Consider the following 71,293-nt stretch of genomic DNA (forward strand, 5'->3'; position numbering starts at 1 on the left):
CCCCTGCCTCAGTGGAAGGCAGCTCAGCTTCCTTCGTCACCATCCTTTGTTAGGACAGCCTTTGTGACAAACCAACGTGTAAAACCGAAGATCAAATCCGCATCCTCTGCAAGACCGAGCGGAGAGACGCGGTGTGATCTGCCCCAGCGACTGAGGCTGCAAAGCCCAGGGCCGGCCCGTGGACTCAGAGTGACTGAGCTGGAAGGGCGCTTAGAGGCCAGGTGCCCTAATACTCCCATTTCACAGAGGGGAAGGCTGAGGCCCAGCAAGACAAAGGGATGATTTGCCCGTGGCCCTGCAGTCAATTGAGTGGCAGTCTGGGGTCTCACACATCAGTTGGTCCTTGGCCAACGCTCTTTTCCTATCATTACCATCTCCTCTCCGCTTGGCTTCTTCCCGACTTTCAGTCACCCCATCTTTGGAAAACCCCTCAATATTACTTTTCTACGGGCTGTTGTAACCAATTACCAAAAACTGAGTGGCTTACAACAACACAAATCTATCCTAGAAGTCCGTGGCCACAAGTCTCACTGGGTCAAAGTCAAGGTGGCAGCAGGCTGCTTTCCCTTCCGGAGGGGAGAATAATTTCCTTGTCTTTTCCGGCTTCTAGAGGCTGCTCACATTCCTTGGCTCATGGCGCCTGTTGGCCATTATCAAAGCCAGCCGTGGCCAGTTGAGTCCTCCCATCACCCTGCCATTGACTGTTCCGCCTCCTTCTACTTTTAAGGACACTTGGGATTACCTTGGGCTCACCAGACAATCCAGGATAATCTCTCTATTTTAAGGCCAGCTGACTGACAACCTTAATTCTATCTTTAACCTTATTTCTCCTTTGCCATGTAAGGTAGCGCATTCACAGTTTCTAGGGATTTGGAAAGAAACATCTTCGGTGGGGGGTGGGTATTATGTTGCCCTCCACGTTCTTAGAACCCACGTTCTAAGGCCCAGGTTTCTTATCCTGAAAGACCCACCCAGCTCTCTTGTTGGATTTCATGTCGAGCTCCTTAGAGGAGGGTCTATCCTCTCCACTTCCTTCTCGTCATCAGCTGTGCTCTTTCTTTTCGTTGAGATATAATTGACATACCACAATTTTCACTCTTTTAAAGTGTAAAGTTTAGCAGCTTTTTTTTTTTCAACGTTTATTTATTTTTGGGACAGAGAGAGACAGAGCATGAACGGGGGAGGGGCAGAGAGAGAGGGAGACACAGAATCGGAGACAGGCTCCAGGCTCTGAGCCATCAGCCCAGAGCCCGACGCGGGGCTCGAACTCACGGACGGCGAGATCGTGACCTGGCTGAAGTTGGACGCTTAACCGACTGCGCCACCCAGGCGCCCCAGGTTTAGCAGCTTTTAGTGTAGTCACTAGCTATGCAACCACCACCCCTGTGTAATCCCAGAATGTCATCACCCTACAATGGGAGGCCATACCAAGTAGCAGTCACTCCCCATTTCCCCCTTCCTCAGCTTCCGTCAGCCACGAAGCTACTTTCTGTCTCTATGGACTTACTGATTCGATCCTGGACATTTCACATAAATGTAGTCACAGGACATGTGACCTTTCATGCCTGGCGTCTTTCACTCAGCGTGATATTTTCGAGGTTCACTCACGCTTAAATGCCTTGCAACCTAGCTTCCGGGGACCTGTCCCATGCTTCATTTGCTGAGCTCCTCCAGGCTGCCACCGTGCGGTCCCCAAATTTCATAGCCTTTCCCGACCCTCCGTGCGTCACTAGTGGTATCTTCCTCCTCAGAACATTTCGTTCTTGGTTTCCATCATGATGCCTCTCCTCGGTTCTTCTTCTGCCCCTGTGCACTTGCTTCTTTTCCTCTGGCCCCCGTCTCTCCTTGTCTTCTGAAAAGATCTGCACTCCAATGTCCAGTCCTAAGCTCTCTGCTATTTCCTGTATCCCAGGGGTTCTAGCAGCTCATGGGCCGGCTTTTGGATGCGCCCTCCCTAAGACCGTACACGACGCCTCATACGCATCATAGCTTTTGTCAGCTTGGCAAACAGGTCCATGAATGGTAAAGTGTTAAAAGTCATAGCTATGTAAACTTTCTGTCTTCGAGAGCCAAGTCAGCCAAGGCTCTTTGTGTTGCAAGAGGCAGACACCCAGCTTCAGGTGAGTTGAACGAACAGGAAATTGAACAACGTACATGCCTGGAGTAGCCCAGAGAACCGAAGGCAGCGTAGCAGCTTTGCAGGTTCTGGGGACTGGAATCCGGAACACATCGCTGTCGGGATTTTCCCTCTCTCTGTTTCTCAATTCTGGTGACAAAGCTCTTCTCCTCCAGTTCCAAATTAAAAGTCCCGAGGCAGGACTTTGAGCACCCCATGTTGGGTTGTACGCTCACCGTTGGCACAATCATGGGGCGAAGGGGGATGTGTGCTAGGATCAAGGAGGCCTAGGCCTGTTGTCTGCTCTTGTATTTTATGGGACAGGATGCAGTGATGGCGGTCCTGCCAGATGCTCATGGTGGGAGAGGAGGAAGAGCAATTCTTCAAGGTGGGGTGTGTGTGTGTGTGTGCGTGCGCGTGCGCTGGATAGTGAAAAATGGCAGATGACTCCTACAGTTCTCAGCTGCCAGATGCCTACTGATATCTACCTGGTTGGCCCAATGGCACCCTCAAACTAAGCTTCTCTGGCGTCCCAGTCTTTGTCAATGGCACCACCCCCAGCAAGTCTCCCAAGCTCCCCCAGTTCCTTGCCCTCCTGAATGGTTGTTACTGCCCTATCTGGGTCCTTACCAAGTCCCACCAATCTTAGCACTCCATTGTCTTTCCAGACATCGTTCCCATCCCTAGTGCCCTTGCTCTAGGTCAGACCCTCAGTGCCCCTGGCCCAAGCCACCTTCCCAGTGTCTTCGTGGCTCTTCCTGCCTCAAGGTAGGTTCAGTCACCATCTGTGGAGCCCCTACTCTACGCCAGAAATGTGCCGAGCATCAGGGTTGGTTTTTAGTTTTGAATCCTCATAACAAGCCCATGAGTGGAACAGTCTTATCACTAGGAAAAGGAGGTTCAGTAAATAAAGGGCTGGCCAGTAGGGGGCAGGGGTGGGGGAAGGAGGATTTGAATTTGGGTCTCTAATTCCAAGTATAGTGTCTATTCTGGTTCCCCTCTGCTGTCTTTTCAAATATTTTCCAAATGAATTTATGAAAGATTGAATCATGCTGATTTCTTTTGGCTCAACAGCTGTTCTGAAACCTTCCCAGTTTGCAAATAAGAGCTATTTTTCCCTAGGTTTATCTGTGTATTTTGAGACAGGTGGGGAAGGGCAAAGAGAGAGAGAGAGAGAGAGAGAGAGAGAGAGAGAATCCTAAGCAGGCTGTGTACTGTCAGCTCAGATCCTGAAGCAGGGATCGAACTCATGAACCTGAACCATGAGGTCATGACTGGAGCCCAGCCCAAATCAAGAGTCAGATGCTTAACTGTCTAAGCCCCACAAATAAGAGTCTTTAAGCAGCCCCGGGCCTTGCCCATCACTCACAAAGGGAAGTGCTGCTGGGTGCCCTGTGATATCTGGACTTCCCTGAGAGCTTGTGAGGATCCTCCCTCCCACTGGGGGCCTGGGGCTTGAGGGAGGGAAGAAAGCCTGTTTCCGGAAAGAGTCAAGCAAAATAAGCCAGTGGCAAGCACTTAACACCGGGCACTTGACAGCGGGCAAACACCTGATAAATTGGGGGTGGCGGTAGGGGTGGGGGGAGCGGGGACAGCGCAGCCTCCTCTGGGCGGCTCCGGGGGCCCCGTCTTCATCTAGTTGTTTACCTGTTTTGTTTCCAGTCTCTCCCCACTCCCCCAAAACAAGCCCCCGGCAGGAGCCTTGCCTGTGTTCCTCTGAGCCGGCTGTAGACGCGTGAGTAGGTGCTCAGTAAATATTTGTTGGATGGGTGGATGGAAGGAGGGATCAGATGGAGGGATGAAGAAAAGAGTTTCCAGTTCAAGTCCTAGAATGAGATGTTTTGAATGGCTTTCATATCTGGTTATTCCACTCAAGTGTGCCCAAATGGCAAATCAGCAACGCCAGGGCCTCTAAACAGTTACTTTATGGGCTCCACGCTAAACGCCCTCCCTCCCACTCCTCCCACAGTTAGCTTCCTGCTGTAGAATGCTGGGTCGACCTTGAATGAGGCGGTGTTTACAATCGCAACTTCACAGCCATTGATCTTGAATTGATTAAGCCAGCATTTTGAAAAGGGAAACTACAAGAACAGGGACAAAGGACCCTATGTATTGAGAATTTCACACCGTCCATTCACCCCCTTTGCTCCACACATCTAGTGTGTGTGTGCTTTCAAAAAAAATAAACAAACAGTTAATGAATTGCTGTGGAGAGAGGAGAGGAACTAGGTCTAACTTTCTCTCAGCAGGAGGGTCGACTGGCTGCCCAGAGCCCTGAAAGGGCATTTCCAGCCCTCATTAGTTTTAACTGGAGGGTCTGTCCGTCCCCCTAGAGTGGGCCGCTCATCGGGGCTCGGTCGGTTGGGGCTTTCTGAGTGGTTGTAAACTCTTCAGATCTTTTTTATTTTTTGTGGCAGTTCCAGCACTTGGCAGAGCCCCGGAAAGAGCAGAAAACTTGGGCTCTCCTCTTGGCTTTGCTTGGCTGAGCTTGACTGGGCAAATGACCTCACTTTTGGGGCCTCAGATCACTCATCTATAAAATGAGGGGGTTGGACCAGAACAGAGGTTTCCAAACCTTTTATTTTTATTTTTTATTTTTTATTTTTTTGCCCTGGAATCGGTTCTTTAAAGAAGCAAACTGGGCCACCTCTCTCCCTAATAATACGTTAAAACAAAGTTGGGGGGGAAAAGATGCGGTAGGGAGAAGCAGCATGGTCCCATACTCCCCACGCCCAATCTCCCGTCTGAGAGGGGGCCTCCGGGGAACCCCTGGCTTCTGAGGCACACAGTTTGAAAACTACTTCAGGCTCCTATCCAGTTCTAATCGGAATCGCCCCTCATCTGAAGGAGCTCAAAGCTTGTGACACCTAGGAGTTGACATGGCTGCTAGGAATGGGAGCCTGACAAATAAGGGCTTGCGGAGATTAGGGGGCTGTTTATTTACTCATTTATTTGGTAACGAAGTCCACAGGCGGGCACCGTGGGGCTAGTGTGGCGGCTGCACAGCATCGTCTGGGAGAAGAGACCCAGGCTCCTTTTATCTTCCTGTTCTGTCATTCTGAAATCATGGCCGCCATTCTCCAATTTGGCTCCTAGGCAAAATATGGCTGCTGAAGCGCCAGCCGTCACATTCACACTCTAAACAAGAAAACAGGGGGGCGGGGGAGGGAAGGGCAGATAGGCACACGCCAGTTCTGTCTGTTCCCCTTAAAACCTTTCCTGGGATTCTAGCTGATGTCTCCTTGGCCAGTACTGGGTCACATGACTACCTCCAGCTTCAAGGGAAGCCAGAAAAACTTACCATCCCTACTTTTTAAATCGACGTATATTGGCACTCAGCATGAAACCAGGGTTCTAACAAACAATGACGACGAAGACAACGGATACTGGGTAGGCCACAGGAAATACCGCCATGACAGCTCACATCTATTGAGCACTTATCAAGTACCGGGCGCCGTGCTGAGAACTTTGCAGGCATCATCTCATTTGCTTCTCATAACTGTCCGGGGAGGTCAACACTCGTCATCCCCATTTTATAGCCGAGGATGTTGAAGCTCACAAAGGAAGTGACTTGGCCAAAGATCCCACAGCAAAGAGATGATGAAGGCAGGATATTAACCTAGGCACACAGATGCTAAACCCTTCATCACCAGATTATACCTCTATGCTGAAGACCAAAAAATAATTTACACCCGAGGCCTTTCAATCCTGTTTCAGCATCTTAAAAAAAAAGGTGGGAGGATTGTGGGGGGTGTGGGGGGGCACAGAGCCCTCTACACAGAGTGCCAGGGCCCCCCACCTTTTCTGCTCCTGGCAGTGTCCCTATGGTCTTCCTCCTGGGAAGGAAGGCAGGGGTAACACACTGAATTGGCTATGATACAGTTACCGGAAGGTAAGTCTTTTAGATACGGTTTGGAGGGAGTTCAGGGGAAACGTTTTCAGGGACTTGACTTGCAAGAATGATTTATGAAGCAGGGTTAAAAGAGCTAAATATATATGGGCTGGCACAGTGTGAGAAGTGAGAAGGGGAAGGAGAAAGGAAAGCAGGAGAAAAGGAAAGCACGGAGTGAGCCCGAACATTCCAGAAATCTAGGGGAGGGCTGCGGCAACGTGGGCCGAAGGGGTCACGACTCCCCTCCGGTTGACAACAGAAACAGAGCGAGCCTTTGGTTCCATCCCCCAGATGTTGCTTCAGCTCTGCGATGGGAGGTGGTGGGGTGTCCTGGGAGCCGAGGGGCACCGTCGGAAGTGGAGCCATGCGCTGGGGGAGAACGGTGGAGGCGGAACTCAGAGACGTGGCCTCCCAAGAGGAGTGGGCAAGGTCTGCAAGCCCAGCTTTCGATTTGGGGGCCGCCTCGGCAACGTTTTCCTCTTTTGATCGTAGCAACAACGTTATCCTCGTTCTGCCGACGGGAAAGCCAAGGCAGAGCTGGTTCAAGTGACCGGCTCAGGGGACATCGCACACCTCCCGTCCAGGGCAGATCAGGAACGGCGAGGGCGGCCAACGTGGCGTCGTGACTCTGTCTACCGGCTGGCACGTGCGAGATGTGCAATAAACGCCATCTCTCCGTGTCTAACACAGCTTAGAACCAAACGCGTGGACACATCCCCCTTGTCAGTCTGGACGGCTCTTCCGGGCAGTTCCACTTCCGTTCGTTCATCAGGAGAGACCCTGGAGAGAAGGAGGAATACTGCCCTGTTGAGACTGACGAGTAACGCAGACCAATTTCTCACGAGCCGACGCTGAATGCGACAGCTACAAAGCTGGGAGTTTAGTTTATCATTCATTTTTGTCATGGGGGGGGGGTCTCCTGGGGTATCGGTGATATTCTGCATCCAGATCCATCTGTGAGATTCATTGAGCTTTATTGTTTGCATACCTTTGACCCAAGTACTAAATATATAGAAAGGCTCTTTTTCTTAAAGGCACCATCAACAATTTAAGGTCCTAAGTTGGCACTCTACGTAAGATTATGATATGACGGGGACCGCTAGGCATCCCCTAATTTCACTCTCTTTCTTCTTAGAAGGAGACTTTTGATTTTTTTTAAGTTTATTTATTTATTTTGAAAGAGAGAGAAAGAGAGCAGTGGAGGGGGAGAGGGAGAGAGAATCAATCCCAAGCAGGCTCCACATGTGTCTCCGACATAAGGACCTGAACTCACAAACCGTGATGTCATGACCTGAGCCGAAACCGAGAGTCAGACGCTTAACCGGCTGAGCCACTCAGGCACTCTAGGAGATTTTTGGTTTTTAACTGGTCCCAGAGCCAGCTAGAATAAAAACTCCACCTTCCAGCTTCTCATGCGACTGGGTATGGCCTTGTCCGTAAGTCTGGCCAGTGGGATGTAAAGGAATTATAGCATGCAACTTTCAAGAAGTTGCTTCAGGCAAACGACAGGCCCTTTTTTTTCCTTCTCTTCTCCTTCCTACATCTGCTGGTTCAGATGTAGATCAGACGGTTGGAGCTTGGCAGCTATCTTAGTCTGGGAGGAAGAAACCATGCCTTGGGTGGTGGAACTCAAAATGGCTGCTCCCTGGACGTCCTGAAGCTCCCGCAGCAGCTGTGAGCTATTTTCCTCCAGATCTCTTTTTACAAAGGTGAATACACGTCTCCCTCGCTGAAGCAACTGTTTTGTGTTTTCTGTTATCTGCAGCCAGACTTAATCTCAATTGGTGCATATGATGGGCACCACATTCAGGTTACTTTGGGGGGGGGAGCAGAGATTGTGACAGACTTCAACATTATTGGTTAAACCAAGGTGTTTTATAATGGGGGGGGGTATATCTGAGTATCACATGTGAAATCTTTTTAAAAGGCATCGGCAGATACAGTGTCAACGCAAGACCATGAGATGTGCATAAAAGGAAATCAGCGACTGCCAACTTTTGGCTTCGTCCAGGTCTGGATTAGCTTTGGTGTTAGGTTCTGAGTGTAGGCTCTGAATAAGCTGCATGGACAGAATAAACAAGACTTGAAGGGGAAAAGGTGGGTTCAGCTTACAGGTTCAAACCCAGTGTCTGGAAGCAAGAAGGGAAGGAGAAGAAGGAGAAGACTGGGCACCACTCCCTCCCCCAAGCTTCTAAGACCTCGTCTGAGTTAGGTCAACAGGAAGCTCTCCTTGCGGACAAGGCATGGGAGGGTCTCTTGACCCCATCCCACCCTCCTGTTCTCCACCAATCCCCACCTTCATTTTAAGGGAGGAAAGGAATATTTCACTGAACACATCTTTTCTTTTCTTTTCTTTTCTTTTCTTTTCTTTTCTTTTCTTTTCTTTTCTTTTCTTTTCTTTTCTTTTCTTTTCTTTTCTCTTCTCTTCTCTTCTCTTCTCTTCTCTTCTCTTCTCTTTTCTTTTCTTTTCTTTTCTTTTCTTTTCTTTTCTCTTTTCTTTCAAGTAAGCTCTATGCCCAACCTGGGGCTCAAACTCATGACCTCAAGATCAAGAGTTGCCTGCTGTATCTACTGAGCCAGCCAGGCACTCCACGGACCACCTTTTCACTGCCACAAATCCAACTCTATGTGGTTTAGGTAAAACATGAGCATACCCGCCACTTGAGATCGCATCCTACCCCTCGGAGCTAGCCACGCGGAACAGTATAGTGAGCATGTGGTTGTTGGCGAGGCCAGAGTGAAGGCTGGAACCCCAGGGAGATCAGGCAGACATCTTTGGTACCCGGGGGACCTCGGCCTAGATACCAGTCGCAAACACTGTGGGCTATGGGGGCTGGGGCAAGGGCTCTGCTGTTGAGGGGGGTAGGACTGGGAACTCCTTGAACATGTAACTCTGGTGCATGCCTGGGATCAGGATGTTCCAGAAGAGGCAACCCTACTTCTTGCCTCGACTGGTCCTCAGCCGGTCAGCCACACCTCCCCCGGACAGGGCCCAGAGCCCAGGAGGCCACTTTCTCCCACGGGTGTGACTCTTGAAAAATGGCACCAGCTCTGAGCATTCCTGAGTGCCATGGTGACAGACATCACAGAAACACGTGGCTCGACAGGCATCTCTGTGGGATATCTTGAACCTGCTGAATCACGTGTCAGACAACAGGCACCCTGGACTTCTGAGGATCCAAGTTTGCGGCAGCCAGAACAGCTTGCGGTGACGTGGACGTCTGTGCTGTGCCCGGGTAACCGTACAAGGGATAGCCCTCGTCTCTGTTGTTAGAGGATATAGGAAGTTGTGCTCGTCCCATTCCCTGGGAAAGTCATGGAGACCACGTGGCTTGAGATAGGCATTGAGAGAGCCAGGCAAAGGCTTTCTCTTGACTTCTACAATGAGAAGCATGGAAAGGCATTTAGTTTTCCCACCGAGTTATCGTTACTGAAAAGCTGGGAATGTTCTGGTAGTTCAGACTCCCCGTGTCTGACTCAATACTGGGTAGTAACACTTACAGGCACCAATATTGTTGTTAAATGGGTTTTGGCATATATTATCTCATTAAATCCGTATGCCAAATCCAAAAATTTGGTAAATGGGTAAGAGGTAAAATTATCCCCAAATCAAAGCTGAGCGAGCTGAGGCTTAGGAGGCTTACGTGATTATCGGATGTCACGTAGGTAATTAATGATGGAGTACATATCCCAACTCAGACAGGTTGACTTCAGTGCCTCCTGTTCTTGGCATATGTCTGCTGTGCCATCGTCAACATATAGCAGCCCCACCTTGTCCTGGGGGGGATAATTCCAAGACCCCCCAGTAGATGCCTGAAACCACAGATAATACCGAACGTTGTACGTACCAGGTTTTCCCCTATATGCACATACTTACGATAAAGTTCAACTAGGCACAGGATGAGAACAACATAACTAATAATAAGAAAGAATTATAACAATGTACCGTAGTAAGAGTTACGTATGAATGCAGTCCGTCTTTCTCAAAGTATCTTATCGTACCCACCCTTCTTCTTCTCGTGATGACGTGAGACGATAAAACGCCTACCTGACGACACGAAGTAAAGGACGTAGGTAGACGTTGCGTCAGTGTTCTGACAACGTCAGGAGGAGGATCATCTGCCTCCGGACCGTGGCTAACTGTGGGTAAGCAAAGCCAGGGAAAGCAAAACCGCAGATAAGGGGGTGGCTACAGCATTGACCTTCATAAGCCTGTGCCTCATGGTCACAAGGTGGTTGCCATCAACCGTACACAACAATGTCTAAGGGCAAGAGGTCAGAAGAAGACATATCTTTTCCTCACATCCCTCGTGAAGAATATGAAGCGGTCTGCCTTCTAGGTCTCCTTTTGTGCCTCAACCATGTCAAATGCGCATTCTGAAGTCAACCACTGGCAGGGAGAATGGGATTACTACTGTGACTGGTTTGGCTCTTGACAAAGGCTACACATTAGAATCACCCGGGAAGTTAAAAAACAAAACAACAACAAAACAAAACAGAACCCTACGTCCGGGTTCCAGTTCTAGAGACTCCGTTTTAACTGATCTCACGTCCATCCGTGGCTATCTTTAAAATCTCCCCAGGCACTCTGATGCTGAAAACCCTTCATGTAGACCAATCAGGATTCCTCCTGGGGGGAGGGGGGAAGGCTGAGGCTAGAGGTGGGAGGGAGCAGCCCGCCACGAAACACATGGTCGCCTGATCCCTGAACAGAGCTGGGCCTTTTTTTTTTTTTTTTTAGCTTTTATTCAGAGAGAGTGCAAGCAGGGGAGGGGCAGGGAGAGAGAGAATCCCAAGCAGGCTCTGCACTGTCAGCACAGAGCCCGACGCGGAGTTTGATCTCACAAACTGAGATCATGACCCGAGCCGAAATCGGGAGTCAGATGCTTAACCCACTGAGCCACCCAGGTGCCCCTAGCTGGGCTTCTATTTAGCGAGAAAGAAGGTGGGGCAGTGGGCCAGGGCCAGGGATGGCAGCCGACATCTGCCCTCCCTGCCTTCTTGGAGGCCAGGATTCTGGGGCAGTTACAGCACACGTAGGAGATTTCTTCCTTTCTGGGCATCAGATGCTTTCACTGATGCAATCGGTAGCTGAGGTCACACAAGAAAAAGACGAAATGAGAGGCTGGGGGAAAGGCTCCTCTGGTTCACTACTTTGGTGAAAAACGTGGATGTCGGACTTCGGGTTTCGCAAAGTCTAGTCCTCGAGCCCCAGGACAACTTAAAATGCAGGTTCCTGGGCTATAACTGCTAGGCTATCTGAAGGGAGGACCGGGGGTTGGCGTGGCAACAGGTACCTCAAGAGATTCCCTGTACACTCTCAAGCTTGAGAACCATTGAATTAGACGCAGCTGAAACAAAGTGCGAGCAAAGTTTTCCATTTCTCCGGGAAGGAGAAGCTTGACTATTCGTTTTCTTTTTATTTTCTTTTGGGTCCCAGTGATTTGGGAAAATGAAAAATGCTCGTGTTCCAGTTGGCTCGCGGGGCCAAAAAGAATCAACCCTGAAAATTAACGTGGTGATGATTGCCAGGCTGCTGGGAGGTGTCCTCCGTGGCGGGCCTGATTTTCCAGCTCGGGAAGCCACCGTGTGCTGGGAGGAGAGGCAGCGTGGAACGTCCCCTGAGGAGGCCACAGCCCATGGCCCAGAACGATCCTTCCAAATTGGCCCCCTTTAACCTCTCTAGCCAGTTGCCCCTCTGCCAGCTCCTTTGCCTACCCCCCACCGAAGCCCTGACGGGGGGGTCTCCCCTCTGCCCTACCGCACTGAATCCCCTATGGTTCACCGAAGGCCTCCAGCCCATGGTTTTCACTGCCCGCCCCCCACATCCCAGCTGGCAAACTCGAATCTTGTGTTGTTTTTTTTTTTTTAATTTTTTTTTTCAACGTTTATTTATTTTTGGGACAGGGAGAGACAGAGCATGAACAGGGGAGGGGCAGAGAGAGAGGGAGACACAGAATCGGAAACAGGCTCCAGGCTCTGAGCCATCAGCCCAGAGCCCGACGCGGGGCTCGAACTCCCGGACCGCGAGATCGTGACCTGGCTGAAGTCGGACGCTTAACCGACTGCGCCACCCAGGCGCCCCTCGAATCTTGTGTTCTAATTCATACAATGAGGAGCCGTTTACAGAAGCCAGTCCTGAACCCCCTCCCCCCGCCAATGCAGAACACGCCTCCTCTCTCATTTGTGTCCCAGTGACTCCCCAGGAAGACTTCCTTGGAAGCACTTGTGGCCCTTTATTGCATGGGCAGGAGCATGTGTCTCTTCTGGCGCTGGACGGCCCCTTGAGCAAGGCTTTATCTCTAGAATCCCGAGCCTTCGGACCAGCAGGAGCCCATCAGGTGCTTGTTGATGGAATGGATGATGTTCGGCTCAGACATCTGTTTGGAGCCGTATCTACGACATCTCGTGTTGCCGAAGAATCTCCCCACTTTCCTGGGAGCCAAAGCCTAGGGGAAATGACTCTTGCCCCCTCACCCCTATCCTTTGACTCCAACAAGTACAAAAAGCTAAACTCTGCAGGGCAGAGCCCTCTAAAAAGCAGGAGAAGCTTCCAGAGCAGGAGCTCAGTCTGCTGGGAAGGCTGAGGGCAGGCTCTTCCTTGAGGGTCTAAGCCAGTGTGGAGGAGAGAGGGCAGGAAGGAGGGCAAGAGGAAAGGGGAGGAGCAGGTGGTGAGGGCTTTCTCGGAGTCCCATGCTTTGCCATCCACTATCTTCTGTTTCTTCCCCATGAAAGCACTTCCAAGTGGGTGTCTCTATTCTCCCAGGAACCAGTAAAGTGCGGTCAAGGGAGAACTTGCTCAAGGTTTTATAGCAGGAAAAGGAGGGCGGTCCGTTTTTTTTTTTTTTTTTAATTTTTTTTTTCAACGTTTATTTATTTTTGGGACAGAGAGAGACAGAGCATGAACGGGGGAGGGGCAGAGAGAGAGGGAGACACAGAATCGGAAACAGGCTCCAGGCTCCGAGCCATCAGCCCAGTGCCCGACGCAGGGCTCGAACTCACGGACCGCGAGATCGTGACCTGAGCCGAAGTCGGACGCTTAACCGACTGCGCCACCCAGGCGCCCCAACAGTCCGTTTTTAAATAAACATCAGGTTGGGCTAGGGCATGCTGGGACCTCCACTCATGGGAACCAACATGAGAGAGAGGCCTCCCACCTGTCTGGGAGATGGGTCCAACCAGACCTTCCAGAACCAGGCCTCTTACATACACGCCCCCTTTATATACTGATATAATAAAGCACAAAGCCCTTTAGTTGTGCCGCAAAAGGCTATGAAAGGAAACACTCTGTAAAACGCGGGAATGCCAGATAAGTCTAGAAAAGGTGTGCCCCTGGAGAGGAGAGATTTTGAAATCAGATGACCTGCCACTTCTTAGCTCAGGGACCTGGGGCAAATGACTTCACCCCCCTGAACCTCAATTTCCTCATCTGCAAAATGAAAATAACAACGCGTGTCTCGCGTAACTATTCCAAGATGAAGCGTATGAAGTACTTAGCTCAAGCCTGGGTCACAGTAAGCACCCAGTGAACGAGCTATGTTATTAATGTTGTTAGTGCTGCTATCAGGATACGTTTTTGTGTCTCTGAGTATCTGGCAAGACTGCTGGGCCCCAAGAGGGCAGGAACTGTAGTTCGTCCTCATCTCTCTGGGCCCCAGACGTTGTCTGGCGTGAAGCTGGCACCTGGTAAAGGTCTGATGGGTTGAAGTCAAGACTTGTTACTCTTCAGCATTAGGTGGCACTTTGCCCTTCTTCAAACCCCCTGAATGTATTATTCCATTTGAGCCTTGCCAGATGCCTACGGGGCAGGCAGTGCAGGTGATGACTAGCGTCTCCATTTTACAGCCGAACAAAACTGAGGCTGACAGAGATGATGCTTCCTGCCCAAGCCACGTGGCTGAGCTGAGCTGAGCTGAGCTGAGGTCAGGCTCTTCAGGCTGTGGGTTTCGTGGCCGCTGTTTGCGAAAACCAGTCCACAGGATGAAGAAGAAGGTGTTGCGGTGAGCTGAGTTGGAAATCCCCGGAGAGACACCCCCTTCAGGAAGTCCCACGGTTTCTTGCCCATGGATTCGGAAAGGGCTTCGGAGAATGACTGAACTGGGGTCATCTGGTCACGCCGATCTCGGCCCCTTTTCCTGCCCAGGCTCAGCCCTGATCTATATCCGAGGTGGATCCCGGCTGGACAGTCCTGGCCCGACCGGAAAGGGCCTGATGAGCTCTGTGGATCTCAGCACATTTCAGGCAGGGACTGCCCGGGGCCCTTGGAGGAACTGGAGCGAGAGGCCTTACCCAGCTGCGAAAGACACCTAAGGTCTGCATCCTGGCCTGGCTGACAGCCTCATTGACAGGTTTATCACCAGCTTTTATGACTTCCAAGCTTAGTCACTGCTGAAGTCAGCCTGCTCAGAAGCAAACACTTAGCAAAGCTGTGACCCAGATGCGTCAGGAGGGAAAGGCACACCCCGTCCCTCGTAGAACTGGCCTCCGGAGCCAAGCGTAGGGACACGGGAGGCAAGGAGGCTGTGGTCATGGTGTATTTCAGCGACCCACGTGGTTGTCCTTTTTTTTCTTCAAGTCTCCATTACTGAGTTTTTAGGGCGTAGGAAGCAGATGCCTGCTCCCAGCAGGGACAGCCTAACTCAGGGCAAGGGCATCTGATCCCGACTCCGGGCCTTCCTGGAGAGCTGAGCCTGAAGGGGTGAAGCGGGAAGGGTTGGTACGTCCCCTGGCGGACAAATCAGACCCCCTCCTGGCTTCCAGTTTACATGCTGAAGACGGAAGCCTGAACTCCGACCCGAAGCAACTCCACCCCGGATTCCTATTCCTGGTGTTCCTCTACCCCCCGCCCCCAACCCAACATGGCCTCTATTCAAATCAGAAGCCTCTCCGGAACCTCTCTAGCCTGGACCCAGGCCTGTGGTCCTTTGTCTACCTGGAAACAGTACGGGCCCAGGTGGAGGGGAACACACCTGGGCTCAGCCGTGCGTGGCAGAGCCCTGGGGAGAATGCGGAGCCCTGACCTTGGGGCCACCCTTCCCGCCGTAAGGACACAGGCCTCTGCTGGCGGCCCCCCCCCCTCCAGCTCATTCGGGGCCTCCTCCCCAGGCCGGAGAAGAGGTGAGGTGCCAAGTTAGCTGGAAAGTGGCTCAGACCCAGAGTCGGGCTCTGTGGCTCATAGCTTTGGCTGGGAAGAAAGAATTTGGAGCCTTGCGCTGAACTTGAGCTGGCTTACTTGTCAAGTTCCTCCTCAGCGTAGCTTTAGGGCACTTGGGTCATAGCATCTGCTCTCATTCTCTGGCTGCTCGTTTAACTCTTCCACCCTGGATCAAGTCAGCATTGCCAGTTGCCTTGAGCTTACCTGCCGGGCCCTCCACACCGATGTCCCAGTTGGAATGACAGCTCCCTTCCAGCTTCTGCAAGAGTCAGCCTTTTTAATTTTGTTTTTTCCTCTATGCGGTTTGTAGCCTCTTAAGTGTGATCAATTTCCTTCCCTTCTCTTTCTTTCTTTCCCACACATCCACTGAAGTTTTGTTCTAAAAGCCGCTCTTGATCTCTAGCTAAGGGTAACATTGCCAGACGTACTGGAATGCTGTTAAAGGAGGGGAAATTCAGATACACGGGATGCGGGGCAGCGTCACTGATAAGTTCACAAAGGGACTGGGATAAGCTGTGCACTGGGCGGCTCCAGGCTCTGTCGGCCAACCGGCAACTATATCGCATCCAAATTTAGGTCATCACGAGGGCTGTGTCACTGCACGATTCCACTGAAGCAGTCCCAATACCCACATTTTGGACTTTGGCCCCAGAAAGTCCTCGATTTGAGTCCCAACTCTGCCACTCGCTGATTTTATGGCACAGGCCAACACATAAGCCTCAATGCCAGCCTCTTCATTCATAAAACGGCAGGGAATGATCCTTATTTTCAGACAGTTGCGGTGAGGCTGAAATGCTGTATCGGCTAGCTACTGCTGTGTAACAACCAACCATCACATCTCAGCGACAGGCACAGTGAAATGTTTATTTCTCCTGTTCCCAAGGGCCGGTCAGGCCAGCTGTTGCAGCTGGGTGTACTGGGAAGCTCGGCTTGGAGGCACGTGTCTGGCTCCCTCAAGTCTTACCACGTGAATCTCCCTGTGGGCCCAGCCCAAGTGGCAGCAGCTGTCTGGGGGTGAGGGGGGGGGGAATCTCTTCTCCTAACAATGGGAGAGACGCAAGAAAAGACTGCTCAAGCACATTTCAGGCCACGGCTTACATCTTGTCCCCTAACATCCTGGGACTAAAGTGAGTCGCAGGCTGAGCCCAGGGACAGGGATGGGAAGCAGTCTGCCCACAATTGGTCCACGGCAAGAGCGTGGGAGCAGGGAGGCGTGAAGAACGGGGCTGGTCCACCACAGACGGCAATGCCCCTTCAAAGCAGCCATTGAGCTCTGGGCATGTGGTAGGTGGTTAGTCGATGGCAGCTCTGATCACGGCAGGACTCCTTACGGTTTGCTCAAAGCAAAATGTCGCGGTCTCTTCCTTGGCTAGTAAGGAATGGAAGGCAGGAATGGAATCTGGGCCTCGAAGCATCTTGCTACCATTCAACATTTTCTAGATGGTCCCATCGCCAGCCTCCCATGTTGGACCTGTCCCAACCCCTCACGCTGAAGGAGGGAGGTAGGGTAAGACGTAGGGGTGTAGCAGTGGCACCCTTGGGCCCCAGCGGCCCCAGATACGTCCAAGACGTGGAGACTGACATCAAAGGAACAAGTGATTGGCCCCATTTGCTTAGTGATGGGGAACTGGTGGGGAGGACAGGCTTTAGGTTAGAAGCTTGATTCTGCCACTGACTGGGTGACTGTAGGCTCCCCCAGAAGGAAGCCCTGAGTGGTCTGTCTAAATGAGGTCCCCCCCTGTCATTCTCTCTTGGGGCTCTTTTGACCCTTCCTTCATCGTGTTTTATGGGGATGTGCCGTTGTACATTTGTTTGTGGGCTCATTTCTTTAACGTCCACCGGACGGTGAACTCCACGAAGGCTGGTGGGGTCAGTTATTACCCAATGCTTGTTTCTCCCAGTGTGTGTTTCTCTGTGGGATACATGAGTCGATAAATCCAAACTCCCTGAACTTTGCTACCTTCGTGTGAAATACGAGCTAATAATATGTCCTTTAAAGAGTTTTGGGGAGGTGGCTGGGTGGCTCAGTCAGGTGAGCATCCGGCTCTTAATTTCAGCTCAGGTCACGATCTCATGAACCGTGAGCTTGAGCCGCACATCTGGCTCTGTGCTGACAGTGCAGAGCCTACTTGGGATTCTTTCTCCCTCTCTCTCTGCCCCTCCCCTGCCCTCCCTCTCTCTCTCAAAATAAATAAACATTTAAAAAGAATAGAGGTGGGGCTTTTTTTTTGAGAATTGTAAAGGAAACTACTAGGAGAATGCCTTCGACGGGGCCTGGCATGGCGTGGGGACACGGTAGGTGGTCTATATGCCCAGCACTCTACCCTTACTTCTTACCATTGGGTGGTTAAGTGTGCAGAGTCTAGAAGATTTTCAGAGCAGACCTGTACTTCTAGTTTCTCTTTCCAGCTAATTCCTCACCTCTACAGTGGACATTGGAGGCCTTTGTTCTAGATTCCTGGGCTCCCCTACTCAGCTGCTCCTGTCTAGCCAGTAGGGAAACCCCTCCTATGTGCTCCCTATCACTACCCCCTTCCTTAAAACCCTAGGTCCTTCTGACTCAGGGTGGTGATTTGGGGAGGACATACCGGTGAGGTCTCATTGTGATTAAAATATCGAAATCCTCTCATACAAGATGGAAAAAAAGGATGAGCCGTGAGACTATAAACCCACAAATGACGTTGGCCCTGGCCGTCCAGGGCGGAGGGAGGTGCTGGAGAGGAGGCCGGCAGCCTTTGGTGGCATCGAGTAAACAGAGGAAGGTGAGTGCCCTCCTGCCACCGCTGAAGAGCAGCCAACCTTGGTCAGTGCAACAGAGCGGGCGGTGGGACGGGCGGTCACTGTGGCCGAGGCCAGCTGTACCCGAGCCACGTGGCACCCGCATCAGCCAGGATGTGGGGGCAGGACGCTGTGCAACCCTGGCTGCAAAAGGACACAGGTGCCAGGGACCCGGGTTCCATCACTCTAACGGGGAGGCCCGTGGGAGAGTTTGAGGCAGACCCGTAGTCCACCATCGCTCATGGCCTTCGAGCTAGCGGCCACCAGAACAAAGGGGAGAATGACTCCCCAAACGAGTTGGAATTGTTAGAAGGGTTGAGTGAATGGTTTGTAATGCAGTATTTATCTCTAAAGAGAACTTTCAGCATAAATAGTTTTGTTTAGAGAATAGAAGGTAGTTGAATGTACGTATTGATTAATTAGTTGATTCACTATGGCCCGGGTTGTACCTGTTTTGTACACGCCCTTCCCCTGGGGATGGTCCCCTGGCAGGGGTGGAGGGGGGTCCACTTCACATCTACGGTCACTCAGTGTCATTTGGTTTTGCACGTGCTCTGGAGCAACGGGAGGACAGTTTGGCCTCTTCCTGGGTCAAAGGTGACTTCTTGTGTAGCACTTCTGTGTTTTTACGCTGTGTATCCTCTCTTTTTTACCTTGAGCCATGTGTTGGTGAATTTATGTGTCAGCTTGACTGGGATCGGATATTTGGTCAAACATTATTCTGGGTGCGTCTGTGAGAGTGGGTTTGGAGGAGATTAACATCTGAAACTATAAACCGAATAAAGCAGATTGCCCTCCCTAAGATGGGTGGGCCTCATCCAATCAGTTGAAAGCCTGAATAGAACAAAATGCTCGCCTTCTGGCAAGAAAGAGAAAATTCCCCCTGCCTTTCCCTGACCCACACTGAAACACCGGCTCTTTCCGGGTCTCGAGCCTGCTGGCTTTTGGACTGGAACTTCAACCATCAGCTCTCCTGGCTCTCAGACCTTCGGGATGATATATGCAGTAAAACCTCGGATCGCGAGTAACTTGCTCTGCGAGTGTTCCTCAAGACGAGCAAACATTTCTAGTAGATTTTAACTTCACAAATGAGCGATATCCCGCAACACGAGTAGTACATGATGCCGAATGTCACGTGATCACACCTGAGCCAATGGTTCTTGAAATTTGCGTTGGTATACCAGCGCTTTGGATTACAAATTTGTTTCCAGAACGCAATTATGCTCGCAAACCAAGGTATATGTCTCCTGTTGGTTCTGTTTTTCCAGAGAATCCTTACACAAGCCCCAATTCCTCAGACTCGCTTTTGCTCTTTGACGTTGGGCATACGCTGGCATCCAGCCAGGGCCCTGAGGAGAAAAGCCTCCACTTTAGGGATCCATGGCCACGGGTATCATAGCCCTAATTTCTGCTGCATCCTTCCCCTCCGGCGGCTTCCCCATCATCTCGCTGAGTCGTGCTCCTGGGTGGGCAGAGGGATCCGAGAAAAATGTTAAACTGGCCCGGAGGGGTCATTCCCTAAAAGCACTACCTGAGCCGTAGGGAGACCCCCACGGGGGCCAGGCTTAGTGGGTGGCAGTTCACGTCACTTTTCCCAAAGACCCGAGGCTGAATGTCAGGGCTGCTAATCTGCTTCCCGATGGCTCCTGGCTCAACCCACGTGGCATTAAATCCAGAATTAAAATTCAGGGCTTGCTCGGGACTTGCAGGGCAGACTCAGCTGTTTTCCTCCGGGAAAAAGCAAAGCCCCAGGCTGGCTCGAGTAAGCGTCGGCGTGGTCGTTTGGAGCAGAGGGGCCGCTGCGTTGACGGACTGTGTGCTGCGTGTTGAGAGGAGACAGAGTCCCTGTCACTACAGCGTTTACAGATGCAACAGGGGAACCTGGGAGTGTGGCTCAGGAGGCTCAATGACCCTTAGACAGGAAACTGCTTCCTGCCGGGCCTGTTCCTGCGTGGCAGCGCCCCCTGCAGGCCGGGGACCCACATTCCTGCCCTCAGAGCTGCTGCCTCTGCCCCCTGAGCCTCGCTTTGGTGACAGTTTTCTCCTCATTTTCGAGTAATATTCTTCCAGAGGCTGCCTGCGGCCACAGCAAGAGGAAGGCGGGAGCCAGAGGATCCAGGCTGGCAGGCTACACCGCCCGTCCTTGTCCCTCGGGAAGCCTGCTTTACCCTCCACTCAGCTGTCCCCTCAGGCGAGCACCCAGCCAGCCTTCTCGGTTTATCCCAAGGGCCCAGTGTGTAACTCAAACCTGGGGGACCCCAGGTGGAGACCCCACTTATGGGAGGAAGAGGCATGGAGTAATTCTGGAGGGACTGTCCGGATTCAAATCCCAGCTCTACCCCCTCAGTAGCTGTATGACCCCGTGCACACCTATGTGCCTCACTTACTTCATCTGTAGAATGGGAAGATAATGGTTCCTACCTTCGGGGTTATTCCAATGAATGTCACTGATGGATTAAATGAGTTAAGACCCAGGGGCACCTGGCTCAGTCGGTTAAGTGCCCGACATCGGCTCAGGTCATGACCTCGCGGTTCGTGAGTTCGAGCCCCACGTCCGGCTCCTGCTGTCAGTGCGGAGCCCGCGCGGGATCCTCTGTCTCCCTCTCTCTCTGCCCCTCCCCTGCTTGCTTTCTCTATCTCTCTCTCTCAAAAATGAATAAACATTAAAAAAAAAAAAAGAGTTAAGACCATAGACCACAGAGTCAGGCTTCTCACAGGTACTCAGTTATGTTGAGGATGATATTCCCATTAATTATCGTTAATTACAGGAGGGCCACCATGACTTTTTCATCTGTTCAAGGAGATGATACTTGCCAAGTGTTGCCTGCCCAGGGTTCTGAGCAGGTTCTCTGAATTCTCATTCCTTTTCTTCTTGGTGAATGTCCTTTACGCTCACCGTTGTCTGGAGACTCGGCATTAATCAATAAAGCCATAGAGATGTAATCAAGAGTGGTGACATTTCGCTCTAAAACGTTGCCTTGTCTTGAAAGGCCTGGCAGTGGGGGGCAGGTCCTCCTCGATCCCAGGGTTAGGAGTGGCGATGGTTGCCCAGAGGTTTGGCCTTTTCATGGCCCAGGCCCCGTAGGCCCTACGAAATTAGCCTGTCTTCGTGTCGTCACCCTCAAGGCTGCAGGACTCAGGAAAGCCCCAGCCTCTGAAACCACCACCAGCCTGGGATGGGGCACCCGGCTCTCAGCTCTCCTGCGCTTCACAGTGAGTGCCACCCTATCTCTCTTTTTCTTGGAGTGCCTCTTCTAGTTAATTTTATGTGTCAAATAGACCGGGCCACGGCGTGCCCAGATAGTTGGTCAAACGTCATTCTGGGTGTTTCTATAAGGATGTATTTGGAGGAGATTAACATAGTCAAATTGGTAGCCCGAGGAAAGCTGAGTAAAGCAAAAAATTATCCTCCTGAATGTGGGTGAGCCTTATCCAAGCAGTTGAAGGTCTGAATAGAGCCAAAAGGTCGACCTGCCCCAGAGTAAGAGAGCATTCCTCCTGCCTGGCTTCCATCAAACTGGGACATCAGTATTTCCCTGTCTTCGGACTCCAGCTGAAACATTGGCTCTTCCCGGGTCTCGGGTCTGCCAGCCTTTGGATTGGAACTTACACCATTGGTTCTCCCGGGTGTCAAGCCTTCCAGCTTGGACTAGAACTCCACCATCGGCACCCCTGGGTCTCCAGCTTGCCCACTCAACCTGCACATCTCAGGACTCGTCAGTCTCCATCATCGTGTGAGCCAACTCCTTATGATAAATCTCTCTGTGTACCTCCTCTTGGATCTGTTTCTGCGGAACCCTAATACAGTGCCCACTCTGCAGGGCAGGGCCCCATTTTCATGCTCCACAGCCCTTCCAGAATCTCCCCCATGTGGCCCAGGAGCCCCCTCTATAAAAAGCTCCTCCAGAATCCTAGCATTCCCAAAGGGGCATATCGCTGGATGCCCCCCACGCCTATGACCCCTCCTGACCCATAAATGCCTGGGTACTCAGGGAGCCTCACTCGACACCCACAGGGGGCACCCACTACCAATCCCTACCCCGTCCTGGCCTCGCTTACCAGGAGGGGGCCAGAAAATCCTGTGAATAAAATGCATCAGCGAGCCTTGACCTGGGTGTTGGTCAGAAGCTGGTGCGAGAAGAAGCAATGTCACAATTAAGTAAATGGATGACCTCAATTCGGAGATAGTGTTTGTCGAATTGAATCTTCGGCGAGGTAACTTTCCTCATATGAGTAAAAATGATATTTGGGATTAAGTTTTCACTGCACTGAATGCATTTACTGGATTTCTGCTTCTCGTCAGTAGAAAGAGGACGTAACCTTCACGAAGGTGGTCTGTGGGGACCGGGACAGCTGGCATAGCCTCTGAGTGCCGACTGACCACGGGGGATTAAGGCCGAACACAACTCATTTCACACGGACAATAAGCTGATTTGTTTTTGTTTTCAAATAAGCCTTATTACACCGGCTGCCGCTGGTGTTGGAGCTGCAGGAGCATCGCAGGGCAAGGCTTTGAAAGCCACTTTCAGATCACTACTCCTTGCTACTTCAAATATGGGAATAAGCTGGGGGGCCCGGCTCTGCCCGGAGCCCTGGGGAAGTTCCCGAAGGTGTACTCCCAGGAGGCAGTTGAGCGTGGACAGCCTTGCATCCAGCTGCTAAGTTGCGGGGGACACGAAGCACAGGTCACGTGGGCCGGGCTGAGTCTGGCCTCTCTGGAGCTCCTCAGGGGTCCTTCCCCCGACGGTGCCTGCCTTCCCACTGGGATAACTTCGCCTCCCCCTTTTCCCATGCTCCCCACCGGCCCCACTAAAGACCCTGCCTTAGTTCTAGAACAGATCATAAATTCTCCAAGTGTGTTCTGGGAAGGTCTGTGAGTCCGCTGGACCCTTTCAGGAGATCCACAAGGTCAAAACTATTTTCATACTAGAATGTGATGACAGATTTTGCCTTTTCCCCCTTCACTCCCTGCCCCCCACAGTGTGCCATATTTTCCAGAGGATCTACGACACGTGGTGACATCATCACGCTGGTGGCTGGTAGGATGTGTGCTTGTGTGTTCTAGTTTGTTAGATGTTTCTCAGTTTTAATTTTGAATGCGGAAAATACTGACAGATAAAAACCACATACATGTAAGTTCTTTGGAGTTCTTACTGTCTTAAGAGTGTGAAGACGGGGCGCCTGGGTGGCGCAGTCGGTTAAGCGTCCGACTTCAGCCAGGTCACAATCTCGCGGTCCGTGAGTTCGAGCCCCACGTCGGGCTCTGGGCTGATGGCTCGGAGCCTGGAGCCTGTTTCCGATTCTGTGTCTCCTTCTCTCTCTGCCCCTCCCCCATTCATGCTCTGTCTCTGTCTGTCCCAAAAATAAATAAAAAACGTTGAAAAAAAAAATTAAAAAAAAAAAAAGAGTGTGAAGAGATCTTGAAACCAAGAAGTTTGAGAACCTCTTTTCTGGATCTTTCTTTTTCTCCTTCAAAGTGAGGTATTTATTTAGTATTTATGTATTTTTTTTTTAACCATTAACGTGTAAGACTGTGCTACCATTTTTATTGGGTTCCTATTTTTTTTTTTTAATTTTTTTTAAACGTTTATTTATTTTTGAGACAGAGAGAGACAGAGCATGAATGCGGGGAGGGTCAGAGAGAGAGGGAGACACAGAATCGGAAGCAGGCTCCAGGCCCTGAGCTGTCAGCATAGAGCCCGACGCGGGGCTCGAACTCGTGAACCACGAGATCATGACCTGAGCCGAAGTCGGACGCTTAACCGACCGAGCCACCCAGGCGCCCCTCCTATTTCTTCTTTAAATGTGTAACTGACCAAATTTCTGTATGTTATCCCCCAACTTCACTTTTTCCCACGAACTTGGTAACTTTCATCATGTGAGCAAAAAAAAAAAAAAATTTGTTTTTAGTTGTGGTAACATGCAGAGCGCAAGATTTAACGCCTTAATTGGTTTTAAGGGTACAACACAGCGGCATTCAGGACATTCACTCCATTGGGCAGCCATCGCCACGGTCCTCCTCCAGAACTCCTTCTATCTTACGACACTGGATCTCTGACCTATGACACGCTGCCTCCCCATTCCCCCAGCTCCTAGCCCCTGGCGACCACCCTTCTTTCTGTCTCCGTGGATTCGACTCGCCTAGAGAGCTCAAACGAGTAGAATCGTACAGTATGTGTCTCTCTAGAGACACATACTTCTTGCTTCCTTCCCGCCGGCAAAACCACCTGGCCACAGGGTCCTGTGAGATGACACAATAAGCAGTCGACGAAGTGTCCCTGTCCTATAAAGACGTATCCTACGCTCACGTCATTCATATCAGCTCTGGTAGCAATGGTACCGGATGGCACAGACACACTACGGGCCTTGCTTTAGAACCTGCCTCCTTGCAAACCATAAGAGACTCTTAAACACTGAGGACAAACTGAGGGTTGATGGGGGGTGGGGGGGGAGGGGAAAGTGGGCGATGGGCATTGAGGAGGGCACCTGTGGGGATGAGCACCGCGTGTTGTATGGAAACCAATCTGACAATAAATTTAATATACATACACACATACCTGCCCCCTCTGCTTTTATGTATGTATGTATTTAAATTTGAGAGCGAGAGGGAGGGAGGGAAAGAGGAGGGGGCACAGGGTGAGCGAGAGAAAATCTTAAGCAGGCTCAACATGCAGCATGGAGCCCGATGCGGGGCTCAATCCTACAACCTTGGGAGGGGGGGTACTCAACTGACTGAGCTACCCAAGTGCCCCGTGGCTGCTCTGCTTTTAAAACCATGTGGCCTTCGTAGGGGACTTGGTAGTGCTCCAAGCCTCAGTCTCCTCCTCTCTGAAACTAGGGTGAAGACTCCCTCCTCCCAGGGTGGTTGGGAGAATTAGAAAAGCCCAAGGGGGAAAAGGCAGGGAGTTCGGTGGGAGGTCTATGGCTGTGCAAAGGCCCAGTGGTGAAGGAATGGATGGCACAAGGAGGGCCGGGCAGGTGGGAAAGGACAGCAGTTCACTTTGCCAAATGCAGAGTGGAAGGTGAGCAGAGAGAAAGAGGCCACGAAGAGCCGCACCACGAAGGGTCTCACGGCTGCTTGGAAACTTCGGGCTTCCTTCTGAGGGCAATGGGGAGCCACTGAAGGTTTTAGACAGGAAGGGGACAATCAGAGTTGCGCTTCAGACCAGTCACTCCCTCAGCGTGTGAAGAACGCGTTGGAGGGGCCCAGTGGGAGGGTCGGTGAGGACAGTGCCCCGGTCACCCAGAGAGAAGCCGAGATGTCACGATACGACAAAATGCTACAGAAATCCCCTTGAAATATCTTTGTCCTTTTCTTGAAGTTTCTCTTCCCTGCTTCACGTTTCCGCTTTTCTTTCTCATCTACAGTCTCTAGAAACGGCTTGCTTATCCCGAGCAATCCCACATCTGCTTGCGCTCGCGCCTCTCAGTGTGTGCCAAGCGTTATCCGGGTAGAAACTGCCCTCACCCCTCAGGCATGGCCCCTAGGCCCCCCCCCAGCCCTCTATCTGCAGGAACTGAACACAGTAGTCACTGGAAGGAAGCTGCCGTCCGCCCGTGAGAGCAGGTCGGCCCAGAGAATCTGAGCCCGTGTCTCCATTAAAATGTTTGCTTCTCCTCGTTTCCATCGTCCTGTGCCCCTCCCCCACTCTGGGCCTCGGGACCACCATCACCTCGAGAGAGGACCAGTGCAGCACAACGCGCGGAACAAGAGTTCAGGTTTCGGCCTTGAGTTTTGAACACCAGAGTTCAAGTACGGAACGAAAGATCTGGAAGGCGGTGATCGATCCAAGCCAGTTCGCTGCTAGCTGCTCAGAGAGGAGATCCAGTGTGCCCCAAGGAGGGCTGGGCAGAGGGGCTACTGGGAACAAGAGGCCTTACTTAGGTGGGCTCCTCTTACCTCCCCCCCCCCCACTTCCTGTGTCCTGAGCAGCGAGGCAGGGGTGGGGGTGGGGGAATAAGCTTGGATAGCTGAGGGCGGAACCGGCTGTGTGCACAGGACGCAGGAGAGGGTGCAGGCATGTGCCCAGGAAAGGGCTTTGGGAAGCTAGCAGGGACGGAGCAGGGCGGCGATATAACCTGATTTTACATTTTTTTTTAATGTTTATTTATTTATTTATTATTTTTAAAAAAAAATTTTTTTTTCAAGGTTTATTTATTTTTGGGACAGAGAGAGACAGAGCATGAACGGGGGAGGGGCAGAGAGAGAGGGAGACACAGAATCGGAAACAGGCTCCAGGCTCTGAGCCATCAGCCCAGAGCCCGACGCGGGGCTCGAACTCACGGACTGCGAGATCGTGACCTGGCTGAAGTCGGACGCTTAACCGACTGCGCCACCCAGGCGCCCCAATGTTTATTTATTTTTGAAACATAGAGACAGAACGCGAACGGGGGAGGGGCAGAGAGAGAGAGGGAGACCGAACCCCAAAGCAGGCTCCAGGCTCAGAGCTGTCAGCGCAGAGCTCGGTGTGGGGCTGGAACCCACAACCTGTGAGATCATGACCTGAGCCGAAGTTGAATATTGAACCAACCCCAGCCACCCAGGCGCCCCTGATTTACATTTTTTTAAAGAACACTCTTCTCAGGGTGGAGAGTGGATTAAAAGAGTGAACCTGTTTGGTATGGAAAAGGGTAAAAGCTTTTAGCTACTCTCAGCTTGCCGCTTTCTAAGGAGGGTGGATCCTACGGTCTGAAAGTCCCTTTTGTCTGGCTGCAGCAAAATGTAGGAACAGAGGCTGGGGGAGAACTGAAGTTTGGTGTATTAGAAAAGGGAAGGATTTATTATTATTTGGGGCCGTTATTTTTCCGAAAGCAAGAAGAAATATGGGGAGAAAGAGACGGTCAAGTGAAAATCAAAAGACCAGAGTCCCCATTTCAAAAATGTTTGGGAGAAGTTTTAGCAATAGGTATATTGAATTTTAAGATGTAATTTCTATGCATCCTAAGATGTACCTCCTTCCGGTTCTCCCAAGGTTCCGGTATTCTGTACACATATGAATAACTGTGTGTGGGTATGTGTATGTGTGTGTGTGTGTGTGTGTGTGTGTGTGTGTGCGCGCTATAGAAAAGGGCTCAGTCCCAATGTGACATCATGAAGCCTGGGACAGAACAGCATGTGTGGGAGTACAAAATGATCCCAAATAAAATCATTTCAGCGTTGCCCAGAGTCAGGAATCGGAGGTGACCCTAAAACTTCAAACTCCTCCCCCCTTCCTCCAAGAACTTCCAGAAAACTTGGCTGGGCCCCGACTTGGGAACATCGGCAGAATGGGAACAGGGAGCACTATTACTTAGAATATAAGGAGCACGTCCTCACCAGCTGGCATCTGAGCTGTAAATATCTCAGGGTTTGCAAAGTACCTTCGAGTTTACAAAGTAGTTTCACATGTTTTACCTGAAAGTGAAATGAAATTGGAAAAAAAAAAAAAAAAACAAAAAACGCTTTCCCTGAGAAATGATCACCCTTTGGGTTTGGCGTTGAGGATTATTCTAAAGGAGCATGAATTGCAAGATCTTTCTGAGACGCTCTCTGGCAGTGCCTCTAATTAAACACACACTTCCTCGGACTCAGCACCCATCCACTCCAGGACTCCATGTGCACCCCACGAGAGGTGCACGACGATTACCACAGGGTCGTTTCTAGTAACAGCAACGTCAAACCAAAACAACCAACACCCAGAACAGCTAAGGCTCACCTTGCAAACAACCTAAATGTCCATCAACAGGAGACTGGTTAATAAGATCACGGTTACTGTGGAATGAATGGTTGCGTCCCCCAAATTCATTTGTTGACAACTAACCTCCAATGTAATGGTATTGGGGGTGGGGGTGGGTGGGATTAGGGTTCGAGAGATGATTACATGTGATGGTGGGATCCTCATGAACGGTATTGGCGCTCTTATAAAAGAGACCCCAGAGAGCTCCCTTGCCCCTTCTAGCATGTGAGGACACAGTGAGAACACAGACATCGCAGAACCCCAGACACGTAACCTGCCAGCGCCTTGATCTTGGACTTCCCAGCCTCCAGAACTGTGAGAAATCAGTTCCTGTTGTTTATAAACCACCCAGTCTATGCTATTTTCGTTATAGCAGCCTGAATGCATTAAGACAATGGTACAGCCACACAGTGGGATGCAACGCAGCTGTTAAGAAAGAACGAGTCAGAGCCACATCGCACGAGCTGGAACAATACCCCGGATGTAGTGCTAAATATTTTTTTTTTTAAAAAGCAAGTTTAGAGATAAGGTGTCCTAGTTTTGTCTGGGGGGAAAAAAGCCAATAGGTCAATAGGGTTTTATAAGCATTAAAAAAAAATCAATGATAAATCCTCAGAAGAGAGGGATTAAGAGAGAACTCGCATATATCTTTCCCTATAATACTTTACATATTGTATAATTTCGTTCTGTATTTACACAACAAAGTAGGGGAAAAAAAAATCTCTGTTTACTCTTAGGAGGAACTGTCATTTCCAGCAGTGGGGAAGATATTCTCCCTGGATGCCTGTTTTTTTCTGGGGGGTCAAAGCAGGACATCCCAATTCCTGATTCTCTGCCCGTACCCCACGAAGTGCCTCCTGTACAAGAGTGTATGTCTGTGGAGGGTGAATGGGGCAGGGGAGGAGGGGCACAGCACTAGCCAGTTCCTGCAAACCCCTTAACCCACACACCTTCATCCACAGACCCTCCTGAATAACCGAAAAAAGCTGAAAAAAGCCCGTGTGGACGATGGGATTTCTAAGGTGGAGGCTCAGCTCCCACGTGCAAAGGGAGTAGGTGGAAAATTTGACGAAACCCTGGAGATGGCTGGCGGAGTCCCAGGAAAGCTTAAATTATCTCCAGGCTTGAGTTTTTCCTGGTAGAGACTTCAATTCTCCTCGTCCCCTTGCGCGGGGAGTCCAGCTGGCAAAGGAAGAGTGAACAACATTGGCCCCTGCTGGCCACGGCCACTTCCGCCGGCCAAGTCTCTCCACTTCCGGTCTCTCTGGGCTCCGCTCTCTCTCCATTTCCTGTCTCCCCACTTCCTTTCTCGGCCTTTGCCTCCCGCCCAGTCTTCTTACCTGTGTCTTAACCCGCCACTCCTGGGCCTGGGAGCCCAGACCCCTCTTGGACTCAGCCCTTCCCAAGTTGGCCCTTTACAGGGGCCAGAGCTGTGCCCAGGAGGCCCCCTCGGGCTGCACAAAGCTGCCCTGCTTGGAGCTGTATCAGCTGGGCTCCTTTCCTGCTTTAATTTTCTCTTTTCCCTCCTTTTTAGCTCCAGGGTGAGGAGAGGCTGGAGGCAGAGGAGGCTTTGGGAAGCTGCTCCGCCAGGCCAGCTATGACTTGGCTGAGGAAGGGCTCCAGGCTCTGCAGACGGGACAGGCAGCACAGAGCAGACGCTCGAGTTTCTCAGACTTCCTTGACCCCCAAGGTTTGACGAGAGGTGACCGGCCTCTGGCTCCTCTAGCAGTGCCGGCCACGATGGTTCCCGAAGCACACTCCCTCAGGGCCCTGGCCAGAGCCCCAGCAGACTGGGGGCGTGGGTTGTTTGGCACAAAACCTATTCGGTGAACAATGACTCTCCCCACATAAGTGGCAACTTTCCACCGGGCAGAATTTATTTTCCACTTGAGAAGCTAATGAAAACCAGTCATGGTGAAAAACCCAACCAGAGAAAGAATGTAGGCTTTCTTTTCTTCAATAGGAGAATCACTCCGGACTCTGGGTGCTTCTTTGTGGACTCTAGACCCAGGGAGAAGAGGGGGTCCCCAGACTCCTGTCGGGACCCGAGCCTTGGGGTCAGACAGGCAGCTGAGTGGGGTTGGCATTAGATGCGGACGCAGGAAACGTGCGCACTCTGGTGGGGGGTGGGGGTGTGGGGAATTCCTGAGCAGGGGAGAATTCTGGAACATCTAAATATAGTGGGAACATCAGAGCTAGGGAGCCCAAGAGAGATGGGAACTTAGCTCAATAAATAACTCACTTTCTTAGCTGTTTCTCTCAGTTCCTGTGCTGAAGTGGGTGCAGGGAAATTCTGTGCTGAGTCTCAAATGCTCCAGGTTTCATATTCTCTCTTCATGGCTTAATTTGACCACCACTTTTCGCATCTCGACATGCTGCCTTCGCTGGGGTGTTGGGCCTACTCGGGCCAACAGAGTGGCCTCTACCCGCAGAGTGCCCTGCCTCCTGCTCCTCCCCCCCATCACCCGGGATACTGACAGTATGACTCACTTCTACTGGCCTGTGATCTTTCAGATGCTCTCTCCCCTGCCTAACAACCTTCCGGGCCCCTTCTACCTCGAAAGCCTCTGAGATGCGGGAATTCAGCACGCGACGCACACCGCCTAACTGTACTCTTTTGGCCCCAGGTCCTTTTTTGTACGTGCTGTTTCTGCTCCAGAAATTCCCTTTCCCTTTGGCCGTGCCTCCTGGAGATTCTCTGGGTCCTTCGAGAGGCAGCTCGGGTATTGGTCTTTCTTCACCACAACCTGCGCTGCTCCGAAAAGTCAGTCCCGAGCGTCTAAGGCAGCGTGTACGGGCTCCGGTCAGAGCACTTTGGACAGCGAGCCGCGGCCGTTCAGACCTTGGCCGCATTGATCTTTCAGAGCCTCAGGTTCCTTGTCTGTAAAATGGGGTGACAGGACCTCCTGTGTGGGGCTGAAGCGGGGTTACTGATGAAGGGAGGCATGCGAAGGGGATTACATTATTAGACATTATTGGACAGTTTGAGGTACTGTATCTTATTTGTTTTCGTGTCCTTGGCTCCTGAGACAGAAGCCAATTGCGGGGTTTTCTTTGTGTGTTGATGGCTGCTTTGTGGTGCATTCTCTGTCTCTGTCTCTCTCTCTCTCTCTCTCAATCTCTCTCTCTCTCTCTCTGTGTACACGTCCCTGTTAGGACTGAGTCCTTCATAAGGATACTGTCCTCATTCCCTCACTGTGCACAGCTTCCCAGAAGTGCTCAATTAAACATCAGCCCAGCAGTGCTCGCTTCGGCAACACATATACTAAACATCAGCCCAGCAAACAGAGGCACGAAGGGGAAGGAGAAACCGTTCAAGCCTGCCAGTCCTGGAGGGTCGGCACTGTGTTTGCACCCATTTTACAGATGAGGAAACAGGTTCAGGAGGTGCAGACTTGCCCGAGGCCAAACAGCTCGTAACTAGAGAGGCTACGAGTTGAGCGCAGGCCCTTCTGAGTCCAGAATTTGGGTGCACAGACGCCAGGTGCAGAGTCGGAGGAAGGCATGGCTATACCAAGCGCGTATGCATTCTGTAGTTGGCGAGCACTTTCTCCCGAGTTAGCCTGTTCACTCAGCGGTAGCCCCAGGAAGGTTCTCTCCAGCTTAGAGCTGAAGAAATGGAGGTTTGCACGAGGTCGGCCCACTGCATCCCGGTTCTCTCTAACGGCAGCATCTCCCCTTGCTGGCCAGGCATGACCTCCCAGGCCCTGGTAAGCTTGTCTTCAGGAATCTGACCCCTGCTACAGTCCCAGTCACCCCTGGCGTGTCCTCAGCAGCTCCCACGTCTCCGGGCTGAGCCCAAAGAACCAAGCCTTGCGTGCAGACGGAGGGGTTTGGGAACCCTGAGGGTCTGTCAGAGCGAGCGGCCTTCCGGACTGGGGCTCCCACTGCAAGGTCGACCTCAGCCACCTGACTCTGGGCATCACCATCCTCCCTAGGTATACAGGCTCAGCTCCCTGAACAGGGGTCCGATCCCGAGCTGATTCTTCTTCAGGGGTCACTGCACCTGGGCCCTGGAGTCCCCCCCAGGGGATCCCTGTCCAGTGGTGAGAATCAAGCTGAGCCCTGGCTAAACAGGTACCTCCATTTGGCCCCCAGATGCTATTATCAGAATGGCTGTCCCCAGATGTACCCTTCAGGTGGGATGGGGCGGGGCTCGCCCGGCTGGGCGGGAGCTTTACCTGGGGCCTCCGCTTGGAGGTTTGGGTGACGGGCCAAGTTTACTGCCATCAGAAAATTAACAACAACAAAAAAATGTCTACGTATGTGTCAGGCAGGGAGTGGGAGGTGTTAGGGTAACAGAAGAAGACTGGCTTGTTACAAAATGCCTGAGTATCTCTGCAGAGTTCAACATGTACAGGAAGAACACGGAGCGAGTTAGCCGCTCCCATGTGGCACAGGGCACCGCGCCTGGACTCCCAGTGATGGGCAGATGGGCTGAGGCCCGGCCGGGCGGGGACCCTGCCCCCGTAGCCCTCAGCCTCCACAGCCCCCCGGAGAGCAACGCGGGGTTAGCTGGGAAGGTCCCTGTTCACGTGGGAAGCCCAGGGCACGGCTCAGGTCACCTCCTCCCATCCGAGGGGCGGGAGCTGAGGCTCAGAGGCTCTCTCTTCTCCTCTGGTGTCCCCATGACACATGTGTGACAGCTCAGTACTTATCCCGCAGCCCGGGGATACTCTGTTCTGATTTGTCCAGTCTTCGTTCTCCCCGATTTTCGGCTTTAGAGGTTTCTATTGACAGGTGCCCGGGCCCAGAGACTCATTCCTCCAGCTGCATCATTTTTAACAGCTTTGTCAGGGTTAGGGGTGGCCGTGGTAGGGCTTCCTCGGATTTATTATTTTCAACAACTGGGGGCCAGGTTCTTTTCTGTCTCCGTCACCAATTCCCACCCGTCCTTCAGGCTGTGTTAACTTGCCGGGCTGCCCCAGCAAAAGACCACAAACTACCCGGCTTCAACAATGGCAATGTGTTGTCTCACATTTCTGGAAGCCAGAAGTCCAAGGTTAAGGTTAACAGGGTTGGTTCGCCCCGATGTTATTTCCTCCTTCCTGTGAGGCAGGATCTGTTCCAGCTTCTCTCCTGGCTTGTGCTGGTTTGCTGGCCATCTTCGGCCTTCCTTGGCTTGTAGACGCATCGCCCTGATCTTTGCTTCCATCGCACCTGGCATTTTCCTGTGCTCATCTGTCTTCAAATTTCCCGTCGGCCGTGAGGATATCGGCCCTATTGATTAGGGGCCCACCCTAGTCCAGTATGACTGATTATATCTGTAATAACTCGATTTCCAAATAGGGTCCCATTCTAAGGTACCAGGGGCTAGGTCTTCAACACATGAACTCGGGTCGAGGGAGACCGCATTCAGTCTGAAACAAAGGCGCATCAGGGAATCTCACCTCCTCCAGGAAGCCTTCTGCACCCGCTTAGGCTCATGCAGTCCCTGTTCTCTGGAACCCCCACAGCACATAGTGTTGGAGGAACTCAGTGGCCTCAGCTGTGCCTGGCCTCCTTGGGTGTTTACATTCTGGTCTAAGGCTGGACTGGACTCCAGGTCGGTAACATTTCCAGTGTTGGAACACGAGCACAGCGCAGCAGAAACCCTCTGATCTAATATTATTGGGACTGGTGGTTAGGCGGTAAATTGGAAAGCCGGAAGGAATGTCAGTGGAAGGCTGGCCAGCGACACGGGTGCCGCATGCAGCGGGCAGCAGATTTATGCAGGACTAGAAAGCAGAGGTTAGCCGCTGCATTGGGTGAGTGGAATTTGGCTAGGAGAGATTCCACATAAAAAACAAACGGCAGCCCTTGAACCCGAGATGAATGAAAACTGGATGCAAAGTCATCTGACCTCCCATTGAGAGTGCATTTTTTTTTTTTAAAGGAACCATCAACACTCTGGACCATTTAAGATCTCTGCCTGCTTTGGATGTCGAGGGAAGTAGCCCTACAGAACCATCTGGGGGCTTTAGAACGGAAAGGAATTCTGGGTCAGAGTAAGGGGCCCCCGCGGAGCCTGGATTCAGAGAAGTAAAGTGGTCTTCTGACAGTTAAGCTGCAAAACAGAATAGGTCAGAGCAGAGAACAGCAAGGACATTGTTTCGCGTGACTCGCGGCCTTCTCGTGTGAGAATGTGGTCATCGGAAGCGAGTGCGTGTGAGCTCGTGTGTCTGTGTGTCTGTGTGTGTGTGTGTGTGTGTGTGTGTGTGTGTGCGTGTATAGTCCAGGGAGGCCCAGGAAAGAGAGAGGATACTGCCTTTGCTTAGCCAGACTAAGCCAAAGCCAAGCAGGGAGTCCTGGCTTTCACCAAGGGACAGAGGGGACCAGGGGTCTAGGAAGGTGAGTGCCCAGCCCGAACCAAAGCTCTGTCCACTGGGGGGGATACAGGAACATTGCGGGTGCCCGCCTGGGCACGAAGGCCAGTTTCTCTCCTCACTGGCTGGGTGATCTTTGGACAGTGGCCTCATCTCTCTGAGCTTCAGTGTCCTCACCTTTGAAGTGAGTTTAATAACAGTACCTGCTACATAGGCTGCCGTGAGCATTCGTAAGATGATCCGTGTAAAGTCCTAGGCACAATGGCTAGCACAGGGCAGGCCTTTAAAACGTATAAGCTACCGTCATAATTACAAGTATTGCAACAATTTATACATCAGCCACATGCCCTTGAGAAACGGACCATTCCCAGGGGGCTGACTGCAGCCAGCTTCTTGAAGTCACAGCATCCGTCTTCATTGTCGCACCCCAGTGCTGACGGTGGTGTCTGTGTACTAGGTATTTTTTGTGCACTAAGTATTTTTTGAGGCAGTGAATGGATGATTGGGTGAATTAGCGAGCGGCAAGTCAAGTTTCTGGTCTGGTAGGTTCAGGACTGGGGTTAAATTTGAAAAGGTAAGCTGCCTTTTTTTTTTTTTAATATTTGTTTATTTTTGAAGGAGAGACAGAGCATGAGCATGGGAGGGGCAGAGAGAGAGGGAGACACAGAATCCGAAGCAGGCTCCAAGCTCTGAGCTGTCAGCACAGAGCCCGACGTGGGGCTCGAACCCATGGACCGCGAGATCATGACCTGAGCCAAAGCTGGACGTTTAACCGACTGAGTCACCCAGGCGCCCCCGCAAAGGTAAGCTGTCTTATACGCCTGGTGACCAGCCCACCTCTCTCTGGGGACAGCTGACCCCAACTAACCCTAGCACACTCCTAGCTCGCTCCTGGGGGAGGTGGCAGGGGGTTGCAGACAAGGAGCTCCCCTCACAGCCACTTGGTCACCAGCCCGGAGTTTGGGTCATTTCACCAAACTTCCCAGGCTGCTGAGTTGGGTCACTTACACCTGCTTTTGTTTTATAGCAGTTTGGGGGAAAGCAAAATCGTCACTGAGCGAATGCACTATCCTCCGCTGCCTTGTTACTTACTCCAAGTATGTTCAATGGACCAGCGAAACTGATCTCAGCGAGGAACGTGTTAGAAATGCAAACCCTCAGGCCAGGCCTAGGAATCAGAACCTGCGTTTCTGACCCCCAGGGACAGTGTGTGTGTGTGTGTGTGTGTGTGTGTGTGTGTGTGTGTGTGTATCAGAGTGACAGAGCGCTGCTCCGGTGCAACTTTCATGGCGAACCCACCATCTACCTAATTGACTCTGGCAGAAAAATCCAGCATCTAGCGGTTGCCACCGCTCCCCAGCTCCAGAATTTGCATACCAGGGGCTGCCCAACAGGACGGAGGTTTGCGCTTCTTCCTGCCTTGTGATCTCCCCTCTTCTTTCCTGAAACTCCTATACTGCTCCACAGCCCTGCCTTCCTTTATCATTTTAATGACACCCCTCTGCTATTTGCTGATTGACTCAGTATTTGTCTCCCTGAAAAGCACGTTTTTATTTCAAGGGAGTTGTCCACGTGAGCTCTACTGCTGTGCTCTGTCCCGTTGCTCCTGGCGGGTACTGCTCCAGACCTGGCATGCACCCTCCGGGGCTCAGGAGCAAATAGGATCCTTAGACGTCCAGACAATCCCTGCGCCCCTCCTCTGCTTTCTTCACCTGCTCAGATGTGCAGACCTAGCACGGAGGAACGCCCTCCCTGCATTCTTTCTCCCCGTCTCTTACCTGCTCTGGAGAGAATTCAAACACAAGCCAATGACAAACAGAAAACTCCAGTGACAGCCCAAGAACTCCTAAATTTTCCAGATTGCTGGCACCACTTCCTCTACCTTTATATCCTTGCATGCCTAAGCAAGCCTGCCCCTCCGGGCCCAGCCCCAGCAGCTGCAAGCAAGTGCCTGCTCATTCCAGATGCTTTGAGAAATTGCTGGGGCTCCAGGGATCAGTCTCTTCCGATCTCTTCCCAGAATGGGGTACAGCTAAGGAGCGCGGTCCCTCGGAGTGGGGAACAGAGAATGGAGCCCAGAACTCTCTCAAATCCAACTTTTTCAAAGGCTCCCTTGGCTTCTCACATGGAATATCAACCAACCAACCAACCAACCAACCAATCAACGAAACAACCAATAAATAAACCCAGTGAATGCGCCACAGGAATCCCAAGGCAGATAAAGAAAAGCTCCCAGTTGGCAGGGTTGTGGCAAAGAGCTCTATCTCTATCCTGGGCAGCTGTATGTGGGAACTCAAAAGAAAGGTCTCGAATTTTCCTCAGGCACCCAGAAATTACGTTTCTATCCTCAGAGTCAAGTTGAAAATAGTGGTTGGAAATCTTGTGTCACTTTGCCAGTAAAGGGGGATTGGGAAAGCGCTTTGGAGGTGACGTGATTCCCAGTTGGTTCCTGTGGTCCCGCATTTGCAAAGGGCTTGGTAAGGTAGAGACTCCACACTGGCCCCCTTGTGCTCTCGATAGGTGCGAGGAGGCCAGTATTTCGCCTCCAATCCTTTTATTCTCTAGAGCAGAGTTTTTCATTTTGGGTGGGAGAAGCGAAGCCATTTAATAATTCATTTCTTAACGAAGAGTTAATCATTTCTTAAAGCCTTCCGCCTCTCACCAGCTGACCCTATAATTAGACCAAGCGTGATCATTTCCTGCTGGCTCTCCCAAGCAAGATCTATTAGTCAGGGTCTATCAGGAAACAGATGACATGCTCAGAATAGGATAATGTAACAACTCCTTTAAAAAAAGAACTATTTACGAAAGGTGTAGGGAAACCAAATGGGATAGTACAGGCTACGGGGCCAATAAATGACCGTGGGACTCTTACCACCCTGCGCCTGAATGGGTAAGGGCAGAGAGCGTCACGGGAGTCTGGAAAACTCCAGTGAGAGTCAGTCGAAGGAGACAGTCGAAGGGAGAGGGTCATTTTGAGAGCAGATGGGCCCGTCGGCTGGGGGCCTTAGCCAGCCTGAGCGACCCTGCGAGAAGGGAGCCAAAGGAATGACTACTCCAGCCTCAGTCTCCTTCTTCTCTGGGATCTTGTGCTGCACCCTCACCCAACCCCCACCTCCCTCGCCGACCCAACCCCATCAGGAGCCTCTTAACGTAGTACAGGTGAGTCACTCTCGCGGGGCAGAGAGCAGGGAGGAGCAGGGAAAGAGGGCATCTGGGGCGGCCAAGAGGAGACGCACGACATTCGTCCTGGAGACCCCATCTGATTAATTCCTTCTGCAGCTACAGCGACACAAACACCTTGTCATTTTGCTCTTGAACTATCCACTCCTGTGTCATCATCAGTATGCATGGTGTAGATATCTTATCTCCTAGACCATCGCGTGAACTTTGGGGATAGAAATTGTGTCTTGTCACACATTGCCCCTGGGTCCCTCTCTGCACATGTAGGTGCTCAGTAAGTGTGTGTGTGTGTGTGTGTGTGCGCGCGCGCACGTGCGGGCATGTACATCATTGAGGACGGACTAAGTAATACTGCAGTAATGACCACCAGATCTCGGCGACCTTGCACAACAAATGCCTTCTCTTGTTCGTGCTACCTGTCCAGGGCAGGTCCGCAAGGGACGCTCTGTATGTCATTGACTCTGGGGGCCCAGGAGAGCTTCCTCCTGACACACACACATCCACAGTCACAACAGAAGAGGGAGGAAGAGGGAGTGAGTAACATACCGGCTGAAGTTTCTGCCCAAAGTGTCACTCTGGACAAATGTCACTGGCCAGAGTGTGTCTCATGGCCATGCCTGACGTTTACGGGGGGGGGGGGGGAGTAAAATCCTTGCATTTTGAGAAAGCAGAGAGCCAGAACTATTTGGTGAACAGTCCCCACAGTGAGCAAGGATCGTGTCTATCAGGGAGCCATGGAGGGGCAATTCATGTTTTTGAATTTAATTGAACGGTAGGTGTTAATAAAAATTAAATGAATAAATAAATCAGGTGCCCAGGGACGGTAGAATTCAAATGATTTCTAATGGGCAGACTGGCTTGTATTCCAGTATCTATTTCTGGCCAGTTTTAGCAGAGCCTGTTCTATTTCATATGAACTGCTCCTGAGATATGGATTCTTTCACTTTCCCCCCCCACCGGGTTATGTCATTATTTTCCAGATTCTCCTGTCCTTGGCTATTCTTGAAGACTCCAACAAATCAGAGGGGGCACCTGAGTGGCTCAGTCAGTTAAGTGTCTGACTCTTGCTTTCGGCTCAGGTCACGAACTCCTGGTTCATGAGATCGAGCCCCACATTGGGCTCCATGATGATGGCTCAGAGCTGGCTTGGGATTCTCTCTCTCCCTCTCTCTCTGTCCTTCCCACATGCTCTCTCTCTCTCTCTCTCTCTCTCTCTCTCTCTCTCTTTCTCTGTCTCAAAATAGACAAGCAAACTTAAAAAAAAAGACTCCAACACATCGGCATGGCTGTGCTTATTGATCTTGACGCCTTCTTTGGCTCTGCTCCAAGGAAAAGGTAGCTGCTGGCCACTCTCCCTTCCCGCTGTATGTGGAATGTTCCCCAGGAAGGGTGCTCGGTGCCATCCACGCACTTGCCCAATCCTGGGCCCCCAGGAAATCCCTGAGCCTCACAACCAGTCACGTCACCTCACAAATAGGAAAGGAAGGAATAAAACTTTCCAGATCTGGACAATCTCTCTATTGAATGAACATATTTCAAAAATGTAATCCAAGTTCTCAGCATTATTTTCAAAAGTAGAAAAGCCTATTCAATCATCTTCAGAAATTGCACCTAAGAACTGTGTGGGTGGTGCCCCTGGCCAACTTTACCATCAGTGTCTTGTCTGCTCAGCTTCTCAAAGAAATTGCCTTGAAAACACATGAAGAGGCTGTGACCAAAGGTGTGAAATAAGGTTATATACAAAAACCAAAAAAAAAACAAAAACAAAAAAGCCCAGACAAGGTTACAGTGTCTCTTCTCTGCTCCCTCCTATTTTTTTTTTTCTTGTAATCTTTTGCACACCACAAGCCCTGAAAGGAAACACCTTAAAGTGAATTGTTAAAGGGATTTTGATGGCTGGACTTAGGCAGATAGATATTTTCTTTCCAACGGCAAACCAGATCTCTTGGAATGAACATTGATTCACGAGAACCGTAGGGGCCTCTGGGCGGCGAGAAGGATGAAATGGACCCTTGTCACGTGAAATGTACATGATAGAGTGATTGTAGCAGGAATCTCAGAAGCCGGCAAAAGTGATGGCTGGCAGGGTCCTTACCTGTGTCCCCGAGGGAGCGTGGGTCAGGTCAGCTCCGGAACCTTCCTGAGGGCCTTTTTAGCCCTGCCCGTCTTCAGCTTTTCCAACAATTCGAATTCTGATATAACCTGCCAGGCAGGGAATGAAAATGATCAGAAATAGTAGCTCACACTTTTCTAATGCCCTTCCTGATTAGTATAAGCTCGCTTCAGAGAATTCCAAAAGTATGAAAGATAGACGAAAATAAAGAGAACTGTCTTTCCTCAGCCAGTGATAATCACCATCGATGTTCTGATACCTCTCTCTCCTTTTTTTTTTTTAGCTTTTAGTCTTGTCTTCATTGTTTTTCTTATTGAAGATAATTGACATACAATATTGTATTAGTTTCAGGTGTACAATGTAGTGTTTTGAAATTTATATGCATTATGGAATAGTCACCACGATGAGCCCACCACTATTGTCACTGTACAAAACTGTTACAATATTATTTAATGTTTATTTATTTTTGAGAGAGAGAGAGAGAGCCAGAAGGGGAGGGGCAGAGAGAGGGAGACACAGAATCCGAAGCAGGCTCCAGGTTCTGAGCTGTCAGCACAGAGGCGGACGCGGGGCTTGAACCCATGAATCATGAGATCATGACCTGAGCCGAAGTCAGACACCTGAGCCACCCAGGCGCCCCTACAATATTATTGATGACATTCCCTATACTGTACATTACATCCCCGTGTCTTATTTATTTTAAAACTGGAAGACTGTACCTCTTAATCCCCTTCACGTGACTATTTCATCCATCCCTCCACCCCTGGCCCTCTGGCAACCATCAGTTTGTTCTTCTATCTATGAGACCGTTCCTGTTTTGTTTTTTTATTTGTTGTTTGTTTTTTAGATTCTGCATATATGTGAAATCATGTAATATTTGTCTTTCTCTGTCTGACTTATTTTACTTAGCACAATACCTTCTAGATCCATCCATGTTGTTACAAATGACAAGGTTTCATTCTTTTTTATGGCTGCCTAATATTCCAGTGTGTGTGTGTGTGTGTGTGTGTGTGTGTGTGTGTGTGTGTGTGTTATATATAAAACATCTTTATCCATTCATCCAACCTATGGAAGTAGGTTGCTTCCATATCTTGACTATTGTAAATAATGCTGTGATGGACATAGGGGTGTGCATGTCTTTTCAAATTAGTGTTTTCTTTGTTGATTTTAAGGTGAAATATTTCCATCCTCCATTCATCCTTATGTTTTGAACACATACTCTTGTCCTGCTCTCAGCCCTAGTGCTCTAACAGTAGGACAAACAGACCAAGTGTGGTTCTCACGAAGGTAAAATAATATCAGAGACAGTTGTTAAAATTCAGCGAGTGGAACGACAGCAAGACAAGTGCTTGCCAATTAGGCAGCGTGCTTCTAAATAACTCGTGGGTCAAAGAGAAATCTCAAAGGAAATGACAAAATACATAGAACTTTAGCGGAAGTCAAAATATAACATCAGCCTGTGTGGGGTGCAGCTAAAGCAGACCTGAGAGGGAAATTTATAACACTGAGTTCTCCCGGTAGAAAAGAGAAAATGTCTCAAGTTCGCAACCTAAGTTCTCACTTCTAAGAAAAAGAAGACCAAACCTAAGTAAGCAGAAGGAAGGAAATAATAAAGGTAGAAGCAGGAATCATTGAAACTGCAAATGGAAAAATACAGACAAGATCAAACGAGAAGCCGGTTCTTCAAAAACGTCAATAAAACGGACAAACTTCCAGCAAGACTGACAAAGAAAAAGAAGACACAGATAACCAGCATCAGAAATGAGACCGGGGATATTGCTATGAATCCTGCAGCCATCAAAAAGATAATAAGCAGATACTTTACACATCTTTACGGTCATAAATGACCACTTAAAAGAAATGGAACGACTCCTCAAATACCACCAACTACCAAAACTCAGCCAACATGAAATAGACCGGCTGAAAAGGCATCTAACCATCGAAGAAACTGAGTTTGTAAAATTTAAAAAGCTCCTGAAAAAGAAATCTTCAGTCTCTGCTAGTTTCCCTGCAGAATTCCTCCAACGTTTAAAGAGTGAACATCAATTTTTACATCATCGTTTCCAGAAACTAGAAGAGGAGGGAACATTCCTCAACTCCCGTAGTGAAGCTAGTGCTCTCCTCATGTACCCAAACCAGGCAAAGACGAGGGAGGAGACTTTTGGTTTCCAGTCTGGTAACGAAGGGGTTTAGAAGGTACCAATTTATTCCAACAAATAAAAAGCCGAACAGACTGAAAAACACACCACTCTTCTTTGATCCATCAAAGTAGTGAGGTCACAGGGCAAACCACGGCGCCCCCCCCCCCACACCCCCCAATTGGAGACACAGACCAGAGGATAGAGAGAACACAGTTTGCCAGGGCAGAAACCCACCGGCAGAAACCTCTGGGGAAATCAGTGAGAGGGCTGAGGGGGAGGAACCCGGAAGTGTAACGGACAAAGGGTGGGAGGCTCAGTGCACACCAGTCTGTGAATTAAAAACTCCAGGGGGCTCCGTCATGGTGGCCCTCACGGTTTTGTGAGTTTTATCTCCAGGAGCGCCACCAGGTTCTCACAGTGAACATCCCAGAAAAATCCCCTTGTGCTTCCGGCAGGAGGGGTGGAAAAAGGGAACATTGTAAAGATAGTTCTGTTCTTAAGGAGACTTGCCCTGGAGAGAAGCTATTTCCTTGAGACTAACCTATTGGGGTTTTATCAGAGCCTAATCGCCGTGGGTGAGGAGAAATACTAAACTCGAGCCTGGTTCAGTCCTCCGTGGAAAGGAAGGGGGAACACACAACTCTAGCTCCATCCCATCCTTTCCCACCTAAATCGAGGGCGGGTGGGGACAGATGTACCTGTGAAGTTCACAGTCCATGCCCCTGGACTGCTAAAGACGGCTTCCCCACAACCTACACCCCGCCCCGCCTTACCAATACATCCCTGAAGCCCTATTTATTAACAGGCAAAAAAAAAAAAAACCCACAAAAAACCCCACAGTTTGAAGAGACTGAACAAGCATCAGAACCAGAGTCGGATACAGCAGGAATGTTTGAATAATCAGACCAGGAATTTTTAAGAACTATGAGTAATACACCAAGGGCTTTCCTAGAGAAAGTTCTTCCAACAATAGCAGAATACATTCTTCTCAAGCTCACATTCACCAAGTAGACCACATTCTGGGTCATAAAACACACTTTTAGCAAATTTAAAAGAAAAGAAAGCATTCGATGTCTGCTTTCGGACCGCAATGGAATTAAGCTAGAAATCGATAACAGACAGATAGCTGGAAAATCCCCAAACACTGGGAGACGAAACAATACGCTTGTAAATAGTGCATGGGTCAAGTGAGAAATCGCAAGAGAAATTTTAAAATATTTTCAACTAAATGAAAACGAAACTGCAGCTTACCCAAATCTGTGGGCTGCAGGAAAGACAGTGCTTAGAAGAGAATTTATAACATTGAACACATATATTAGAAAAGAGGAAATATCTGAAATCCATAACCTAAGCCTCCACACTAGGAAACTAGAAAGAGAAGGGCAGATGAACATAGCTGGAAACCTAGACGATCTTGGGTATGGAAGTGACATTTTAGCTACAACACCAAAGGCACCATTCATGAGAGAAGTAATTGGTAAGCTAGATGTCATTAAAATTAAAAACTTCTGCTCTGCAAATGACAATGTCAAGAGAATGAGACAAGCAAGCTACAGACTGGGAGGAAATATTTGCATAAGACCCATGTGATAAGGGACTACTACTCAAATAACTCTAATACTCAACAATAGGAAAACAAACAGTCTGGCTTTAAAAAACTGGCAGAAGGTCTGAACCGACCTTCCCAAAGAAGATACACAGATGGCAAAAAAAAAAAAAAAAAAGAGAGAGAGAGAGAGAAGAAAAAAAAATAGCTTATCATAAGTCATCACATGACTGCAGATTAAAACAAGACACTACCACACATCTATTAGAATGGCCCAAATCCAAAACACTGACACCACCAAAACGCTTGCAAGGACGTGGAGCCACGGGACCTCTCATTCGCTGCTGGTGGGAATGAAAAATGGTGTAGCTACTTTGGAAGATGGATGGACAGTTCCTTCCAAAACGAAACATACCCTTACCATACAATCCAGCAGTTGCAACCCTTGGCATTTACACAAATGGCTTGAAAACTTACGTCCACACGCAAAAAAATCTGCATGCAGATGTTTATAGCAGCTTTGTTCCTGAGAGTCCCAAATTGGAAGCGACCACAATAAGCCCCCAGTAGCTGAATGGATGAACCAACTGTGGGGGCATCCAAACAATGGAATGCCATTCAGCACGAAAAAGAAATGAGCTACCAAGCCACGGAAAGACGTGGAGGAAACTGAAATGCATATCACCAGGTGAAAGAAGCCAGTCTGGAAAAGGTTCCGTATTGTATTCGTCCAACTATATGGCATTCTTGGAAAGGCAAAACTGTGGAACCAGTAAAAAGATCAGCGGCTGCCAGGGGTTGACGGGAGGATAAATAGAGCACAGAGGATTTTCAGGGCAGTAAAACCAGTTATTAGAATATACCACACCAAGAGTGATCCCTGATGTAAACTGTGGACTTAGGGCAATAATGATGTGTCAGTGTAGGTTCAACGAATGTATCAGCCTGGTGCAGGTTGTTGATGGTGAGGGAGGTCGTGCATGTGTTCCGGCAGGGGTTATATGGGAGCGCTCTGTACTTTCCACTCAATTTTGCTGTGAAGCTAAAACTGTTCTAAAAAATACAGTTTAGGGGCGCCTGGGTGGCATAGTCGGTTGAGCGTCCGACTTCAGCCAGGTCACGATCTCGCGGTCCGTGAGTTCGAGCCCCGCGTCGGGCTCTGGGCTGATGGCTCAGAGCCTGGAGCCTGTTTCCGACTCTGTGTCTCCCTCTCTCTCTGCCCCTTGCCCGTTCATGCTCTGTCTCTCTCTGTCCCCAAAATAAATAAACGTTGAAAAAAAATTTTAAAAATACAGTTTAATAATCAAAAGAGAAAACCACAGTCCACTATCTTTCATGAACTCAGATACAAAAATTCGCAACAAAATAATAGCAGATAGCATCTAGCTCTCTACTAACCTACATTCAGGAGGTGGGATGGTTTAATGCAATGAGCTAAGACTTCAAATTCAATTACACTTTCTTTCAATTACCAGCTTCCTGTTTGGTGCAATGACTCATTGAGCCTCAGTTTACTGATAGGTTAATCAGAAATAGGACCTATCACTTAGGACTCGTATTTGCATTTAGTGCATGGTGTAATAAATCTAGAAATAGTCAGTGGACCTTATTATTTTGCCACGTTTGCTTCGGGTTTTTTCTTACAGAGAAATAAAATGCTACAGATATGCTTAAACATCTAGTTCCATATCCCATTCTCTTTTTCTCCCCCCTCTGTTTCTCATCAGGGATCGTTATCCTGAAGTGGTTAATGTTTATATTTCTGCTGAATGTTTTAATAATATTACTATTGAGATACATTTAAAAAATATTTATACAGCATGGTTTGTATTTTCTAAGTAAATGCAAATGGTGTTATTTAGTGTCTCCAGTATCTATCCCTTGGTATCATGCACACGCACACACACACGCACGCACATGCACACGCACACACACATTATAACAACCGGGAGTGTACCGAACGTGCTTTTAGAAACATGAGCACCTGCTTTTGAAAGTTTGACGTCTTATTACAGCTAACATGACATCCTGCTAGAATATACACTTCCTGAGAGTTCAGTGTTGTTCCTCCAGCGCTTAGACCAGCACCTGGCACGTTGTAGGTGCTCAGTAAAATACCAGGGACACGAGGGAAAGATCCCGTTAGTCCCCTCACCTACTCCATGAGTATTGACCTTCCCATTGGCGCAGCAGCTGGGAGACAATAAAGAATTCGCCTCCCATCCCTCAGTTGGGAAGCGGCAAGTGTGGGATTTAAAGCCACCTAATTGGCTGCCACAGCTCAAACACTTCTGACCTCTCTACGCTGGGCAACTGAGCCCACTCACGACTCTGGGGTTCCGGGAGATGGTCATCTCCTTTGGGCGGGGCTGTGGTGGGTCTTGCCCTCTGTAAGAAACCAGGGGAAGGGTGGGCTCCACTCCCGAGACGAGGGGCGAGCAGCGGAAGTTGCAGGAGGCAAGATATCCAGGGACATTTGCAGGACTGAGGGAAGAAGTCAGCCTGCTGTATGTAAATATGCCAAGAGGACAAGAGCCTTCCCGCTCACGGGTCTGGGGCCGAGCTGGTGGGAAAGGAGACCGAGGGGCTTGACAGAAGCCTCAACTGTCCCAGCAGACATAGAGGAAGCAAGCTTGTGGTATCAATAAAGGAAGAATGAAGCATTCAGTCACTGAGTATTTGCTCCCTATTACACACATCTACCTACACACAACCCCCCCCCCCCCGACAAACACACCCTCCAGCATTCGCTCATGCACACACTCACAGACCACACACACACACACACACACGTCACCTCGGCCCACATGGCTTGACTCTATTTTCTTGGCATTCCCAGCCTCCAGAACTGTAAGAAGTAAGCGTCCGTTGAGTAAGCCACCACGATGTTTTGTGACGGTAGCCCAAGCCGGTCAACCCCACCAACGGCCCACAAGCCCCTGCACTATCTGGCTCGTCTCCCCCTTTCTGAGCACCTCTCTGACTCCTCTTCCCTGGCTCACTCCATTCAGCTGCCCTGGCCTCCTGACTACTCCCTGAATGCACAGAGCACAGTCCTACCCCAGGGCCTTTGTACTTACATCCATTCTATGAGGAAGGCTTGTTATACTTCCATGGCAGACGCCTTTGTTTCCTTCCATCCTTTATTCAAAAGTCACCTTCTCAATGAGGCTGGCCGGGAGAACCCTTTAGAATTGCAGCTCACCTCCCCCACCCGGCACTTCCCACCTCCCTTACATGTTTTACTTTGTCCTCTTTTTCCCATGCACTCACCCCCTTCTAACTTACGGTATTCTTTATTGTTTATCATCGATTGCCTGTTACCTCCTGCAAGAACGTAACCTCCAGAAGAATAGAAATATGTGTCAGTTCTGTTCACCGATGAACCCCAAGTGCCTAGAACCATGCCTGGAACACGGTTCCCCCTCAATACGTGTTTCCTGATTGAACGGATGGACCTCTTCACCGCGGGCGCCAGGCGTGGAGACCGTGTCATACCAGCATTGCCCAGCAGATGGCAGCCGATTCACGCCAGAGACAGCTGGGAGCCTGCACTCTTGAACTCCAGGTTCCTCCCAATTAAATCCAAAATAACAACCCAGGAGACAAAAATCCGGTTTAATTTACTCTTAATGCAGCCTTGTATTTGTGAGAAAGAAGTTGTAGGTAGAGGGTGAGCTGCTGAGCTGATAAAGCGTTTATCTAACACGAGAGACGGTTTACCCACAATTCAAGGGTAAAAAAATGAAAACAGCTGTCGAGAAGAACCAAGCAAGGTCAGAGTCCTCCCACGGTGGGGGAAAATGGGGGAAGGTTTGTGGCCCCGGATCTACATCCCTCCTCCAAAGGATGGAAAAGTGACGCTGGACCACTACAACCGAGGGAAAGAAGGAACGCTAGAAATGAACACGGCACCTGGGAGTGGAAGTTTCCCGGCTTCCTCAGAACGTGCCAGAAGACGCTCTGTTACAAGAACCTTGGGTCTCGCTCTGCAATACCGTCCTCTGGGCCCCCGCCAAGCCGCCCTCTTCCTGGGTGCTTCCGTCACTCGTGCCATCAGGGAGACGAGTTGCAGCCGTAACCAAGTCTTCAGAAGCCAAGATCAGGTGCTCCTGCCTTTGATCAGATTCAGCCTTTGAGTGAGTCAGGTTAGGGGGAGGCTCCCAGGCAGACACTGCTTGTGAATCTGCGTCTACTGACCCAGAACTATCCAAGCCAGCTGGTCAACCCGGATGCCTCTACAGTGAGGACGAGAGATGCATGTACTGGGTGCTCCCCGTGCACCAGGCATGCGCGGAGGGCACCGCCTGCATGATCTCATTAGCCCTCCGAGCAGCTCTCTGAAGCCCATGCTGTCCTCGTCCCCATCTCACAGATGGCACAAGAGAGACACCGCCTGCCCAAGGACCCAGTGAGTTGCTCTCCAGCTCACTCTCAGCCACCGAGAGGGGGGCATCTGCTGAGATGCACTGTGGATCCTGACGAACTTCAGAGAACAGTTGATGCGGCCCCTTCCGTTCGCCGATGGGGAAGCTGAGGCCCAGAGAGGGGGAGGGAGCCGCCCAAGTTCACTCGGAGAACTGAGAAGCCCACCCACGCTTCTATGCACCAAGAGGTACCCTGCGCCTTAACATCCCTGACTCGTGTTGGGAGGCCACCCCAATAACCAAGTCGCAGGCTTGTATTTTGCGCTCGCAGATTCCAAATTGGCTTCAGTCCCTGCTGGCACGACACACTTCTGCATAAGCTCTTGTCAAAACAGCAACACATCTCAGCTTAAGAGTTTCATCAAATTTAGGAGCCTCTCCAGCCAGGCGCACTGGCCTCTCGTGATGTGAATTCTGGCTTCTGTGGCTCGTTGGCCGATGTTCTTGGTCAAGCCACTCAACCGCTGAGCCGGTTTGTTCATCAATAAAATGGGGATAACAACATTCACCAAAGGGGGTGTTATAGGCCCGTGCTAACACAAATGTAACAGGAGCCACAAATGCAAGTCACAGCCGTAATCTGAAGTTTTCTAGTAGCCACTTAAAAAAGAAAGATGAAGGAAGGGCGCCTGGGTGGCTCAGTCAGTTGAGCGTCCGACTTCGGCTCAGGTCATGATCTCGTGTTTCACGAGTTCGAGCCCCGCATCGGGCTCTGTGTTGACAGCTCGGAGCCTGCTTCGGATTCCGTGTCTCCCTCTCTCTCTGCCCCCTCCCTGCCCACGCTCTGTCTCTCTCTCAAAAAATAAATAAAAAAGGTCAAGGGATCAGGTGAATCAAAGTACATTTATGCTCCGTTTTTCATTTTTCTATTTGGTTTCATTTGACCCAGTATATTCAACATATTATCATTTAAATATCTAATCAATATACAAATGTTAACAAGATACTTCGTGGTTGATTTTCTCTCCAAGTTTTCACACTCTGGTGTGGATTTTGTACTTACACCTCATCGTAGTTTGGACTAGCCACATTTCAAGTGCTTAATAGCCCCACGTGGCAAGTGGCTACTGCCTTGGATGGCACTGATCTCGGCCTTGATAAACATTGTGAGCACACGGCTCTATATTTTAAGAGCCTGTGTGTCTCCGCCTTGTCTGGGACAGACCGACTTCATGGAGCCTGAGGATAATCTGCTGGGACCCTGACAGGCCTGGAAGGTCTGCCTTGGGCTCAGCAGTGGAGGTGATAACCCCCCAGGTCTTTCCTGCTCTGAGCAGGTCACTGGTGCCTTTGAAAACCTTCCCTCCCCAGATTCATTTCCTCTGGGGTCACACACGGGACTTCCGCACGCTCTGCAAATCTTCGTGTCCATTTTGTCCTCGGTGTCGTCGCCAGGAGTGTTCATAACAGCTGCACAATAGACGAAAGCCCAATCAGGACCAAGAGCGGAGAGGAGGGCGAGGTGACAGGTGACGGGAACTGTGCCCTCCCTTCCCCCGTGAGATCTGGGGCCCAGGGTCACCGTGGCGCCCAGATGCTGCCCTTGCTTTCCAATTTAGAACATGGCCTCACTGCCCCTGGCTCAACTCGGTGGTCTGAACCGAAACTCGGTCTTTCCAAGGGGGGTTCCCCTCTGTTGCCAATATTTACGTTTGATAATTCTTCGGGGTCAGGAGTGCAAGTGCGCAGGGGCTGTGCTCAGAGAAACAGCCAAGGGCCCGCCCACAGGGGGCTGAGGTGGGAAAATGGGACCACTCTCTGCCTGGGTTCCCCTGACACTGGTCCCTGGGGTTCAGGAGGGGGACCAGGTGCCTGGGCTGGGCCAAAGTGGGAAAAGTAGGTGGGAGACCCAAGGTCCTGGGGCTCTGGTTTCCCATTGGTTTGGGGGTACTCGGCCACTCCCCCTTTACCTCCAGCTCCCAGACAGTTCCTTGTCTTCTTCTGGAAGGCAGTGGTTGAGGGCCAGAGCTCTGCCTTCCGACTGCCTGGGTTCAGATTCTGACCCTGCCGCTTACAGTGTGACTCCAGCACGTTCCCAAGCTCCGTTCGCAGCGGTGTCCTCATCTACAAATGGGAGAATAACTCCCTCCCTGGGTCTGCTGAGGACCGAACGAGGCAATACAGGTAAGAGGTAGCATCATGCCAGGCTGCTATCAGATTTTACTGGGGAGAGAGCTGACTCCCCAACACTTTGGCTGGTGCTCAGGATAAGAGGGCCTTCATGATTTTCTCAGTTAACTAATTTTATGGATTCAAAACACCGCCTTCGCGTCAATCCATGCTGCTAGAGATCAGAACGATCCCTGAGATATTTTGTTAAGTGAGAAAAGCAAAGCGCGAATTCCACAGCCGCGCTGTGGAACAGACAAGCGCGGCCTGTAGTTGGAATGATACGGAAATTACTCGTAGGCAGGGGTACGAGAGGGGTTGACTTTTCATGATCCCGTCCCTCGTGAGATTCAACGTCATCGGAATGGAACTGCCTCATTCCTTCTCTTCGAGCATGCAGTCCTTTTTCCACGAAAAAATTACCCACTGCAAAGCTCTCCCTCCCCCCACCCCATTACAAAGGAAAGCATGGTCATCGTAGCACATTTCCGAATTTGGGAGAAGAGCGTGAAAAGGTTCTGTCATTTCGTCGCCGGACGGGTGAAGACCCAAAGGTCCTACCTGGGGAGATGGTCTGCTGCTAAATTCATTGGCCGTGTATCACCGCTTAGACATCTGTTGGGATTTAATTGGGGCGAGAGGAAGAGACCAGAGGGGTTACTAGGGCCTGTGGAATCACCCCCCTCCCAACAAACAAAGCACAGCGCACACACACACATACACACACTGAAGGGGGACGACGCACTACTCTGCACCTCTCGACAACCAAAGCACTTTACACGCGCACATGCACACACACACACACACGCACACACGCAGTAATCCAAAGGGCTTCACATACCCATCCAATAATCAAAGCACTTCATATACACACACCGATGACCAAAGAGCTTCGCACACATACACGCCTGACCAACCGAAGGGTTCACACACCCGCCCACACCTTCCCCAACAACCAAAGCTCTCCATACAGACACCCCCTGCAAAAGAAAAACCCAAAGCACTTTGATGTGTTTGCCGCCACAGCAGATACTTGAACATCGAGACGTTGGGCAGCGACTTTCTTTTCAGATTAATGAGCAGAGAAAGATCGAGGCTGGGGGGGGGGGGGGTGCGGGGAGGCGGGAGAGAGCAATTACACCTAAATCTTTTCTCTGTTGATTAGGGATTCCTTCTCCAGCCCGCTTTGGCTCCTGCTAAATCTTTTTCTAATGAGATGTGGCTTATCCAGATCAGAGCGCTGAGAAAAAAGTTGCAATTAACTTTAAGAAGTAAAGGAGTGAGTGAGAAGGGGGAGGCGGGGAAGGGGCTGGGCTGGAGGGCAGGGAGAGCGGGCGCAGGGGAGAGACTCTCCTGCAGGGCAAAGGGGCCCAGGCCCAGCCCCATCTGGTCCATCCTCTATTTTGATTCCAGAGCTCAAGAAAAGTCCCTCGTGCCCCCTATCCCTGCCGGGTCAGGCCTCTCGGCCACTCCAGGCTCCAGTCAAGGGTTGGGAGTGGTGAGGGTCCCCGGGGTCTGGGCCTTCTCCACTCCGCACCCCCAACACCTGGTGGGGAGGGTGGGGGGCAGGACCCTCTCAGCCACCTCTCTCTCACACCTGAGCTCTTCCTTCTGCCCACTTACCCCTGCAAAGACATGGGGGCCCTCGACGGCGTGCCAGGAACCTCCCTGACCCCGGGTGTCAAGTCAGCACGGACTTCCAGACTTGCTGGAGTTGGCCGGATCTCTGCTGGCAGCCAGAAGCAGCGGAGCTGTCGTGGGCCTACGGCATTGAGAGCCACAGCTGGGGTCTCTCTAGCTCTCGACCTCGCACACTGCTCCCAGGGGGCAGTCGGGCCCCAGCTATTTTCAAGTGAGCCACTTAGAAGGGCAGAGAGGGTCTGGGATTGAAAGAGACACTTCATCTAGAAATGGTGGAAAAAAAAAAGGGGGCGCCTGGGTGGCTCAGTCGGTTGAGTCTGGCTCTAGATTTGGGCTCAGTTCACGGTCTCATGGTTTGTGGGTTCGAGCCCCACGTCGGGCTCTGCACTGGCAGTGTGGAGCCTGCTTGGGATTCTGTCTCCCTCTATCTTTGCCCCTCGCCTGCTCTCTCTTTCTCTCTCATAAATAGATGGATAGATAGATACATAAAATGTTGACGAAGCTTCCAGAAGCTTCCAGAAGCAACACAGAGTCACCTTCATTTGTTCCTCTATTGATACACTCAAGCTCCGCCAAGCTGCAACTGTAGGAGGCGCTCCCCCTCTCTGGCGCTCAGTTTCTCCATCTCTCGAGAAAAATAAAGACGGGGCGTGGGCAGTGGATCTCCAGGGGCTTTGCCAGTCCTGATGCCCGGAGATGGGCAGAAGCCCAGGCGGACTCGGGAAGTCCTGGTCGAAGGCGTGACACCGGTGCCCTGGCCCCCGGGCCCTGCCCTGTGCCCCCACAGGACACGGACCCATCCCTGCAAACTATTATCCACGCACAGACTGGTTTCTGCGCGATTTGGCGATCAGTATCCAGCAGGGCCTGAGGGCAGCTTTCGCAGATCTTGGCGTCTGTCTCTCTAGCCCAGTGCTTGGGTGGGGTCTCAAATAATAACCTGGCATCTGCATGCCAGCCGAGCTGGGGACCCCACGCTTGCATCACCCGAAATTAGGAGAAGCGGGGTGGACGGAAGGCCAGGGGCGGGGCACATGCTCCACAATCTTTAGTCACACGGAGTCATATATGCTAAAAAGGGTCCAGGCAGACCGTCCGAGTGGATTCCTTCACTCTCTTATCCACACCACATCCTTTCCCCACCCCACGGACCTCCCTGTGCAAAAGAGAAAGGGTTTTTATTGCGCTGCTGGTGACTCAGGGGGAAAAAGTGAATCCGGGGCCTCTGAATCTTGGCCCACCTGATGAGTTTGCATGGTTCCCAAAGGGGAAGGGCCTGCGAGTGTTGGTGGCCACCCAGAAACACAGTTCCCTCAGGAGGATATTTGGGTGACCCCTTACCTCACAAGCTGTGGAGATGACACCAGGCCAGGGGACAGATAAGCTAACCCCATTTTTTTCTCCGGGTCTTGAGTTCCCGAGAGGTCAACCTATTCTACAACCTTAAGGCCCAGGAATTTCCTGAGAGTCTGGTTCCCTGGGCCCCTGGTCAGCCCTCCTTTCTGCTTCTGCCCTCCACCGTGCTAGCTGCCGGAGACAACCCTGACTTTCTCCTATCTTTCTCTGGCTCGCCAATCTAATAAGCATATGTGCTAGAAATACTAGCTGGAGTGCTAAGTTAGAAATTCTTCTTAAACGTATAGTAAGGTCAGATGAAGGGGGGGGGGGAAACCCAGAAAACAAAACACAAAACCCCGAAACAGAAATTGGACACAGGAGGGCAGATGTAGACTGAACAGGAAGTGCTGGCCCTAGGCTAAATGAAACAGCTGTCACCATTGTTCTAGACTGAAAACTGCCTTTGCAAACTCCACGCGGCCCAGGCTCAGAAAGCAGATGTTAATAATTACAGCACATGAAACGAAGGGCACAGGATTAGGCAAGTGACGAAAAAGAAATGGTACCAGTAGATTTATAACTCGCTCAGGCAAATCTGTTTGGGCTGGCGGGGGTGGGCAGGGCGGCCCCCTTGCAGATGCCCCCACCCAATCTCCTTCCTGGCTTGGCATTTTGGCTTCCGGGGTTGTCTCCAAATCAGGGGATCGTTTAGTCTGTTTTAGGGTGGTGGTCCCCGGAGGCCTTTTTCCCAGCTGCCTTTCTGGGGACCCCAGGCCCACAGGCCACAGCCCGCTGCCTCTGATGTAAAGGAGAAAGATAGACTCCCCAATACCCAGCCCAAGTACCCAAAGGGGATCTTTGGGCAGACCGAATCGCGGAGTCCGGCGGCTCGCCGGCGAACGGGGACGCGCGGACACGAAGCCGGGCAGCCATCCCCGGGGCTCTTGCTTTACCACGTTTAAACCCAGGAGCTCAAGTTCTTTGCAGCTGAAATTGATTCACACTTTAAAGTCAGCCAGCCCCCAGCGCCTTGGAGGAGGCAACGGGGCGCTGGGAGGACGTTGGGGCCGCTGAAGGAAGTGCGCAAAGCAAGTTTCTTGGGTTAATTACATAAATAGAAAAGTCAGAGTCTTCGCATGTTTTCTGAACATTCCTCGGTGCTTTTCCATGTGCGCCTGAGTTGTAAAAGGCAAAACAAAACACACACGCACATCCACCCCCAAATCCTCCCGTCCCACCACCCCCTGGAAAGGACGTCTCCAGGAAAGGTTAGAAAGAAGGTAAAGCATGTGTTTGCCGTCTTCATGCCTGATATGGAAACCATATGCTTAAATACACTAGCAAACATACTTAATATAACACTCTCTTTTATTAAATGTGGTTTTATAAACGCTCTCCCCAGCCAGGGCACCTTTGCTGTGCTGGAGGCTGGAACTTGGCAAAATAATCTCCCCGCTGTTACATCTATTGATACACATTTTTGGAAAATGAGTCTCGGACCCTCGGAAAATAGACTGGTTCTGATTATTATTGCAAGTGGGAAGGGGCACACGAGGGCATCTTTTTTCCTCTGATAAATGAAAAGAAGTGTAACGGGTGCTTTCTGCAACCTGTAAAAGGGCAGAGCCATCTGTGATTCATTTAGCAGCTCCTTACAGAAGATTTATTTGATTAATTCGGTCAGAAGAGAGAGAATATGGATTTTCCCCTGCTCTGAAAGGCACATACGCACTCACACATGCACACAGGCACCCACCCATGGGTAGACATCTCAGGAATGAAAAATGACTAATCGTGTTATTGGAACTGGCCAACGCGGGGCCCCGGCGGTGAGATAGCGGGCTCCCGCCCTGCCGATGGGAGGGCTGGTTTCGGAATAGATTTAATATCCTTGGGCCCAACGCCACCGAAGAGTGACCTTAGGGAATGATCCCATGAACCCTGGATCGCTTTTATCAGGTATTGATTACTGGTGCCAGGCTCTGTGCGCAGCACTTGGCACGTGTTACCTCATTGCACCGTTGCGACAACCCCTCCGCTTCCCAGACAGGGAGACTATCCCCATTATTAGCGGTCCTTGTTCAAAATTATTTTCACTTTTTTTTGGATGGTGCTTGGCTTTCTTAGTCCTCTATGCCTAAACCACGCGGAGAGAGGCCACAAATCTACATTCGTCTCATATTGGGTAATCTTGGAACAGGTCATCCACATTGGCTGTGCTCCGTGCCCCGTGGGTTCCAGTTCGGTGTAGACAGAGAAAGACTCCACTAGGGGCTGGAGGAGAGCTGGCCTCCTCTGGCCTTGCTTGTCCCTAACTTGCATGGCCCAACCCTACCCTATAAGCAACTGTCTGTAGACCACTGTCAATTCCCAGGGAGTAGGAACGGCCCTCGAAATGGGTCCTCGAGGAAGGCAAAGAAAACGGTGACAGTCAAGAAAAAGTATAAAATCATGTGAGATTGGAGCCAAAGAAGGCTTTGGATATCAACGTCAGGAGTGGCAACATCTGACAAGGAATTGGTGCCACGACTCTCCTTCCTTAGACATTGCTAATTGGTCCCAGTTCTCGCCCTCCCCTAAACCCTCAAAATCCTTCTGGACACAGTTCTCTGGGCAGCCTCTACCAAAAGATCAGAATTAGGGCATGAGTTGAAAGCTGTTGGTAGTCCCTTCCAGCCAAGTGTTCCATTTTGTGGCAGGAGACTCGGGCTCAGAGAGAAGTCGGCTACAAAGCCAGTTGGGAAGACAGTTCCCACTTCTCTGCCCACTAGTCCTTGAATCCACACCAGTGGGGCTGGTGGAAGCCAAGGTTCAGGGGGTCATAAACCTCTGTGAGGTTTATGGCTGAGTTTGCTCTCTCGCCCCTACCCGGGCCACCCCCAAAGGATGTCACTAACACTGCTCTGTAGGCAGGATAAAAGGCATCCCCTGGAATGCTACAGAAGATTGAAATCTCTCTGTTACTTTAAAATAGTTAACTTCTTGGGATGCCTGGGTGGCTCAGTCAATTGAGTGACCGACTTCAGCTCAGGTCATGATCTCACGGTTCATGGGTTTGAGCCCCGCATCAGGTTCTGTGCTGAGAGCTGGGAGCCTAGAGCCTGCTTTGGACTCTGTGTGTGTCTCTCTCTCTCAGCCCCTCCCCTGCTTGCACTCTCTCTCTCTCTATTTCTCTCAAAAATCAATAAACATCATTAAATTTTTTTAATAAAAAAAATAAAATAGTTAGCTTCTAAACCAGGATAGGGTGGGGCAGCCTGAACCCACAATAGCTGACAGCCTGGAGTCTAAGATTCTAGAAAGAAGTGGAAAGTTTCACTATGGAAACACTAGGGTCAGCAGAGACTCTGCACTCTGGTCTTTCCCACCTCTCTTCACTCGCTGGACCACAGGATCCAAGGCAACTGGCACTCGGCAGGCTGAAGGCTTAGAGTACTTGTCTCGGGTGGTGGTCACACGGTCCTCAGACTTTTCAGCTAAGTGCAATTTCTCTGTGGGAAGATGAATGGTTGTGTGAACGGAAGGAGGCATCTCTAAGTTTGGAGGTTCTCTCCAAAACTCCTTTCCTGCGGGTCCTTCCCAAGACCCATCTGAAATGCTTCTCAGCCCTGTGTGGCCCAAGAGGGACTTTGAGGCTCACTATCTTGTTCTGATGAATCTGATTTTCCATGGGAGAAGCGAGGCTGAGGACCAGGACTGGTTTGGAGAATCAGAGTGGGTCTTATATGCCACGGATTTTAAAGGGAGGCCGTCATGGTGTGTTGAACACTGAGAGTCTCTCCACTCTCCCATTTAGCAAGGTTGTGTGTTGGATGGTTAGGGGACCTGTTTAAAGACTGGGTAGGACTTGTGTGTGGTCTGCATCTCAGCTATTGGGTCTCTGTTGGGTGTTTCCGCAATTTTTGAAGAGGTTTGAAAACACTTTGTCGAAACATGCCTCCTGCAATCTTGTTTATGCTATGAATTCGTAATTCACAACGGAGAAAAGCTTACTAACTGAATCATACTCTAGCCCAGCAGAGCCTCTTGAAAGGATCACAAATATTGAATGAGTGAGGTCCCAAATAATGAGGATTTTACAGCGCTCAAAAGACACCCCTTGAAGGGGTTTGTTGACCAAACGTCATTTGTCGAATAAAGGGGGTTTGTCTGCCTTGAAAAGTGGTTTTCTGGAAGGTTCCTGAGTGAGGGAGTGAATTGAGCAGGCTGGAGAAGGAGCCAAGTTTGGGTGGGGGTCAGCACAGGGGTGTGGGTGAGGAGTGGGGAAGCGGCAAGGAGGAGGGGGGGCTCTTGGCACACCAATTTGGATTCCACGGAGGGATACATGAGCGGGCTGAGGTATGTGTGTGTTGCCTCGGAAGACTGATAAAGGAGGAAGCAGGTGTCACTGGGAATGACCAACTCCGTGGCCGAGCAATGGCCGAGCAGGAGTATTCACTAGCCGTGGGGACTTTGAGCAAGTTAGGCAATCTCTCCGCACTTCAGTTTCCTTCTCTGTAAAACAGTGGTAATAATAACACTTTCCTCATAGCGCTTCTATGAGGATTAAATAAGATAGAGCGCGTGTAACAGCCATCGAAAGTGTAGGATCAAGGAAACGTCTCCCAAACTGATGACTGGGTGAACAAAATGCGGTATATCCATACGATGGAATATTATTCTGTCCTAAAAAAGAGATGCGGTGCTGAGACACGCAGCTGTGCGGATGAACCCGGACAACACGATGCTAAATGGAACGAGTCAGACACAAAGGCCACATGTTACCTGGTCCCACTTACACGAAACGCCCAGAGGAGGTAAATCTCTAGAGATAGAAAGTGGATTAATGACTGTTGCGGGCTGGTGGAGGGGGATAGAAAGGTCATGAGGTGATGGTTAAACGGGTACAGGGTTTCTTTACGAGGTGACGAAGATGTTCTAAAAATGGACCGTGGTGATTGATGGTTGCACAATCGATATGTAGTAAAAACCATTGCGGATATGGTGAAAACCATTGAACCGTATGCCTTCAATGAGTGAATCGTGGGGTGTGTGCCTTTTATCTCAATAACGCTGCTAAGAAAAAGAAAACGTTCTCTTCCGAGTTTGAGCGAATGTGGTTATAGCAGAAATGTCAGTGCCTGTGACAGCTGGGGAATGCCTGCCCCACTAGAGACATTCAGGTTAAGGAAACCCAGAACATGCCTGCGGGCCGGACTTGGCCTCAGCTTCCCCATCCACTAGCAGGGACAGAAACTCTCCCTTCAAAGGGCTCTTGGAAGGAAAAGTGAGATAATCTGTGTAGAGCTCTTAGCATGGAGACTGGCATGTCCTAGGCACGGAGGAGACAGAAGTGGGCATCGCCACTATTCCATTAGAGTCTAGAATTCCAGGCTGGAAGGGGCTGGCCAAACAATCTGGTTGGAAAGGGGGTGAGCAGGGGTCGTGTACTGAAGCCACAACATTCGGGTGTCACGCCTACTGCATCAGCTTTGGTCGTGTGCTATAGTTTCAAGATATTTGCAGAGTTTTCTAAAGATGCTTATATTCACACTTTCATAAGGTTGAGGACAGGTCTATATCACATGGTAACATTTTTAAACTTGAAGTGCCTTTGAGATGGTGAAGGAGGCTGATGACGATTATAGAGGATGTACAGTCTCTCCCATTCCTGGGGCGTCGGGGTGGCTGGGTCGGTTAGACGTTCGGCTTTGGCAGAGGTCGCGATCTCGCCGTTTGTGAGTTCGAGCCCAATACACGGCTCTGCACTCTTGGGATTCTCTCTCTCTCTCTCTCCTTCTCTCTCTGCCCCTTCCCTACTTGCGCTCTCATGTGCTCTCTCTCTCTCTCTCTCAAAATAAATAAATAAACTTAAAAATAAAGTCTCTCCCATTCCTGCAAGCCACCCATAGGCGACAACAGTATTGTTAGAATTAAGTATTAAAGACAAACGTCGTGTACACAGAGCACTGAAGGGAGTCCAGGGCTGGACTCTTGGGCTGACTCAACCAATCCCGACTGTTGGACTTCAGGAGCATAATTTGACTTCAGTTTTTTTTTTTTCCATTATAGACTGAGAAGATAGTGGGTGTGATTTCTCTCCTTCAAGCAAAAATCTTCAGCGTCCATAATAACGGCCCAGATCTTATTGCCGGCTAGGTAAGCCGCTCCAGCTGTTCCAAAAGTGTGGACACAGGTTTCACAGACTGGAGCTTGTCCTTCTAGTCCAAGGGCCTTGAGTTCTAGAATCCCAAGATGAAGGTCACAACACGGGGGCCAGAGAAGAACCTTGCTGTTACCTCCAACTCGAGTCCTCCCCGACTGAAGCATCAACCTGATTCCTTTCTTACTTTGCAGCTGTAGACACAGGGTTGACTATTGTTCCCCCTACTCCAAAACAACAACAACAACAATAACAAAAACCCACACAAAACAAAACAAACCAAAAACCCACTTATATCCACCTGAACTTGTGAATGCAACTTTACTTGAAAATAGGGTCTTTGGGGGTTCCCCGGGTGGCCCAGTTGGTTAAGCATCGCACTCTTGATCTAGGCTCAGGTCATGATCTCACAGTTCATGAGTTCAGATCATGATCTCATGGTTCGTGAGTTCAAGCCCCATGTTGGCTCCGCGCTGACAGTCTGGAGTCTCCTTGGGATTCTCTCTCTCTCTGCCCCTCCCCCGCTCATTTGTGCTCTCTCTCAAAATAAATAAATAAATAAATAAACGTTAAAAAAAAAAATAGGGTCTTTGGAGATATAATCAAGTTAAGGCAAAGTCATACCGGACCAGGGTGGCTCTAATCCAATGTCTTTTTTTTTTTTTTTAATTTTTTTTTTCAATGTTTTATTTATTTTTGGGACAGAGAGAGACAGAGCATGAATGGGGAGGGGCAGAGAGAGAGGGAGACACAGAATCGGAAACAGGCTCCAGGCTCTGAGCCATCAGCCCAGAGCCTGACGTGGGGCTCGAACTCCCGGACCGCGAGATCGTGACCTGGCTGAAGTCGGACGCCTAACCGACTGTGCCACCCAGGTGCCCCTAATCCAATGTCTTTATAAGGAGAAGGAAATTCGGAAACAGAGGCAGCTACAGACATAGAGGCCACGTGAAGGTGGAGGCAGACGTTGGACTTGTACGTCAGCCACCAGCCAAGGGATGCCTAGGATTTCCGGCAGGTGCCAGTGGCCAGGAGAGAAACATGGGACAGAGTCTCCCTCGGTGTCTCCAGAAGGAACCAATCCTGATGACAGCTGAGTCTTGGACTTGTAGCTTCCTAAAAAGTGAGAGAATAAATTTCTCTTGCTTTAAGCCATCCGGTGTCTGGTACTTGGTTATGGCACCCCTAGGAATCTTAGATGAGGCATGAGGTTTCTGCCCCCCCTAGTGCCAGCACCGTCTGGGTGAGGGGAGGACCTCCAGCAGGTTGAGGGAAGGAGAAGGCGGTCATGTGGGTGCTAGTATGCTTTGTCCACCGTACAGGCCCGTGGGGCTGCCACAGGAGACTCTGCCTCTCCCTGGCTGTGACATTGAACGTGGAACTGGGCAGCAGAGGGCTGGAGACAGCACACCCAGACTGTCACGGGAGGCTGCATCTGTCGCCGGGGTTTCCCTCTGTAACTTTGTGGTCAACGGTCAGAAATACATTTTACATTGCCACCTAGTACGCATACCCACAAAATGAATTTCATGAAATACTACCCGTTCTTCCTTATACTTTGACATTTTCTATTCTCTATTTGTTAAATGCTGGTTGCTACCCACCAAATTGACTTAGGACCCACTAACGATCATGACCCACAGTGTGAAAAACACTGAACTGGACGAACTAGGAAAATAGTAAGGTCTGGCCCCTAGCCTGTTCTCTTCCGGACTTTTAGACCTCCGAAAGACAGTCTTAACCATCCCCAAACTTATTCATTTAGGAAACATTTATTAGCAACTTCTTTGGCTTTGAAAGATCAGGGACTAAGAGAGAGCAGAGATACCAAGATAATGAGTAACATTTAGAGAGCCACTCCCGCGGGCCAGGCATTGTACTAAGCACAGTGTGTGGATTTTCTCAGTTACGAAAATTAACGCTCAGATCACGGGCCCAAAGTTAGGCAGTTAACAAACCAGCAAGATCCAGATTTGGGCTCAAGGCAGCTCAACCCCAGAGTCAATGGGGTTAATCACTTGGCTATCTAGGAACACGCAGATAGAGGAAAGGCTCATTTGTGAACGTTTGAATAAATGCAGCAAAATTACACTTTTCTTCCTAGCCTCAATCACTGTCAACAGCTTGTGAAGGGTCTATTCAGACCTTTCTCCCTGTGTTTGGAACATGGATACAGTTGCAATAGGACCCTCTCGTGTTTGTGCTCCTAGGAGGTGATACGTACAAGGAACTGCGTTTCCCAGTGTCGTTTGCAGACGTATCTCTGACACGTTTTTATGGCCGTGCGCACAGCAATCTCAGTGTTTCTCAGCCCTGAATGTTGGATTCGTTTGTACATTTTCACTATGGGAATGAGTATTTTTCTACTCGTGTCTTTGTGCACGTATGACCTCTTCTCCAGCGGGATCACTGGAAGTGAGTACTGATTTCAAGAACGGGCGCTTTATGAGAAATGCTGTCGAGTTCTTCTCCGTGAAGGCTGTGCAATCGACATGTTATTGTCAGTGCGCGACCGCATGTTTCCCTGCAGCCTCGCTACAGTAGATATTATCAGTTATTGTGGTTTGTGTTATTCTCCTGGGTGCAAAAATAGTATTTGTTGATTTAATTTGTGTTCCCTTGATTGCACGGAGCTGGGTACCGAATCTGCGTGACATCTATGGCATCTGTCGGGTAGCCCAATGACCACATGCCAAGCACATTCCTATGCCTGGCCCCGTGGCCCCAGGGGTGTAGAGAAGGAGGAATTGCCTCCTTAGATTTCCATAGTGGAGGGGGGAAGCAGGTCCCCCTTGCAATGGGGGACAACTTGCAAGGGGGAAAAGGCCACTGTGCCCTGAAAGATCAGCCAGGCGTCAGGAGGAATGGGGTTGGGATGCTGTGCGGGACGAACCATGACAAATGCCCACAGCCAACCTTCACACATTCGATGCCCCTTTCTTCACCTGTTAGTCATTGGGTCACGCCTTTGCCCGTCTTCCTCTTAGCTTGTCTTTTGTCTTATTTGTCTGTAGAGTCCTTTATCCTGCACGCTGCCTTTTCCCAGGTTGCTCTGCCAATGGGGCATCTTTATTTCTGGGGGCATAGTGAGGCCACCACTCTTCCTTCCGGTTTGCCCAGGAAAGTGTCAGTTTCCCAAATATAAGCGGCTTCTATCAGGATGGCTGGCAATCATTCAGTACCTACGAGCACATTAAGAAAAGGGGCCTCTTGCCCAAGACGGGTCGCTTCTGCCTGATGGAAAATGTTACAGTATGCTGATTTTATTAGAATAGACACTTTATTGCAATCCAGAGAAATGGAATAAATATACAAATCTTTGATATCCAAGATGTGACTGCCATTCCTTTGGTGAGGCTGCCGTGGAGCAGTGCCCCGTCCGCCCAACTGTATGAGGTGACCCTGACCCTGACATCTGGCGGCCGCTTCGTGGAGCCAAGTCCCCGTTTGCGTCCCCTGGCTGAACGAAGCCTGGTGCGAGTAACCAGGCTCTGGTTCTGGCCTCTCCACCCCCATCCGGCTGGCTGGCTTCAGATTTGTCACAGCGTCTTTCTGGGCCTCTGTGACATCTGCTGCATCACCGCCCTGAATAAGGCTTGAAGTGACACTGCCCGTGGGACGCCTTTGAAGAGTCAAAAGGCACCTTGGAGAAGTGTTAGTGATACTACGGAAGCACATTAAAGTTAACACAATCTAACAGTGGTAACCGTACTTTCTTTACAGAAAGACCTGTGCTCAGGTCTTTACAGAAAGACCAGGTGGTCCTGTGCTCATTCGGCCCTCCACCCGGAAGTGCATCGTGACCTCTGTGGCTGTCCTTAGAGGGGTACCCCCAGGTACCGGTGGCTGTCCTTAGAGGGGTACCCTGGCACCCCCAGGATTTCTTGGTATATCGTGCTATCTGGACTAGCTCTGCACAGTTGCAGAGAGGCCTCTGTGTGCAGCCAGGTTTCTGTCCTCCACGTGTTTAGGGGCCAGACAGCTCCCCAGAAGCTGTCCTTCATCCCCTCCCTGCGTGGCCTCAGTGCCGAACTTGGCCTGTGGGTCTCTTCAGGGGCCTGCAGCGGTAAGCAGGGATAGAGACGGGAGCTGGCCAGTCCCTTGGCCACCAGCAGCCCTAGGCAGGAGTGAGGACATAGAGTGCAGTAATCCCAGGGCTCCGGGGTTAGCTGAGATCATTCTGTGGACTCCTGAGCATTTCTGCAATTCCAGAGAGTCTCGGGGAACCGTGTAGTGACTCCCGGCAAGGTCACTTGGGCTGACTGACACTTCGCATTCCTTTGCAGTGATATGGAATGGCATCAGCCGGACATGATGACGCTGTGTCTCCCGTGACGGTCAGAAGGTGCCCGTGTGGCTGCAGCTAGAACGGACTTTTCAGGATAGGCAAACAATTGGTACATAATAAGTGCATTCGTTTGGTAAACAGACAATTTTCAAAACGTAGAGCTGCAGGGAGGAGCAAAATAATTCCAAGTGCTCCTGGTGGGAGGAAAGCCCTTACTTTATGTAATAAAGATACCTTTGAACAGTGCGGTGTGCCAGGCCGTGCCCTTGGGCCTGGGGACAGTGACACACGGGGGACTTGCTCCCATGGAGCTGATGTGCTTACGGCAGGAGACAGACGGTAAGGAAGAAAACGAAAGGGATTTTCTTAGGTGCTTAATAAGTGATCGTTATTGATTAGAAACAATGTAAATGTCACACAATCAGGGATCAGTTTCATATATTGTAATACACCCACGCTGTGAACTATTTTGTATCCATTTTAAACATGGTTTTGAAGAATACCTAATGACACGGAAAAGTGGTCATGGCTCCTTTATTCATTCAGCAAACATCAGCTGAGTCCCTACTCTGCCAGGTTCTATGCTGGGCTCTGGGGACTGAGCAGGGAGCAACAGAGGCAAAGCTCAGACAGGCTCCCGGCTGCTCTGGAACTTATATCCTATTCAGGGAGACAGTTAATAAACAGGTGGGGAAAATATCGAGACAGGAAAAGGTCAGATGGAGACAACAAAGAGGGTGACAGAGACTGCCTGGGGCGTAGAAGGGATGCTTAGGCTGAGTAGTCAAGGAGGGCCTCTCAGAGGAGGTGACCCAGGACTAAGAACTGACCAAGAGGTGGCCAGTTGGTGAAGATGAGGAAGCCCTACATTTGACCATCTTTCAAGGGCAAAGTGAGGGTGAGGACACATTGATATTTGCCCTGGCTTGGCAGATCGGAGCTTTTGTGGAAAGTTTAGGACCGGCTAGCCTTTCCTTAGTGCCACAGATAGGGAAACTGAGTTGATGTGGTTTGTTCTGGAAACTTGTGCAAAGCCAGGGTACAGCCTTGGGCATGGGCCCCCTGGACAGTGCTCTTCCCATGCTGTGGACCACCCTGGCTCTCAGTAAAGGTCCCTTCTGGGTGCTTTTACAGATCTCGGGCCACACGAAGGCGGTGTCTCTCCAGCCGCCAGCTCTCAAGGATTTCTGGAAGGCCTACAACGTGCATGGTGCTGTGCCCACAGCCACAGACAGACTGAGCCACGAGGGATCCATACCCACGCAGGAAAATGCAAGCAGCTCCCCCAGGGAGCCTGGATGTGGACCCAGCCTCCCGAGGTGCCACCCACAGGCCGCGCATTGAAGGGAGCCCCAGGACAAGGGGTCACTGCAGCCAGGCCGGGCGACTGAACTCTCACCTTTTCACAGACAACTTCTCACCCCCCCCCATTTCATTGGTTCCCCAGTCCCCGACATGGGATCCGGGGGGGGGGGAGAAGGGGTCATCGCCTCGCACCCCAAGTGGGGAGGGGTGTCCCAGGTCTTCAAAGAAGCCCCAGCCAAGCGATGCAGCCACAGGAATGATATGGGACAAGCCCCACCCCTGCTCATTTCTGTTCCTCGTTGCTGGGCCAGCCCCACTAGCTTTGATCTCGGTCCCATGGAGCTTGGCCCGGCTGTGAGGTCTCCTGCTGTGCCGCCGCAGGCTGGTTCTCCAGCTCTAGGGACTCACTCTGTCTCTCCGTATCACAGCCTGGATCTGGCCTCCTGCCTGCCAGGCTGTGGCAGCAACATCCCTCGGGACCCAGGGGGAGGTAGCGAGGGGGAAACGTAACCTTGGGCCAGACTGGGGAGGGGTTTGCGTGCCCCGGACAGCTAGGCAGACGCGCTTTGATGGGCAACGAGAGACACCCCATTCGTGACCACCTGGATGGCACGTACGACCCAGCGGAGAAGGTCGTAGGTAGTAGTCGGGAGCTCAGGCTCCGAGGCGCTCCGGGGAGACGGGTTCACATTCCGGTCGAAGCCATCTCCTCCCTGGCTAACCGTGGCCACCTCTCTTTACCGCAACTTGCCTCAGTTTGCTCATCTGTAAAATGGAGATAAGAAAATGAGCCACTTCCTGTGGTTGTTATGGGGACCAAACGACGAAATCTATGTGACAGCAGGTGGCTCGTTATAAACACTCCGTTGGCTGTCACTGATGTCCCCGTCCCAGATGACTTCGGGAGGAATCGGAGCCAGCCCTCTGGAAGCACAGCGACAGCGGTTCCTGGAGCCTCCTGTCCTGCCTTCTGCACGAGAAACGTGTAACACCCCTTTCCCGAGTCCTTGTTCTCCTCTCTCCTCTGGCTCCCGGCCCGGGTTGGATGGAAGGATCTCTGGGGGATCAAAGGTGCCTCCTTCACCTTCCTGCTCTCTGCCTCCCTCTGCTCTGGCTTCCCCTGCTCCCAGCTGCCCAAAGGATTTTCCAGCCCCTGCTGGAAGGTCCCCCACTCGCTCCCCAGGAGCGACTGCCCAGGAGACAGCAGTCAGCTCAGCCCTCCTCAGCTTTTAAGACCCTTGATGGTCTGACCCTTCCTTAACTTTTCGGCCTAAGGTGGGTCTGGGAAGTTTAAGCCTGAGTTCGAATCCGGTCTCGACTGCATCTGAGCTGTGAAACCCTGGGAAGTGTGTGTCACCCCTATACACCTTGGTTTTCTTATCTACAAAATGGAAATAATTACATCTGCCTTATGGGCTTCTCAAGGATGGTTGAGGGACGAGTGAGCAGGGTGTGGACCTCTGGAAAGCAACTCACTGTTTTGGGGCCATACCGTGGTTTCCCGTCTCTGGGCCTTCGTTCTTGCCATCCCTCCCCCTGGAATGCCCTGTCGCCCTCGGTTACCATTGTCCAAATGGGTATATCTTCTTGCCCAGGGCAGACGCCGCGTCCTCTGTGAAGCTGCCATTGCCACCCTGCCTGACATGATCTCTTCCTCTCAGGTTTCCGGTATCGTGTCCCTGACACCTGTCTCCAGCACCTGGGACGGCCTCACGAAATACCCGTCTTCTTGTGTCTGCCTTATCTCCTGGGACTGTGAGCTCCTGGAGGGCAGGGCTACCCTTAAATCAGCTCTGGTTTTCCCATAGCACCTTGTGCCCCCTGACCCACCCCCACCCCCCCCAGCCCCCGCCCAACAATAGGTGCTTGCTCAAGGACACGTGACTGTATGGATGAATGCATGAATCTGGGCAGAGCCATGAAGCACCGAATCAGAGATGGGCCCGATCCCCTGTGCAGCCCATGGTATGGCCTCAGACGGTTGCGTCTCCTCGGGACAGTCATTTCCTGCCCGTGGCCCAAACCTGCATGGGCAGAATGGCCCCGAGTGCTTACATAGGGAGGGCTTAGGGCAGAAATCTGATGGGCAGTTGGGCCGGGGTTTGTCTGGAAGCTGTGTTACACAGAGCAAATATATATCTAGATCTCCCCTTTATTGCCCAGGAGGTTAAGGGTGGGAACCGGTCATAGACCCGGGCCTGGGGGATCCGGGGGTGGGGATAAGTCAGCACAAGACATCACTCCCACCGGAGAGGTGGGGTGTCTCCAAAAGTACCTTTCTGGGAGGGAGTGGGGAAAAGCGGGGTTGCATGGGAGCCGGGAAAGGGACTCCTGGTGACCTGAATTGTGTCCCCCACACAGGAGCACCTGATTTATTATCAGGGACTGAACCGCGCAAAAGAACAAAGGGCCCTGGGGACATTTGTGACCCAGCTGCTCCTTCTCCATACTGAGCCCAGGCACGGCACTTTCAGGAGTTCTCAGAGGCCCCGGCTCCTTCTTTGCCTGAGCCCCCCCCTCACCTCGCCCCCCCACTGTTACACTCTGGGGCCTCACACATTCCTCAGGCCATGCTGAATCCTAAGTATTTTAATGCCTGATATCTATCTCCGTATGGATTTTTGTTTTATCATGAGGCCACTGGAAAGGTTTTTTTTTTTTTTTTTTGGATATCTCTTTGAAACAGATGTCAGCAGAAGCTTCCAGCACAGATCAAGGGCAGGTTAAGGCCTTTGAGACGGGTCTGAATGTCCCTTTAACATCGTTCAATCTAATACCCAAATATACCTCGAGTCATTACCCTGTTTTTATAAGAAGCTCTGAACCATATGTTCGGGAACTAATTAAGCATACAAATCAAGCCCTGGGATCAGGTGGAACTCTGTTTAAATATCTTAACCTTTTATGATTATCTTAATTTAGAGAAAATTCAAAACACATTCAGAAGTCTTAGAAAATGAACTAACTGGGAATTTACTGGCTGGTTTCTTTTTCTTGATGTTGGGATCAGATCTTTACAAGTCCAGCCCGGATTCCTGGGGAAATCCTCTGTGCTCAGGACTTTCTGGGAATGCAGACATCCGTGGGCCTGGGAAGCCCAGGAGGGGCCACACCTGACTACCTTCCCCCCCCAACAGCTTCTCCCAGTCCGAAAGCCCAGCATTCCCCACTGCCCAGCCCAGATGTCTCCTGGTCTCCAGAAAGAAGAGGGAGAAAAAGAATGGACACCGAACTGGAAGTTTTTTCTTGTTTTTTAATAAAACAAATGAAGTATCAAGTGAGTTGGTGTGAAATATTCTTACAGCCCATGTTGTTTCGGGAAGAGCCCTGGAAGGGAGTTCAGAGCAGGGGCTGAGACGTAACTGCACGGATCTGGCTCTGTGTTGGCTGCAGGTAGCTGAGAGAGAAGGCCAGAGCATGCAGCCTGCCCTCCTTTTTGATTCCAGGTCTATTCTGTCAGGGGGCAGCGAGGGCTGGAGTGGCCAGTGGGTCCACCTTCTCACCCCCTTCGGGGAAAGGAGATGCTTGATCCATAAGGTGTGTTTAAAATATACATGCTTACCTTAAAAAAAGGCGGGGGCGGGGTTGCGCCCAGGTGGCTCAGTCGGTTAAGCATCTGACTTCAGCTCAGGTCATGATCATATGGTTCATGAGTTCGAGCCCCATGTCGGGCTCTGTGCTGACAGCTCAGAGCCTGGAGCCTGCTTCTGATTCTGTGTCTCCCCCTCTCTCTGCCCCTCCCCAGCTTGCACTCTGTCTGTCTCTCTCAAAAATAAATAAGCATTAAAATAAAATAAAATAAAATATACAAACTTACCAAATCTGACTTATAACAGGGTCTTACAGTCTTTCAGCTGTTCATTCAATACATCTTTATCGAGCACCTACCAGGTTCTGTTCCAGGGACTGGGGATTCAGTGAGCAAGAAAGTCACAGTCTTGGCAAGGATATTAAACCACCTCTGATACAGGTGCTCATTTAGTGGACCAAGACTGAACCGGATCTCAAAACACTCTCTCTTAAGGCTCTTCGGACCCTTAAATCTCTAGAATAGGGTCTCTGGGTAAAATACAGAATGCTTAGCTAAATTTTAATCTCAGATAAACAACCAATACTTATTGACTATAAGTATGTCCCAAATATTGCCTGGGTCATGCTTTTACTAAATAATTATTGTTCCTCTGAAGTTTGAATTTAACGGGGTATCCTGTATTTTTATTTGGCAAGTCTTACAACCCCACTTTAGAAAAAAGGTAGAAATCGCTGGGAGTAAAAGCATCTGAATCTGGCATGTTAAATACTCGTTTTGGAGGAACACAGCAGGAACACAGTGTCGTGCCAGGCCCCTTTATCTGTTATTTCATCTAGATCTCACCGCAACTCCATGAAATAGCTTCTATCATCGTCGCCATCTTGCCTATGGGTAGATGGAAACTCAGAGAAGTTAAGTGACTTGCTCAAGGTTGCCCAGCCTGGGCTTCTTCCGTGGTACCCCAGTTCCAAGCTGATGGCAATCTTTGCAGAGTTCTTATTTTCCTAGCTTGTCCCAGCTTCTCTCAACTTCTTCCCCCTTCCCCCCCACCCCCCACAAACGCTCAAGGAAAGATTCACTCCCATCAGATCAATGTCACTGCCGTAATGAAAACCACTGCCCAAGCCCATGAAGGACGAGATCTGTCGAACCCTAATGAGAATGGTTCCGATTATGCAAAAAGCAACCTCATGGTTATTCTAATGTTACAAGTAAATATAAAACATTTAGAAATAGTTGGCTTGCGCTGTTTTTTTTCAAGTACAGATGTCTGACTCCCTGCCAGTTTGTTATTAAAAATGCTACGGTGGTTTGGGTACAAAGATTGCTGTAAAAATAAAAGCCGATGCACTCCGAGCGCTTGTTTTGACTTTGCAGGCAAAGTCAGCGACGGCGAGGCTAAAGCACATGGCGGCTAGCGGTGGCTCCAAAGCGGGAACCCTGTCATTCACGGCTCAGTCACTGCCCCGCTTAAAAGCCTGCGGGAACTCTCGGTGCACCTCAAATCCCAGATCGGCTCCCGCAGCCCTCCAGCCCTACCTGCTCCCTCTCCCCCCCTCGCTTAGAGGCTTCTGGCTTCGTCCAGCGCCACACATTTGCACTCGGTGCGTCCTCCGCCTGTGTAAGTTTCCCCCTGGGCTCCTCATTTAGCGGGCGCCTCCCAGCCTTCACCCTTCAGGCCGGTCTGGCCACCTTCTCTGATGTGGGTGTCGCCCCTCCCGGCTCCCGCTGCTTTCCTTTGCTTCCTTCTCACCCTGGAACGACTGTTAACTTTTTTGTCTTTCCCTCCAGAGAGTAGGTCCCTGTCTGTTTCATTTCCACACTCTGTCGCCAGCAAATAGAGCAATGTTGAGGCACGCGGTGGTTGCCCAACGAACGTTTGGTGAACGAAGTGATGGACTTACCAAAGCCCCTGAAGTCTGGCATTGCGGAGTCCCCTCCGGGTCCATGGGCCAGAAGGAAAGGGGCAAGTTCTGCACATTTTAATCAACTCACGGAAAGCACTGAAACTCGGGAGGGTACTGGACCTCTGTGAGCAGTGGTGGTGAGGCCAGCAAGAATTTCCAGGATGGCGCTCCCGATCTCAGCAACGGGAAGCTTTAATTTGCTATAGCTATTGCTTGCGTCTAGCAGGAGAGGTATAAAAGAGACAGAAGATTGAGGGGGTTCAAATGCACCAACACAAATATTGTCACCCTAATAACCCTGCTATTCTGGGTAAACGCACTGTTGTGATGAGAATGATTTTGAGGCACGGGAGAGGGAGAATCCCTGGAGCCTTTGTACCTAGCTTGGCATTCAAGGCTCCTCATACACTTGCTTCAGTCTCCTCCTTCAATTTCTTCTCATGCCTCTCTTCATGCAACCTGCGTCCCTTTGGTCCTGAATTATTTGTCACACATCCCATTCCCTGCATGCTTTCGCTCTGCCTGTCCCTTTACTCCCAGGAGCCCTTGAGCTAGAATGCTCCTCCCCCACCTTACAGATCCAAAGCCCACTCCCTGGTCAGGGCCTGGTTCAAAGATCATCTTCTTCTCGGACTTTTATCATACCCACCCCCGCCTGGCAGTGATCTCTCCCTCCGCTGAACAACCTGGGCATTTTTCCCTCTTTAAGGGGAAAGTCATGTCTGGCTTGATATCAAGCCCGACTTCATGCTCCATAAGGGGCAGGAGCTGTGCCTCATTTTTTGTGATAAGTGAGTCAATGGCACTCCCCGGGCTCGGAATCCAAAACTTAACTCCCCTTCCCCAAGACATGAGAGAGATACGGCTTATAGACTGGGTAATCTAAACCAGTGTCTATAGGACCCTACGTGTCCAGATGAAAGGTCCAGAAAACAGACTGAACTTTCCCCCTTTGCATTCAGATGTTTTCCTGTTGGGTGGCCAAGAGCCTGAAACAGCTGAATTCCTGGGCGTTCGACAAACCTCTCCCATCCCCAACTTTCCCAAATATTTTATTCCAAAATTCTGTCCAAATAAAAAAATCCCTAAAGAAACTCGAGCACTAACACCGAACACATGAGTCCAGGAACCAGAGACCCGAGTGGAAATAAACACCCTGTTTTTGCCAGGTAGACGTTGTCAAATATAGGAACATGCAAATATATTTATCTCAAGTGGGTCATAAACAAAGCAGGCATCTCCCACGGGGTCCGCGTTCACGTACAAGAAGTCGGTAACTGGTTTTGGAGAATCTTGCACGTATCAAGCCGGGATCCTCCCTTGCTGCGTGATCCAGGAGATTTGGAAATGTTCTGCGAGCAATGTGGTTTTAAAACGAAGCCCAGTACAAGCTTTTGATCCACACAGGACAGGATGCGTGCATCTGCAGCCATCCTGAGTCGACGGGCTAAGGGTAAACACTCCTAGCACATACGGAATCCGGATTTATTATTTTGCTTCGGGACACACACGTCTTCCGCGTTCTCTACATATAGGACACATGGAGAGGCGAGGTACGAGTCCCGTGACTAACACCCAAGTGTGGCCTTGGCAGCTTCGGGGCCACTGTCATATTTTCAACAACTGATTGCTGTTCGAGGGTGAACTAGTAAAAATGTTT

At 50.6% G+C, this 71,293-nt stretch overlaps 2 long non-coding RNA genes across 2 annotated transcripts; both read right to left on the reverse strand.

Moving 5' to 3' along the window:
• Positions 1 to 4,733: 4,733 nt before the first annotated feature.
• Positions 4,734 to 46,997, reverse strand: LOC123380927. Its single transcript, XR_006587353.1, has 3 exons — positions 46,860 to 46,997; positions 39,240 to 39,346; positions 4,734 to 5,254 (listed from the first exon to the last, which is right to left on the reverse strand). It is a non-coding gene; the product is annotated as an uncharacterized LOC123380927 (long non-coding RNA).
• Positions 46,998 to 48,112: 1,115 nt separating this feature from the next.
• Positions 48,113 to 55,490, reverse strand: LOC123380926. The gene is made up of 4 exons (XR_006587352.1): positions 51,104 to 55,490; positions 50,042 to 50,095; positions 49,282 to 49,470; positions 48,113 to 48,781 (listed from the first exon to the last, which is right to left on the reverse strand). It is a non-coding gene; the product is annotated as an uncharacterized LOC123380926 (long non-coding RNA).
• Between the last annotated feature and the right edge of the window lie 15,803 nt (positions 55,491 to 71,293).

Source organism: Felis catus, chromosome D2, assembly GCF_018350175.1.
Source record: "Felis catus isolate Fca126 chromosome D2, F.catus_Fca126_mat1.0, whole genome shotgun sequence".
Taxonomy (NCBI): Eukaryota; Metazoa; Chordata; class Mammalia; order Carnivora; family Felidae; genus Felis; species Felis catus.